Source organism: Cibotium barometz, chromosome 1 (genome assembly GCF_041138505.1).
Source record: "Cibotium barometz isolate CiBa-2024 chromosome 1, ASM4113850v1, whole genome shotgun sequence".
NCBI lineage: Eukaryota > Viridiplantae > Streptophyta > Polypodiopsida > Cyatheales > Cibotiaceae > Cibotium > Cibotium barometz.
The window spans coordinates 65564225-65636313 of record NC_141046.1 but is presented as its reverse complement, the minus strand read 5'-3'; the positions used below and the strand labels follow the sequence as shown (position 1 = coordinate 65636313).

Below are 72089 nucleotides of genomic sequence, written 5' to 3'. Positions count from 1 at the left end.
CTAGTTAAATGCCAATCTCTAACCAAAAGAGATCATATCTAAAAAGCTTTTATTAGGGTAAAGATGCCTTATCTTAGGATACAAGCATGGATCCCAAATAATAATAGAAATGGCACATTAATGTGGAATTTGTAATGTGCTTTAGGGAGCTTTGGAGAGGAATAAGAGTATTTTGGGGACCTATTAAAAGTGTGACAAGATTAGAATAAAGGAAAGTGGACCTCCTAGCCCAAACAAGCATGATAAAATAAAGCTCTCAATGTGCTATAAATCGTTTAAATAGGCATTACTTCTAACTTCCTTAATGTCAACTTCAATCATGCAATTGCTACTTCCAAAGCTGCATTGTTGTTAACTTTCCTTTAGGAGGAATTTTTTTTTTAGTTTGGCTAATGTCAAAGTCTTTGTCTATCTACTGACACTTTGGTATGCCTATACAAATTTTACAAATTCCTTTAGGATCAAATTGTTTTTTAGTTTGGCTAATGTCAATGTCCTTGTCTATCTACTTACACTTTGGTATGTCTCTATATACAAATTTTTAAAAACTCTTATTCTTCTTCATGGAACTTTGAAGTTCTACCTTCTTCTTCTTCATGGAACTTTTAAGTTCTACCTTCTTCTTCTTCTTTATAAAACTCAACTTGAAAGTTCTAAGCCATAACTTGGATTGTCATGTTTTCAATGAGAAAAATTAAACACCTTGAACATGCAATACTTTTTTAAGAAAACACAACAACGGAAGTAGAATCTTCACAACATAAAGCACTAAATTGAAAAAAGAAGTGGAGAGTAAAAAATATTACTACATGCAACCTTTGATTACTAATGAATGTTTGCCCACCCATGTGCTCCTTACCCATCTCTGGGTAAGGAGCTTTGAAGCCCACTTGTGTTCTCTTTGTGTTAGGATGTTTGATGGCAATATAGATAGACTCTAGAAGAAGGATTTCTTGCCTATAACAATGCTTGAATACAATGAACTGGATGATGAACAAAGGCTACCAAACTAGTCTATGTATAGTAGTGCCTAAGATCGGCATGAATGTAGATCGGCCATGTCGACCAACCCACCACTTGGTATAAAATGACCAACCAACCATATCATATGACTGGGACCATATTAGACTACAACACAATCCCATAAGGATAATATGTAGCTCTTGTAGCCATGGGGGAGACCGTATCACCTCTCAAACAAGCCTCACAACTTGAGAACAATGTGTCTGATGTGCAAATAGTGTGTCCTTAGTGGTTTGCTATCCAATGCAAATAGTGTGTGTCCTTAGCGGTGTGCTATCTGATGTGCAAATAGTGTGTCCTTAGCGATTTGCTATCTAATGCAATGTGTACTTAGCGGTTTGCTATCTGATACGATGTGAACAATGTGTACTTAGTGGTTTGCTATCCAATGCAAATAGTGTGTGTCCTTAGCGGTGTGCTATCTGATGTGCAAATAGTGTGTCCTTAGCGATTTGCTATCTAATGCAATGTGTACTTAGCGGTGTGCTATCTGATGTGCAAATAGTGTGTCCTTAGCGGTTTGCTATCTGATGTCCTTAGTGGTTTGCTATCCGCCGATGTGAACAGTGTGTCCTTAGCGGTTTGCTATCTGATACGAACAGTGTGTCCTTAGCAGTTTGCTATCTGATGCAAACAATGTGTCCTTAGCGGTTTGCTATCTGATGCAAACAATGTGTCCTTAGCGGTTTGCTATCTGAATGCGAACAATGTGTCCTTAGAGGTTTGCTATCCAATGCAAATAGTGTGCCCTTAGTTTGCTATCTGATGAAAATAGTGTGTCCTGAGTGGTTTGCTATCCAATGCAAACAGTGTAAGATTTTGTAGAATTCTGCCCCAGTAGTCCATCCAACCCGGGGCTCTTACTCTACTTTAGAGTGTAAATGTCTCTCTCCAGCTCCTGCTTGGATAAGTCCCTTTCCAACGTGGGCCTCTAGGGCTGGTGGCACATATTTTTTCCTGCATCTTGCTATAAGTGCACATGCTTGTTGTCTCTCTAGGGACAAGATCAGGGGTGGAACTGTAGATACCCTCTAGGGCTAGTGGCACATATTTTTTCCTACATCTTGCTATAAGTGCACAGCTTGTTGTCTCTCTAGGGACAAGATCAGGGGTGGAACTATAGATACCCTCAAAGTGAGTACTACTGACTATCTCCATTTTCTCCACCGTGGAGGAGGTTGTGTGGCCTGAAGCATCCTTTAGCATAGGGATAGAGTCTTTTGTCTTCTTATTTTTAAGGATGGCGAAGGTTTCTTTATTTGGCATGTCCCCTTTGCCTGCCCACCACTGCCTCAAAAAAAGCTGGGCCTGTTTATCGATTTCTTCTTCTCTCCTTAGTTCAACTTTGATTTGCAAGTATTGGTGTTGATTGGAGATGTCCCCTTTGTTGATCTTCTCTTCTAATGTCGAAAGGAGTTGGATTTTCCCCTTCTTCCTATTGCTTCTATGGTGGTTTGCCCTCTTCTTCACATGGCTCTTTAGTTCTTGGATTTGCATGACTAGCAAAGCCTAGGCTCTGGCCCACGAGGATTCCTAAGAAAAGGCTGAGTGGAAGATTGACTTAAGCTTTTGTTTGACACAGTTGAGTTGAAAGAGGATGGGGTCTGCCATGAAACCATCGAGCCTTCATATTGTTGCCTATTTTTTGGATGTGAACCTTGATGGGCTTGTGGTCTGAGACCTGAGGAGTGTGAGGGACCGACACTTTGGAGTTACTCATCTCCCTTGCGAGTGCACCATATACATAGCATCTGTCTAGTCTGCCTTTGCGTAGTTATGTCCTGTCCTTCCGTTAGACCATGTGAACTCTTGGGGGGGTGCCAGGTCAACTAGATCACATTGGTAGGTCTTCATCTTCATTCATTATTCAAGCTCCTGGCCTTTGATGACTTGTCCAAGGCCTTGAAAGCAGACGAGCGGTGATTCGACCATATTGAGGACCACAATCATTGGGAGGTCCAATGCCATAAGGGAATCCCAGAGGGCCGGTCTGGTGTTAGCAGGCCCTGAAGCGTACGACACTACATACCAGGGGTGGTCAGTTTCCATTTTCATAGAAATCCAATGATTACCTGGGTCTCTAAAGCAACCCTTGATTGCCTTTTCCCATTTCTTTAGTATTCCTAGTGTCGCCCTGCCACTACGGTGGGTATACTTGGTTGAGAACCATAAGTGGTCTTTAGATGTTTATCTCTTTTGTCTTTACACAACCATCAAAGACCACTTTGTTGTCACCTTCAAGCAACCTCTTCTCCCTTGGTAGGGCTAAAACAACACTTCCTTTATACACGTCTATATTAACACTTCCTTTATTAAAGTTCAAGATTCTTAGATTCTTTGTTAAGCTTAAAGTCAACAACCTTGATGAACCCAAAAAAATACTTCCACTTTGTAACTATTAGCTCCCTCACTAAGATCTCATGTCTTCTTCTAACCTTCCAAGTGTTGGTGTAATGTGACCAAGCTTCTTTGGTACTATGGTCCTTAGTTCCCTTAGTTTTCTTGTAGTCCCTTACTATGGTACTATGGTGCAATGTGATCAAGCTTCTTTGGTACTATGTTCCTTTAGCTCCCTTACTATGGCTACTCCAAAAGCTCTTTATTATGTAATTATTTCAAGGAAGATGTTTTCCTTGTCCACATCTATTGACAATCTTGATAATTGGTCCTCGATGTTACTTATATGGAATAAATGGTAGTAGTTGAATCCATTCAGACTCCCATTTTCTATAGATCTTGTCCACATCCACTTCTTCTTCTTTTTTCCAGATCCTCCAATTAGTTAACAAATAACTAGCCACGAAGGGCTAAATACAACCCTGAAAGGCTAGATATAAACTTGCCTCCATGTACATCCTCTTTAAATTTCAAGGTCATCTTATTAGACATGATGTTTGTGTTAGTTCATCCCCTTTATAAATCTTACTAGTCTTCACTCTTTCATGGTTTGTAATCTTGATGATGAAGTCAACTCTTGTTGTTGTGATTGCCCCCATTTAACATGCAAAGCCTTCATCATTGCATTATTTTTGGAATCGTGTTAAGAATTACATAGATCCTTGAGAACTATTCCTCTTGGAATTCCACTTATAATATTGCATTGTAAGAATCATTTTCTCATGCTTTCTAATTATCAAGGGAACATAAACCTCTAGCTCCCCAAAACAAGTCATTACTCCCACTTCTTCTTCTTATGGAATGTGACCATCCATTGCTTTAGTAACCTCCAAAGCTCTAGAGTATTCCCTTATAATAACTCCAAGGGGATGAGGTAGATCATGAAATAGATCTAGTACCTAGACCAACTACGAAAAGATGAGAGCATGGTTACCATGGTCTTGTTCTCCCTCTCTATTTCTTCCCATGATAAATATGTACTAGCTTGTGGGCTATAATGGGTAAGATAAAATCAATATTAGTATTGGATTGATGTAAATGGTGATTTGATGGGAAAATGTTGCTTTAAGGGTTTACTAAGATATTCTAGCTTGATGGGAAAATCAATATTAGTACTGGTGATGGATTGATGTAAATGGTGATTTGATGGGAAAATGTTGCTTTAAGGGTTTACTAAGATGCTCTACCTTGATTGAGATACTATAGAGACTGAATCAAGGTTAGAGAATTTGATGAGGGAATCATGGAGAAAAGAGGATCTAGATACTCATGTTTGATGAGGGAATCATGGAGAAAAGAGGGTCTAGATACTCATGTTAGAGTTATAAATAGAACTCATTTTGTAAGTGGGATTTATAATGATTGAGAGCTTAATATATGCTTATCTTTGTGTTCATTTAAGTGTAATTAGAGTGTTATTATCTTCATGATTGATATCAACCATTGCCTTGCTTTCATCCACCCTTGCATTTCTATAGTCTAAGGATTGAAGTTTTGAAAGAAGTAGAATTAGTGAGTCTCTTACTTAGTCTTACTTAGTTAGTGAGAAAAATCTATTGACAATTAGTGAGCCTCTTACTTCATCAGTCGAGCAAAATCAATTAAGAAAAATGAGCTCTTCTAAGATCTCTAACTAATGAGAAGGAGGGGAATTTCAGCTTATGCTTATGGTTTTTCTCATGTATTTGGTTTTTTTAATGGTGATATAAGTAATGTAATCGAGCAGCAAGGCCAACAAAATAAAACCGCTTCCTCTTACTTGCCACAAGAGCTCCAATCTCTCATAGGACTTAACCTACACCTCCCTTCATTTACATCTGAACACAACTATAATTGCTTACTTCTTTGTAGCTCAACCAACTCACTTCTCCCTATGTATTTTTTATGGCCTCCACTCAAGGAAAACCTACATCATTAGTAATGGCCAAAGTAACCCATTTGCTCCTGTTAGAACAACTATACTCTTTATGCCTCCTTATTCATTACAAAATTACAAGCAGTGCCTTTGAATGAGGTAATAGACTTTGAAGTTTCTAGCTACAATACCGAAACATTCTATGGAGTCTGCATGCATCCAACGTGCTCAATGGCTCTCCTCACCTCTAAGGAAGTGGTTCACCAAACAACAAGAAACAATCTTTGGAGTTTGCAACCTTTAGCACAATACTAGCAACATTCTCTAGAGTCTCGGTAAACAAGCATCATGTCTCCAACATGCTCAATGTATCTCCTCATATCTAGGGTAGTGTCACTAGCAACAAGAAACAAATTTCATCCACGTGGCTATTGTTTTTATCCACAAACCCTTAAGAGACCAAACTGATGTAATGAGAGCAAAAATCCTTAAGGGTTTCAACCCTTATTATTAAAGTCATAGAAGTAGTCGTAGTGATAAACATTAGAAACCAAGGCATATAGCTTTTTTATTAAGGCATAAGCATCGCTTTTACCACGAGCTTGTATGCATATAACTTTTTTATTAAGGCATATACATCACTTTTTTATATCTTTTTTTATTAAGACATACACATCACTTTTACCACGAGCTTGTATGACTTTATCAAATAATTTCACATTGACTCAAGCATTATCTACTTTGATATTATCATCAAAGAAAGCTTCACCAATTTCCATGGTGTATTTATGCTCGTCCAATAACTCAGTAACAATTTTAACACTAGGTTTAACCAATTGTTAATCCAATTCTAGGGTTTACAAGAGCTACCGCCATTATCTTATATCAAGGAGTCGCAGAGTAGATACACCAAACGGTCATACATTCAAGATATGAAGAAGCAATAGTGTCCAAAGCTACAACTTGGACGGGCACCCGTAATGGTGTGACGTAGTATTTATGGTGATTCCCGCTTCAAGAGCGAGTGGCAACAAGATAGGATGAAGTCCTAAGTGATGTACTTCATGAATCATTAGGAAAAATATGGACTCATTTTTGGGCCCTCTAAGAAATGCCAAGTCATCATTTTATTACGAAAAGGGGGATCGTGGATAACTCTATCCATAGTACCTCAAAACTATATCATGTAACATATCATTGGAAAGATCTTGATGAGAGGATTCGAACGCACCAACCTCCGACAAATTTGCAGTTTTTATTCTCAAGTTATGGCCTCCCCACCAAAAAGTAACCTCAAAAGTTCCGTAAAACGAAAGCCTCACCCTCATTGGTCCTTATGGAATATTCCCTAGAATCTCAAAGAGCTTAAAAGGCCCAAAAGTAAGTCCAAATTTTTCCTAATGATATTATATGAGAGTAGACATTGTCATAGCATTAGGCCTCTTATGAGCGTAAAGTGCCCAGTCGGCCATAGTTTAAGTGAGTGTGAACACTTATGGCCATGTATAAAAGTGAATTTCTCTCATAATACAACACACTCTCCCATTGTGCAATTGAGTCTTGCTCTTGCTAATCCTCTTGCTGATCTCTCTCCCTAATGCATGCTATTGAGTGTGTGTGAGTCAAATGAGGTGAGAGGAGGGACGAGGACCCGTAGTGTAACGCGGCGGTGTGACAAAGCTTGCAGGGAGACGCAGTGGAATTGCTTGTGAAAGAGTTGTAGAGCTTGGAGACCTCAAGGGTTACGATCTCGGCCATTGGAAAGATCCTCACAACAGTTGCGGTTCACCAAGTAATCTCTTTTTGGATGTGTTTCAAGGAGGGTTAGGGTGAGCCATAACATTTTTGGCACCGTTGTCGGGGAGCCATCCCTTGGCTTTTTCCATCATTTTGCCTCTAATCTACACATAACCCATTGCCCGTTATCTTGATTAATGGTTTCCCATGAAAAAGATGTGGATTTAATGGTGATTTGTGTGAGATTTGGTGTAGAATAGCTCTCTTTTTTGTTTTTAAAAAGAATGTTTTTTGCTTAGTTTTTAGATTAATTTGTTTTTGTTTTTGTTTTTGTTGTTGTTTTTATGGTTTTTCATGTTCTTAGGGCTTGCACATAGTTTGTATTAGGATTAGTTTGCATCCATTGCATCAAACAATGTAATAGAATGCAATTCTTAGTGAATGTTAGCTCTCTTTAGTCTAAACATAGAACTAAGATCATTAATTTTAGTTTAATTGTGTGTTTGTTGTTGAAATTGTTTGGATTAGAGTGTTAGCAAGCATTAGGAGTAGCTTAATCTTTCAAAAAATCCTTGAATTTGACTAATTTCTCTTAATGGACTGGTTTTTGTCATTAAGGGTGATTAATCTTGTTCAAGAGGCCAAAAATTTTAGAAAATGTGTTAATTGGGGTCTAAATTGATTATATGAGTAGTCAAAATTAGAGTTTTTGAGTGTTTTCAGAGCATCTAGATACATCAAAACACCTAATAACTTCAATTTTTTCATCGATTTGAGAAATTTAACTCTCTTTGCTAAATTTTATCTTAAAAGAGGAGACTATAATTAAGAGTCTAATTAATCTCCTATTTTAGATTAATTTACACAATTGTTGATGCACAAATATTAGCATTTCCTTGCTCTATCCAATGATGTGCTCAATTGTGTGAATTAATTAGGGACTAGTGGTTAATTAGAGTCCTTGATTAGTGTAAGAGAAGGAAATATTAGTGAAAAGATTAATCTTGGATTAAATCTTAATTACTTTTTTATATAACTCATTAAGGCTAATGAGCATTCAATGAGTAGATGCTCATGAGTTCTCAAAATTGTCCATTTTGGGGTTCATTTATGATGGGTGTAAGGGGTGTCATTAAAAGGTTGACTTTTTTGATTCCCACTTACCTTTTTGAAAAAATACCCATACCCCTTTCATTTTAAATTCAAAAAATATTCCCCCCTAAAAAGGGAACTTCGTATTTCCCACTACACTTCAAAAAAAATTCCGGTCATGAAAGAAAATTCCAGTGAAAAAATTTCGGCCATGAAAGAAATTCCAGCAAAAAAAATTCCGACCGTGAAAGAAATTCCGGCTGTGAAAAAAAAATTTTGGCTGTGAAAGAAATTCCAGCCGTTTGGAAAAAATTCCGACCGTGAGTGAAAAATCAGGCATGAAAAAAAAAATCAAATTTTCCATGAAGTTTCACCGCGTGAAACTTTGGAGGCCCATATCTCCTAAACCGTATATCTGATGAAGGCGCTCTAGGGCTCATCGAGAAGCTGACATCGAGCTCTTCGACTTTGGACTTTGGCCGTCCGAAGTCAAAATCGACCATTTTGGTCTCTAACCAGTAGCCTCAAAATTTGACTCGAAAATCGAGACAAAAAACAACCCAAAAACCATGAAAAATCACAAAAAAAAAACAGCACGAAAACGACAACGAGCCATATTCGGGTTACCTTTTGAGGGTCTAAACGACAAAATCACGGACAACTCAGGGAAACAAAGTTGTAGTACTCCAAAAATACTACAACTCTCTCATACAAAGTTTTTCATTAAAACATGCTGCGAAATAGGAAAAAAATTCCCAGAAAATTTTTTCGTCTTGAGACAGTGATAGAAAATAGGTTTTAGGACCTCTTCCATCTGGGAAGTTCCTAGTATACACTTTTTTTGAAAAAATATCTCTAAGAGGTCATTCATGTGCGTATAGCACCTACGCTAATTAGGGCAAACGGACACCCGTTTAATCCAACGAAGAGTACGCCAAGCCTCTTGAGGCTATAACGAGATGTGGGAGAATATAAAAAGCATTTTTAAAAAATCCAAAAAAAAACTGTGATTGCTCATTAAGGAGCATTTAGGCACTTTGCCATCATGGCCACCACGATAGAGGGATTGCCAGGGATTACACAAGGACTGAACCGAATGGCTGACATCTTCGAGCCATTGAGATCTATGCCACAAATTCACCTCCCAATACCATTGGCCATGCCTATAACAAGCGTGTCATCAGGTTTTACACCCCCTATCACTTCGATCTCGATGGGCTTTGGCCCCTTGCCTAACATTCCCGCAAATCCTATAAGTACCAACCCTTTCTTGGATGCCCACCCCTTGGACATACTGACTAGTCTAGGAAGGGGGGTGGCCCAAGGACTCACTGAGTCTCTTCCAACAAGAGCACTCACATACGGCCTCAGTGACTCATACAAAAATACGGTCGTATAAATTTTTAAAATTATGGGCAAATATGACGGAACAACGGACCCTATTCAATTCATTCAAATGTTTGAACAGAGATGTGAAGCCTTTGGAAATCCCAACTACCCCACTAAGGTACATGCATTGAACTTATGCTTAGAGGGAAAAGCTAGTCGATGGTTCATCACATTGATGCCGGTAATCAAGACCAACTTCAAAACCTTGAGATTAGCCTTTATACATGGCTTTTCTAGACAAGGTGATCGGTGGAGTGCAGTAACAGAACTCTATTCAATCGAGCGTCAACCAAATGAATCCATTAGAGATTTTATCCTTACGAAAAACTCTTAGACTCACGTTGTGAGTCATGGGAAAAATTAAACGATGTTCAATTGAAGAGATGTTTCATGATGGGCTTGAAGAATAATAGCTTACACAACTTGATCATTGTATCCAATGCGGAAACATTCGATCAATGTTGCAAAGAAGTAATATGTTTATATGACAACATGCTAAAAGATGATCATACTACGAGGTGTTCCTCATCTAAACCAAGTGAAGCAATGGCAAAAGAAAGATCGACCTCGAAATTGGCATTCCTAAAATTTTATGCAGCCTTGCTTAAATCCTTATACAGTCAACATCTCTAAGAGAGGATGAAAACCTTCAAAACCAGACATCCTTGATGCCTCTAAAAGTGAGGAACAAAATTCCTTGCGTTAAGTGCAATCACTACGACCATCCCAATCCTCATTATGCATACAGGGCACCTACTCTTCTATACTGCATATATTGTAAAGCCTTTGACCATGATACTAAAAACTGTCCCACTTCATCCACAATGGACTCAAAACTTCCATCTCCCATGCACCAAACAAAAACAGTCCAAAGGGTAAAAACTGCTCCCTCTCAGGAAGCGGTTAATTGAACACTTTAGTGTTTCTATTGTCGTGGACCTCACAAGGTGGCAGACTGCACAGTTTGGAATACTTCCATGCCTATAGTCACTAACATCTTATGACCAATGTGTGAACGATGCGGCATTGATCACATATTCCAAGATTGCCCAAGACGAGTTGCTTCAATGCAACTTGTCTCACAAAATACAACTCTTAACATCTTAAGTGTACAAAATGGGCAAGTGGCCACAGTACCCTTGAATGTACATGCTTACAAGCCAAGGCATGAGAAAATGGGCAACTGGCCACAGTACCCTTGAATGCACATGCTTACAAGCCAAGGCATGAGAAACAGTCAAAAGGAACGCAAAAGACAATACCTCAACATGGGTAGCAGAACATGCTTTAAAACAGAACCCAAAAGAAGGAGCAAAACCTTCTAAAAACAAGAAAAACAAAGGACAACAAACTATCAAAACCAAGGTCGAATTAAAAGACAGGGAAAAGGAGTCTATAGAGGACATAAACCCAAAAGGGGACATAAATACGAAAGAGCCAAAAGCTATGTAGGATGCAGAAGCATCCACATCAAAAGCCACAACACCCATATGTGCGACACAGGATACAAAAACCCAAAAGAAAATCCGATCTCGTCGCATGGGTAAACATAATGACAAACTGACAAACCAAATAAAGTCAGAAAATGAAACAAGTTCTAGTGCATCACTAAGTGAGGATGAAACAAGTTCTTACTCTTCACTCAGTGCACCACATAGACCAATCAAGAAACTAGAACCCACCCAACCACCCCAAATGGATAATAATGATCACATGACATATGTAGAATGCAAAAAGCAAGCTCAAGAGAGCATGCTTAGCTTGGTTAAATGTCTTACAAGATCATCGGTTATGATTGAGCCTCATAATGCCAATCCTAAAACAACAACCAAAATACAAAGCCCAGAGGAGTACCACTTCCCCTTTCAAGAGGAAGACATACTCTCTACAGAAGAGTCATTTGAAATAGATTGTACGAATTATACGCTTGAGAAAGCACGTGAGGAATTCGATAATTCCCTTATAAGATTAAAACAGTTTCTCAAAACCTCATTTGGAGGTATGCTCTTCTCTCATGATAAAGCCAGCATCACATCAGCACTTGCACCTTTAAGGGCTCAACCTAAGTTATACAAGGACATAACGAACTCCATAAAACAGGACTGTGAGGATTCGCAAGTTTCCAAACAGACCTCATTAAGAATTGTCAAAGGGCCAAGTGTGCCAGTGTACGCATTGGGTACACTTGAAAAAGCTGAAAGCCAAAATGAGGATGAAAGTGAATGGGAGATTGAAACAAAAATGGGATCTGAAGCCGAGTCAATAACCGAAACATCCATGGTTCCTTTGGAAGATTCTATCATGGTATGGTTGGATTTCCCTACAGGCAATGATGCTAAGCGCAACCGCACGCATTGATTAGCCCTCGAGCTAGTCATAACATCGTGACAGTAGACACTTGGGTGTCATTGGGACAACCTAAACTCATCCCTACAAGCAATAGTCTTGCAAGAAGAGCCAATGAACAAAACATTGAAGTTCCATGTTACTTCAGATACACTACTCAAACAATTGATGGTGATATGGAATTTACATTCCATGTTACCCTAGATTCCCTTGAGTATGATGTCATCCTTGGTGGAACTTGGATAAGTGAATCGTTGTATTCACTAGATGAATCCATGCAAATAGTTGCCTTGAACACTCCTGCAGGTAATGTACAGTTGCTATTTACGGGAGGAAGAAACCTTGCAAGAGTTGGAACTACCAACATATCTTACTAAAAAGATCCCTAGGATTCTGGTTGGATTGGAAATTGCAAATAAAATCACCACAGCAGCTCAAGCATAGCTTTATCCCCAACTGGAGAACACAATCTCATGACACTCGAGCTATGGGATTTGTTAGGTCAACCAACACTCACAGCACATCTTGAAAGAATATACTTTACACAAGACTTGAACATGCCGTGTTTGGGATACTTTAAACATACAATACTAAACCCCTCACTTGCAAGTTTTTTGTGGTTGAGTATGTATTGGAAGCAGATTTGATCTTGGGACATAAATGGACTATTGCTGCCCAAGCACCACTGTGATTTGCTAGCAATAGAGTCATCATGATAGTCAACGACAAAAAGTTGACAATACCATATTGCAAGAGGATCCAACCTTAATGGATATCTATGATGCTGAACGCAAAAATGATACAAGCCTCTTCCACAAAATCCCCTCTACACAATGACCTACCATTCGTGTCACAACGACCGACTCCGATAAAGCCTCTACTCCTTCAACCACATCCTCACTTATGAAGATCAATGCCAAAACCTTGCAACAATCAACAACTATTCCTAAAGAAGTTCCCACAACCAAACCATCTATCTCTCACAAGGAACCTCATCATTATCAACAATGCCTATGAGTCTCAAACTTGCAGCCTCAGCGCCAACAAAAGGCAAGGAGGGCCCTAAACCTTCCACATCAACCCAAAAGAAAACTCCACCAAGACCACCACAATCACGATCTTAATAGTCTCAAAATGTGGGTGGAGAAGCAGCTACTTGTAGCTCAAAATGTGGGTGGAGAAGCAGCTACTTGTAGCTCAAGGCTACTATGAAGGTGCCAATCAAATTTGGGTGCCTCAACAGCCAAAACCTCTTCCTCAAAAATGCAGCACTCGGAGGCCAAGGAAGAAGAAGAGTACTCCACAACACCATCCACAAAAGCCTATGCGAGTTCCTCAAAGAACTCCACCAATGCAACAAGTGTGGGTACCAAAATGACTACTGCAAGCACAAGGGTACTACCAAAGAAATACCAAAGCTTGGGTTCCCAAGTGCATCGCAAACTCCCCTAAGCTTGCACAAAGAAGAAAGCCTCAACACCAAGCACATCAGCCACCAATTTATAGTGTTCATCAAAGATGGGTGCTTGTGCATGTACTTCAACGACAAGGATACTATAATCGTAATTCCATCATATGGCTGCTAAAATCAAACAATGTGAAGAAAACCTCACCACCGAATTCAACCCCAATAACTTCACCTAAAGTTTGACACTAAAGTTTGACAAGAATGGAGGCCCAAGCAACGACCAGCAAATCACTCAACAATTTTGATTTTCTTTATAAGAGAGGAAACCTTTACAAAGTGCATGCATATGCTGCCACCACCACACATGCCACATGTCACATCAAGATGCCAAGTGTCCCTATGAGGTGTCACCTACAAACATCATTTGGGGTTATTACCATGTACAAGAGAATCCACACACTACCAATTGTTCACACACACACTAGAATCACTTTATTTAAATAGCATAAATACACACATTAGAGTGCTAGTTTACACAACCACCTAACACTATGTTTATTCTCATTAACTTCTAAAAATCCCCCCATGGTAATGATGAGCGGCTAGAAGGCCCAATCTTCCTCCACTAGGTTTGCTTTTTCCTCTGGCTGCTACTTCTTGTCTCATTGGAGGTAGTAGATGAAATGTTTGTAGAATCTCTGTTAGCTTTAAGGTTGGCAAGTCTCTTTTGACCCTCTTCGATGATGTAGTGCACATCATATCTTATTCGAAAACCCCAACATGCATTGCTCTTGCCCTCTCTCTCTTTTTTCATATGTAAAATAAGATCATGACATAATCATAAACAATTATGAAACTCAATCACTTGAATATTCGTAAATAAATATGTTCATTGCACTACAATGACATCTTCATCAAGACACCCTCCACAATGTCCTCTTCTAGATCAATACAAACAATGTTCATGCCTAATTTGCATGCTACCATATAGCACAATCTCCAGCTCTACTATTGTTATGGCTCACCCTAACCCTCCTTGAAGCACATCCAACAAGAGATTACCTGGTGAACCACAACTGTCGTGAGGATCTTTCCAATGGCCGAGCTCGTAACCCTTGAGGTCTCCAGGCTCTACAACTCCTTGAGAAGGAATTCCACCGTGCCTCCCACGAGCGTTGTGTTGAAATTCATGGATCAAGCTCCCTACTGATGATGACAATCAACTATCTAATTAGATCATAATCTTAATCTAATTAACATGTGATTAGTGCTAAGCCAAGCTAGGGTGGGTGATACCTAATAACAAACATAATGAATGAACTAAGCTAATTTAGCTTAAGACTCAAGCTCAATTAGGTTACAAGATTGAGACGTGTACTCATAGAGAGGCTTGAGAGCTTGCTACATTTTGCATTACTTGAAATGGTCCTCTTTTATATGAGGAGAGTACAACAAATATATAATAGCTCATGTGGGATAACTTGGCTAGGTGACTTGGCACTCTGGCATCACTCATTTCAACACCCCCCCTTAATGCTAGATTGGGTACAAGTTTTAGGCTTTCACTCTTCCTCTCTCTCCCCTTGTGCTAGGCTACTTTGGCCTTTATGCTACTTTGGCTATGAATTTCAGCTTGAGTGCATCATATGGCCTCAGAGGCTGATTACATCACACTTTTTGTAGAGACAAGAGGGGTGAAAAGTACAATGTTTCTTTCTCTAGAAGAGCACGTCTTCAGCTGGGACAGCTTCGGCCTCGATGTAGTTTGCCTGCTTCTTTTTTTTATAGCAATCTTCTTCTAGGTGACCAATTTTTCCACAATAGTCACACAAACAAGCTTTGGTTTATCTTTATTGCGACATTCATTCTTGGTATGACCAAGTTTTCCACAGTGATAGCATCTTGGAAGTTGAGATGTTGATTGATTTGTCCTTTGAAATCTCCCACCCTTTGTATACAGTGCTTGCTCACTTGAATGTGATTTGAATGATTCTTTATCTTTGAATTTGGATTCTTGTTCAAGTAGAGATGATTCTACATCTTGAAGTTTAGTGTTAGGCACATTTTCAAGTGTAGCAACAATTAATTTATAAGGTTCTTTGTCAACACTTTTTAGCAATACAGCAATAGATTCATCTTCTTCAACAATGACTTTCTTTAATGCACTAAGTTGTTGTTTGATATCTTTGAATTTACTAATGTGTTGTGCCATGGTCTCAGTCTCCTTCTTGTCGAGCTTGTAGGACTGCATGAGAAGGTTGATCTTTGAGCTCTTTGAGTCGGTGCCAAAAATCTTGTTAAGTTCCTGCCATGCCAACTTGGCATCCTTGATGCCAGCAATGTGACTAATCACATCATCATCAAGATTTTGAGCGATGAGGCCCAATGCTTTGTTGTTTTGAAGTGGCTCAACCTCCACTTCTTCATCCAAAATAAGGTGCCAAAGCTCCTTACGCATAAGCAAGTACATGGTCTTGCTTTACCATGTGTAAAACCCATCACCATTAAACCTTGAAACAACTTCAACATGTTCCATACTGAGAAGATCTTACTAACAAGCATTTATTTTGCTTTGTTTAGCAGTGTCTAATCTCATGCAAATTTGTAGTGTGAAGGTCGGGAAGGTCTTTGCACATGATAATGATTCATGCTCCCAGTACAAGGATGATTTAAAAATCTGTTCAGTTTTAGTAATGCAAGAGAATGCAATGATTTTTTATGTAAAAGAGAACTTCCCCCACTGATTTTACACCCTAATTTTCCAATTTTGGACTTTAATTAGCCCAATTTCTGTTAACACAGTACTAATGATAGTGATTAGTACTTAATTAATATGATTAAGGGCAACAGATTTTGGTGGCCAAAATTGGGCTTGTACAATGCAACATTGAGAGGGTTTTTTGTATAGACTTCTTGCACTAGATGAGGAGAAGTGAATTGTGCAAAGAACTAGCTCAAAAACTCATAAATTAACCCAAATATGCCAAGAATTAGGTGACCACGGTTCTGCTTGGTTGTGGTCACATCCGTGAATAAAATGGGCCGACTTCATTTGTAGAGTCCTTACACCATTGCTAAGCTAGCCCTAAAGGGGCTTGGACCAATTTTGAGCAGGCGCGAAGCTTTCATCAAAAGACCAGTCAGAATTCCAACGCTGTATGTAGCAAAGATGCGCCTAATTCCTTTGAGGTATCGAAGCACCTAGGGTTGGGTAATGTGCTCCTAAAATTTTAAGAGAAATGGTGGCTTCGTAGAGGAGAACAAACTCTTGCAATTTTGGACCACAAGTAGAAGAGAAGGATAAGCTTGAGCTTAGTGAATAATTAGATGATTAATGAAGTAATTAGACTAGTGTGAGCTAAGGCTAAGCTAATGGAGAGCTTAAACCAAGCTCTGATACCATGTTGAGACTTGTACTCATAGAGAGGCTTGAGAGCTTGCTACATTTTGCATTACTTGAAATGGTCCTCTCTTTTATATGAGGAGAATACAACAAAGCTATGATAGCTCATGTGGAATAACTTGGCTAGGTGACTTGGCACTCTAACATCACTCATTTCAGCACGTTGTCACACCGCCGCGTTGCACTACGTGTACTCGTCCCTTCTCTCACCTCACATCACTCACACACACTCATCACTCACTACGTGTACTCGCCCCTCCTCTCACCTCACATCACTCACACACCCTCATTAGCATGCATTAGAGACAGAGAATAGCAAGAGGATTAACAAGAGCAAGACTCTATTGCACAATGGGAGAGTATATTGTATTATGAGAGATATTCACTTATATACATGGCCATAAGTGTTCACACTCACTTAAATTGTAGTCGGCTAGGCACTTTAGGCTTATAAGAGGCCTAATGCTATTACAATGGCTACTCTCATAATATATCCATGAAGTGTATACATCACTCAGGATTTCATCCTAGCTTACTACCACACGCTCTTGAAACAGGAATCGCCATAAATACTCCAACACACCATTATGGGCGCCCGTCCAAGATGTAGCTTTGGACACCATTACTTCATATCGTGAATGTATAACCTTTTGGTGTATCTACCTTGATTCCTTGATGTAAGATAATGGCGGTAGCTCTTGTTAACCCTAGGAATGGGTTAACATTCCCCCCTTCCTGCTGATGGCAATCGCGTCCTCGTGATCACGTTGAAGACCTTTGTGTGGGGAGAATTTACATGCTTGTAGATGGCTTTGACATTGATTGACATTCAATGGTCTTTTGTTCCTCCGGAAGGAATAAGAAGGGCTAGTTTTAGTAAATGAAAAGGTTAGTGGTTTATTGGGAATTTCTAACGAGTGGGTGGGTGGGTTTTTTTGTAATGATTGCATTTTTATATTTGTGTGAGCATTTTTTTGGGGTTTTTTGCTCACGTTGTTTTTGGTGACCATAAGCAAGGTTACATGTGATTAGTGTTAGTGGGAATGCTAAGAGATGTTAATATTGGGATAGAAGAGAGGGAGGATCTAGAGGAATGTAGACATAATCATCAGAACGAGATTGTGTTTCTCGGTTCCTCATTTGATTCATTGAAGCGACATTCATCATTTGAAGAAATTGGCCTTCGATGATGTTCCTTTATGTGGCGGGATTCTTGTCAAATGTTATTGAGTATTCTTGCATGCTTCTTCCCATGTGCTTTTTATGTTTTTATGTATATTTAAGTGCTCTTATGAAGCAGATATACATGAAGTATAAGAAGTGAGTCATATAGACTCTTATTGAACTGCTCTGAAGTAGCCACTTGTTGTGGCGAGAATTGAAAGAATTACGTCGACTTGCAAGGCTAATATAGATATCTTCACTAAGGATTGGAGATCAGTGATTTGTGAAGATGGTAGTGTTATTTGGAGAGGTTTGTAATTTAAAGGAAAATTCCACGCAATGGGTTGTACCATTGACCAGGCTTTCACCCACCATGGCCCCCCATCCAGAGATGTACCTGGAAAGTTGTTGATGGTGAGGCTTTGGTGTGCAAATGTCCTCCAATGCATGAGTATGGATATGTACTCATGGAACAGCTGCTACATTAACTTAGCCAAAAGAATAGTAAGCTATAAGCTTAACAAAAATGAAATAGCTATTTAAGATCCTTGGGAGTTGTTTGTGATATTCTACCACTTATAAGTAGGCCATATGTGTGCATCCCTCGTGTTTGTGTGTTTTTTTTAATTGCCACCTTGCTAGCAACAGGTTCTTGTGGCTACTCTCCTTTTTTAGAGAATAGGTTCTTATGTCTGGCTGCGTAGTTTCTACACTCACACTTCATATCTAGAGGTGTAAAAAGAGCATTATGAGTTTGTCTTTAATGAGCTCATAAGGCTCCATTGCAGACGTGGGAATTGATTCTTAAATTTTTGGCTCAAATGTTATCGAGGCGGTAGGTAAGATTGCTGGTTAGTTACCATTGGGGTTGCTTGAACACACAAGCTCTTGTGTAGGTGATGAATGCACGAGAGTGGTTGAGTGACTTGCTTGGTGTTGCTTGGGCCTCCATTCTTGTCGAAATTTAGGTAAATCTATTGGGGTTAAAGTTGATACGAGGCTGTCTTCACTTTATTCAATTTTAGCAACCACATGATGGGATTACCATCAGAGTATCCTTGTTATTGAAGCACGTCCACAAGCACCCGTCCACACAGGCACCCATCTTTGATGAACATTATAAATTAGTGATGCCTTTGGTGCTAAGGTTTGTTTCTTTGAATAGGCTTAGGGGACTTTTTGATGCACTTGGGAATCCAAGCTTTGGTATTACTTTGGTAGTACCCTTGTGCTTGTAGTAATTTTTTTGGTACCCACACTTGTTGACTTGGTGGAGTTCTTTTTTAAGGAACTTGCATAGGCCTTTGTGGATGGTGTTGTGAAGTATTTTTATATTTCCTTAACCTCTGAGTGCTACATTGAGGAAGAGGCTTTGATGATCGATCCAATCCAACCATAATTCTTAGAATATTCTCACAGTAAGATATGTTAGAAGTTCCAACTCTTCCAAGGTCTCGTCCTCCCGTAAGAGCAATTGCACAATGCTTGCAGGAGGACTATTCAAGGTGATTGTTTGCATGAATTCATCAAGTGAATACAATGAGTCACGTATCCAATTTCCACCAAGGATGACATTATACTCAAGGGAATCTGGGGTAACATGGAATGTAAATTCCACATCTCCACCGATTGTTTGAGTAGCATAGCTAAAGTAACCTGGAACTTCAATGTTTTGTCCAGTGGCTCCTCTTGCAAGACCATTGTCTTTAGGGATGAGTTTAGGTTGCCCCAATGACACCCAAGTGTCTATTGTTGTTAGGACGTTATGACTAGCTCAAGGGCTAATCAACACGCATTTGCACTTAACATCATTGCTCGTAGGGAAAATCCAACCATATCATGATAGAATCTTCAAGAGGAACCATGGATGTTTCAGTTTGTGTTTTAGCTTCAGATCCCGTTTCAGTTTCATATTCCCATTCACTTTCATCCTCTTTTTGACTCTCAGCTTTTTCAAGAGTATCTAATGCGTACAATGGCACACCTGGTCCTCTGACAATTCTAACTGAGGTCTGTTTAGAAACTTGTGAATCCTCACAGTCTTGTGCTATGTAGCTCTTTACGTCTTCGTATAACTCATGTTTAGTCTTTAAAGGTGCAAGTGCTGATGCTATGCTAGGGAAGAGCATTCCTCCAAATGAGGTTTTGAGACACTACTTTAATTTCATAAGGGATTCATCAAATTCCTCACATGATTTTTCAACCGCATAATTCGTGCAATCTACCTCTATTGACTCTTCTATAGAGAGTATGTCTTCCTCTTGAAAGGGGAAGTGATACTCCTCTGGTTCTTGTATTTTGGTTGCTTTTTTAGGATTGGCGTTATTAGGTTTAATCACAACCGGTGATCCTGTAACACGCTCAACAATGCTACGCATGCTCTCCTGAGCTTGCTTTTTGCATTCCACATATGTCATGTGATCATGATTTTCAATGTAGGGTGGTTAGGCGGGTTCTAGTTTCTTGATTGGTCTATTAAGTGCACTGAGTGACGAATCAGAACTTGTTTCATCTTCTTCTGACTTTCTTTGGATCGTCAAGTTTTCATGCAACAAGAACAAATTTTCTTCTGGGCTTTTGTATTTTGTGTCGCTGCATATGCCTTGGTTGCATGCCCTTGTTCTTGTGGCTCTCTTGCCCTTTATCTTGGCTATGCAAAACCATCCAATTTCCAGTCATTAAAAGATCATCCAAAAGGCCACAAAACATGTTCAGGCTATCAAAACTACCCCAATCAACCCAAACTCTTCCTTCCTTGAATCTTGCCCTTGTGGCAACTAAAGAAAGTAGTGTGTCCACGCCGCACTTACATGGATGATGCACCTAACATGTAGCTAATGATGTCCGCTCTACCGGTGTCCTCAATTCCCATGTTAAGCAATAATTTTCATTTTATTTGCGCACATCGACTCTCATGTCTACCTAACGATTACTGTGCCTTGCAAGCACAAAGCTAGGGATACTATCCGAACATTCCATCTACCTATCGGATATTGTTCAGCCCTCCTCGAAGTGATAGTATAGCCATTACATCAGCTAAGTAGCAAGTTCCTTCAATTTGAAATAAACTTTGGCCGCCTGTGACATGTTACCATTGTGTAAGCTTCCCCATGATGACTTAAAATTACCTTGGCATTTCTATAGATCCATCCTCACCATCAACACAAAAAACTGAAGTCACCTTGGCATTCTAGGTGCAGCAATGACGCAAGTCCTCAGAGGCTTGTGTGTTCATGTTTGGCCCCTCCACACAAGCCCATGGGATTTCACCCAACCCCTATTCTAAGCTTTAGCAGCAGCTCCTGCCACCGTGAGCTCTACAGACATTGTGCCACTTTGCAGTGATAAGCCCATATAAGACAAAAATATCTCAAGAAAGAAAAGAAGCTAATTTTGTGCCAACCAATGTTAATGCTGATGTATAAATTGAAGTGAATAAACGTTGCAATGCCTGCGTGCATTATAGTGGAGATAGACATGCCAAGATAGACATGGATTACTATCTTAACAGAAAACCCGAAGCCGGGCTTCGGTAACCGGGGTCAAACGAATGCTTACTATTGAGGCGTTAATACAACATTCTGAACAAGTAGTCTTGAAAAGTGATCCCCCCCCCCCCCCCCAATGCTTGAAAACAAACTGTAAAGAAAGAAAGTTTCCAATGACATTTGCACAGCTTGCAAAATAACATGGATATTCTTCTGTACTTCTGAGGTTGAACAGCGTGCACAACTTCAGCAATGCTTAACATTTCATTCTACACCCTGAGCCAGCCAGAAATACATCTTAGTGTCCAAATTTGTGGAAAATCTCAGGGAAGGTGTCCTTCAACTACACTGCAATCAGGAAAGGATGTGAAAGATCATGTAAAGAGGGACCCTTCCTCCAACTGCTTGTTGGTTGGTTAGGGCATAATTAAGTGGCCGATTTCCTGCAGTCCAACATAAAGTCTGTATGACTTGCTAATGATCTGTTTCTTCGAGTTGTTAGGGTGGTGACAAACCAAAACCACACTAACCTCTTCCTAGGCTTCTGTACTATTTACAAGCTCATGTTAGTAGCTGTTTTCAAGTAAATCAAGTTAGCCAAAAGTGCGGAATGGCTGTTAGTGATTCTTGTATGCCACCTTAAGAGTTGAGATTTTGAGCTTTCCATGGCAGAGCAATGCTCCTAGTCTAGTCCATCATGCCACTACCATCTGCAATACCCTTGCATGACATTAGCAATTCAAAAGTTCTTCACATAACCTGGTGAGCAAATTGTAAAAAAGAACAGCAAGCTTACTGAACTTTGAAAGAACTACAGTCACAATTGAGATGATATCTAGGTAAGTGCAGAACTATTGGGAAAATTGGATGTAATAACTGTTTCTTGTCATCTTACCTCATAATGCGACTTTGGTCCAGTGGACGGGAGCATGCAAGAGTATGTCACATATTGCACACTGTCAATCAGCACCACCACAAAGATTCTGGACAGACCCTTTCCTCCAGTAAACTTGTTGGCTTGGTCTCCCAACTCTGATCCAGCAAGCACAGACACCACAACGGAGGAGCTAGCACGCTTCTGTTTCCCAAACTCCCTCTCTGCCTCAAAACCACCTGTGGAACCTGTTGCACTGCTGTTCTTTGAGCTGCCATCAAGGATGCCTTTGTGCCCTACAGGTGGAAGAGGGACAGCATAAGGTGCACTCTTTCTGGAGTGTGAAACAGAGCGCCCCGCTCTACGTGGGGCATGTTCCTGAAGCCTTGCTGTTCTATTTTCCACCAAATCATTTGTGTTACCACTATGAGAAGCAGCTGCAGATGAAGGGGATGAAGCTGCTACAGAGGACTCAAACTGGAAGACTTCTGTGCACATTCCTGAGCTGAAGCCTGGACCTGGTGCGTTACAACCATTAAGTTTGATTTAAAGGACCAAAAAAGCCATGAAAATGATACAGTATTTACCACACTGTTTCTGTTAAGTTACATATATGCACTGGCTCTAACAAAAAAGACATTAGGCAATGCATGCACCATACCTGCAAGATCTTCCAGGAACCATTGCTGCAAGGACCCATCGTCTTTAACAGAGTGTATGCCTCCTCCTTCAAAGTCAAACCTTGATCTCCCTGCTAAGGCTCTTCGCAGTTCTACAAGGGCCCCCTTTTCTTCAGGGGCAGCCTTCACAGCTACAGCTTTCAGATTTGCATCCAGTGTGAGCCCTTTGTCATATGGAACTCGCATCCTCACACTCTTATTCCCCGTTCGATTAAGGGACTCTACTGCTGCTCTGTCTCCTGCCAAAACTGAATGAATTATAAGGTTACCCTCAATTCTAACAAGCCTCTCATTCCTTGGGACAAATAGAGTTGCCGCAAGTGGCACACTCCTGTTCCCCTCATAGGCCGGCTCGCTGTGGGCTGTCCCCTCTGTATCTGCTATGTGGCACCCAGTCAATGTTTTCAACTCTTCAGGAACCTTTCTCGCTTGCAGATCTATTTCCCGATTTTCTGCACCTCCATTGCCAACAGAGCCCCACCTTGTCCCAGTCTCATCATGCCTTGAATCACTTGCTTCACTTACTCCTGTCAACACTCTTCCTCCAGCTCTAACAACCACCATGTTACCAGGATCCATGTGCCATGGTCTGGCAGGCCACACCTTTGATTCTTCAAGTAGAATGGGTTTGGGACCCAGGAAGTTAAGATTCACAGGTAGCAATATGAACACGAAAAAGAGAAGGCCCACAGCAGTAACTCCAGCAACTTTTTTGGTTCTCTTTGAGGCCTTTTCAGCAGATCCTTTGTCCTGCGGTTCGGACTTATAGTTCTTCTTTGTCTTCTTTGCAGTGGTGGCCTGCTGCGACTTCCATCTTGGGATCGCTACTAGAGGGACTTGAGAACCGGGTACCATGAACCTGCCCCCCACCATGGGGCCAGGAGGGTAAGCACCCACCCATGGCGCCATACTAGGGATCCCTCCTGTCTGGCCAGGTGGAGAGCCATACAAACCAAGTTGCCTGCGCAAATTTATGTTCTCAGCACTTATAAGATGGATGGTGTTGTTCAGCTCAGCAATGGTTGAAGCCATGGTCTTTATCTTTTCCTCTAGTTCATCTACATACATCTTTCTCCTATGCCGTGAAAGCTGAGCGCTCTCTCTATTCCTTATCAACCTGACCTGTCTTCGCTCCTCATCTTCGTCCTTCATTTCACCCTCTTTGAGAGGGCTCTCTGACTTCTCAGTGCTATCAACAGCCGTTTCTTCGGGTGTGGAGCTTCTACTCTTCCTGTCTAAAGCTTTTCTCTTCCTGCTCACTTTGCCTACACTTGCAGACTTGACACCATTATCAGAGGCACAGGGAAGTTGCTGTTGACTGCTAAAAGTTTGCAAAGCATCCATATCAACCTGCCTACACAAAAAACCATCGCCCTGTACGTGTTTGCTGGAATCTCCACCATGAGTCGCCATGTTTGCAACATTCACAAAACTGCCATGTTCTACTTCTGTGCTTCCAGTCTCCTCTGTGCAGATGTCAGAGACGAGAAAATATAAGTTATCCTCCTCAGACCCTGAATCTGCAACAGGGACGTTTTTGTCTGCAGCTGCATACTCTGAACTTCCTTGTGTGAGCCCACTGTCAGAAGACTGAGAACACTTGGAGGTGCCCTTCTCCCCATCCAGACTTTGAAAATAAGCTTCACGCATCTGCACCACACCATTTGAAGCGGCCAGGGCAATCAAAGTAGACTCCGGTCCTCCGCAGAAAGCAGGTGGAGATGTTGCAATTTCAGAGAAACTAGGGCTTGCAAATGTTGCAGGATGACACAAATCAGGGCAGGCATGGCCCTCCAACGTCTTCTGACCTGCAGACTGGAACACACTAGGGCAAGTTTCCCCTTGTGAGGTTGGAAAGATTTTCTGCAACATCTGTGTGGGATCAAAGAGCACATCTGGATCATCTGAAGGACTGGTAGATTGCCCTTCTTGAAATGAAGATGTAACGCCATGATCCAAGCAAGTGCAGTTTGAAGAGGTGGTGTTTGCAGACCCATCAAGGTTACTGAAGTCTATATCCTCTAGATCTGGCAATGGAAAATTGGCCAGAGAAGCCAGAGACAAAGAAGAGTCTCCTTCCACATCAAGCCCTACATCACTGAGCATGAGGGAAACCCAGTCATCATTAGCATCCTCAGAGCAGTGTGGATTGAAGGCGCCCTCTTCCGCCTCAAATCCCACTCGAGCCTGTGGAGAAAGACCCATATCCAGAAAAAAGTCTCTTCTACTCTGCAGATGCAGAAAACTCTGCGAATAGATGCAAGGTTTCTGCAACACAGCATGTAAAAGCAACAATTTATGTGGGTGCATGCAAAGAAGTAAACCATAGCTATGTGTGTAGCAAGGTATACGGATGCAGAAAGACTCGTATCCACGGTCAAGATGAGACTTACCCAAGATGACGATGAGAGCCGTTTATGATTTCAAGTGCAGAACGACAATCAAGCATCGATTCTTGCTGCTGCTGGTGCTGTTGATGAAGGTGATGATAAATGAGATTATGGTTTCGTTTATTTAAAGAGCTAGCGAATCATGGCCTCATTCTCATGGAGGGCTTGCGGGAATTTGTGAAAAAGGCGCCCACTGCCCTGCATTGCGCAAACGTTCGTCTACAAGGCGGATCTGGTTTTTACCAAATCAAACAAACGTCTCGAAGACCCTACTTCAAAGACTTTCTGTAGACTCTCCAAAAGTAGTCTAGACTCTAATCTAGACGTTATATACAATGTACATAGGGCATGTGTGTGAGTTGAGTGCACGTGGGCGGATCATGTGTGTGGAGTGTGCACCCATCACATGGGTAGCATAGCAGCACCACTGAAAGGTATGATAAGTGTAATCGTCTAGAGTCTAGACTTTGTATGTACATGGGGCTTTGAACGCGGCGTGCGTGCATAGTGCACATGGGTGGATCATGTGTGTGCACCCATCATGGGTAGCATAGTTCAAGCAACACGCAAAGGTATGACTGATGTGTAATTGTTTTGTTGACAAATAGACATAACAACACCATGGAGTTGGATGGAGCATGGTCCATGACTTACCCAGCCTGTGTGTCGTGTGAACATTTATAACATTGGGTTGATCATGTGTGTAGCCACATGACGGCTTACACATGTAACGTGTGCATTTGTGACACATTTAAAACATTGGGTGGATCATGTGTGCAGCCACATGACTACTTACACATGTAACGTGTGCATGTGTATGCGTGCACATGTCTACACGTGTGTGTTGCTAACAAATCTCAAATTGTGGAACTCCTTGAAATCTTCGCATATTTCGTTAAAGGTGCTTGAGGGTTGTAACACAACACTCCCAATCCAAGCCTTGAAATCTTCCCATATTTTGTTAAAGACGCTTGAGGGTTGTAACACAACACTCCCAATCCAAGCCTCCCAAGTTTTCAAGGTGGTGTTACAAGTTTTCAAGGCTGTGTGAATTGCCTGGTATGGTATTAGGTGTAGCTATCACTAGGCTCACGTCACGTCCCAAATCAAGCATGTCACATCTGTCCAGGCTCATGTGAGGTCCCTGTAGGCTTACATCATGTCCTTGCAGACTCACGTCATGTCTAATTTTAGTAGGACTAAGGGTTCATGTGGTCGCCACCAGAGAGCTCATTGCACACTTTTGGGCCTAGTTTTTCTTAGTTTAGTAGACTTGTTTTGGGGGTGTTTCATGTTCCTAATCCTAATGAGGGAGTTTATGCAAGTAATGGAATGTTATATGATTGTTTTTTGTCGATTTTATATTGCTATATCGCTAAAAAGAAGAAAAAACAAATTTCCACACCCTAATCCACAAGACTGGGAGTATGTTTTTAAGGGAGCTTGGTGGAGGAAGCTTTTACTGGCAACTCTTCTCTCTTAAAAATGTAGACATTCTCTCTCCAGTCCCTCCACCACTACCTTTAGCCCAACCCACCACTACCTCCTACAACCTCCATCACCACCTCTCAGCACAATCCACTATCTCCCCTCTAGCTCAACGTAGCTCCTCCCTTCTCTCTCTCTCTCTCTCTTTCTCTCTCTCTCTCTCTATCTATCTATCTCTCTCTCTCTCTCTCTCTCTCTCTCTATCTCCCACCCTCTTCCCTCTCTCCCACCCTCTTCCCCCTCACTCTTTCTCCCTTATCCATCGTCCCTCTCACTCTCTCTCTCTCTCTCTCTCCCAACCTCTTCCCTTTCTCTCTTCCTCTCTCTCTCTCTCCTTCTCCGTCTCCCACCCTCTTCCCTCTCTCCTTCCTTGCCATCTCCCACCCTCCCTATGCATAATCTCTCCTTCCCTCTCCCTCTCTCTCCCTCTCTCTCCCTATGCATAATCTCTCCTCTCCTCTTCCCTTTGTTTCTCTCTCTCCCACGAACTTCCCCCTCTCACTCTTTCTCCATTATCCACCCTCCCTCTCAGTCTCTCTCTCTCTATCTCTCTCTCTCCTCCCAACCTCGTCCCTTTCTCTCTCCCTTTCACTCTCCTTACCCCTCTCCCACCCTCTTCCCTCTCTCCTTCTCCCAACCTCATCCTTTCTTTCTCCCTCTTCCTCACTCTCCCCTTCTCCCTCTCCCACCTTGTTCCCTCTCTCCTTCCTTGCCCTCTCCCTCACTCTTCATATGCACATAATCTCTCCTTCCATCTCCCTTACCCTTCCTATTCATAATCTCTCCTTCCATCTCCCTCACCCTCCCTTCCTCTCTCCTTCCTTCTCTCTCTCCCCCTCTCCCACCCTCACTTCCTCACTCACCCTCTCCCACCCTCTTCCCTTTCTCTCTCCCTCTCTCTTTCCTCTATCTCTTTCCTCTCTCTCTCTCTCTCTCTCTCTCCTTTCTCTCTCTCCCACCTGCTTTTTTGGAATCAAGAGATTCCCTCCCCCCTCCATCAAGAGAGAGAGGAGCGGAGAGAGTGGGAGAGAGAGTCATGACATAATTATTTGAGAGGGAGAGGATGAGAGAAAGCGAGAGGGAGTGAGAGAGAGAAAAACATAACAACATTACATTCTCAAGATCGATGTTATTGCTTCCAAGTGGAAATAAAACCAAGTTCATTCACATACAACTTCCAAATACAACTCTTCTGTCATAATTGTTTTACACCATCATCTATACCTTTATGGGTGTCGCTTTACACCATCATCTATACCTTTATGGGTGTCGCTTGTCGTCTGGGGTGAAGGCACAAAGTAAGCAAACGGCGTTCATTCCCTTCCACACTTTCTCAAGCAAGATACGCTCAGACGCATCATCAATAAAACCATGGGCTCGCTGTATGGTAATTAAGCCCACCATTTTGGTCTTCACTTGACAAATATCATCATCACTACCAAGAAGTGGTAAGAATGTGAGACCTTTCCATGCTTGTGCACCATCTACGATCTTTTGCTTGACTTGCGCATTGGTGACCTCCTTTTTAGTGATACGTGCGGTAATAACTTCAATGCTAATATTTGATGAGGCCATCATAAAGAATATGAAGGAGGATTGTGGGTGGTGTATTCTACTAAGAAGGCTTAGCGAAATAGTGGTTAACAAAAAGTTCTATGAAGGTTATCTCTATATTTATAGTAGTGGGAGAGGTGTGCTCTACTTTTGCACCAAATTTAAAAAAATCACCTTTCTTCTTTTTTAATGTCAATAATAAAGGCATCTTCCCTCAAATTCCAACACCCTAATAATGAAGGCATCTTTTCATACTTTTTTGGGTAAGAGCAAGTATGTATTTTTTTTTTGTACACCCCATTTCAAATAAGGCTTCGTGTGCTTCATATACATAGGTGCTCGTAATGTGAATACCATTCATTGCATGCACTTCAGGAGTATTGCACGTCATTATGCGCTTGCGCATGTTATTAGATGCCTTTGCATGTGACTTCATGTCATAAAAAACAATGAACTATACAAAATTGAAAATGATAATATTGTAGCCAATTATGAGAAAAAGATATTTTTATTCCCCAAAATAAATTACATCGGGATCACATACTGTTTCCTAAAAACAACAAAAAACTTAAAATTTGACAAGGCAATTAATAAAAATGACAAGGTAAATTATCGTTAAAAGAAGGCTTTATTCTAAAAAGGTTGTTACATCATCCTTACATATTGTTTATTAAAGACAACATGATAGCCTCACGTAACTACATAAGGGTTCCTACAACTTAAATATTGTTTACTTAAGATAACCTGACATAACTATATAAGGGTTCCTACACCTATGTGCTTTTATGAGCTACTCTATTCTTCAACTCCTCTCAAAGGGACTCCTCCTTTTCTTTAGCAATGTAGCCATAACTCTACCGAGTGCTGATGGCGCTTTCAATCTTCATATTCCAGACATATAGATCTTTAGAATCGATGGGCGCTAGAAGCTTGCTCCAAAGATTACGGACCTCTATCGTGATTTTTAGATGTTCTTGCACATCTCCACCTGACTTCGTGCACAAGTTCTTGCAAAAAACTTCAAGGGTATCCTTGAGAGTAGAGTTGGAGCCATTTGATGAAGACATAATGAGATCGACAAGTAAGCGTATGATGGTGACGGAAAGTTAAGTAAAGAAGGATAAATAGGGAGGGAGAGAAATACAATAAGAGAGAGAGGGAGGCAATGAGATATGGGAGTGAGGGTTAGAGTAAGAGCCAGGGGCTCATATATATAGATACATCATACTAAAAACAAAAAGGGATTTTGCATGGATATTTCCTAAATTTAGAAAAGTAACAGCATGGATAAGTGCTTTGTGTAGGAAAAGTAATTGCATGAATAAATGCTATATTTAAGAAAATCGATGTAGACATCAACATTGAGAAGAACTTAAAATAATAAATGAAGATATTCCAACCATCGACATACAACCATATTGATTGTCCTACTAAGACGTTAAAAAACAAAAAGTAAGTAGACCTTCATAGAGTTTTGATAGAACCATGATATAAAGGACATTTTATTTTCGCAAAATGAAGGACATTTTCAAAACAACAGTACAATGTCATCAACTATACAAGGTCCTCTTCAGAGTGTTCTCCTACTAGCTACTGAACATTCTCATTAGGTCCTCCTTTTTTAGAGTGGGTTGATGTATAAACATGTTATGGTTCGCATCTAACCCAAAAATATACAAATAAACAAAATAAAGATGCTTGCATGCACAATATGGTCTACCAGTCCCTACCCTAATTTGAAAATCGGGACATGGGCATGATCGATTCTTTCTCATAATCACCCTATATTTTTCATTCTGTAGTAGTGATTCCTTGGTCTTAATTACAAACACTTCCATCTGCCTAGCCATAATGACCAAATGCTCAAAGACTGTAGCTATGTTTTAAATTGTCGAATCTATTCTCTTGGCTACTATATCCAATATGCCACTTCTATACTTTGTTGACTGATGAGCTGCATCATTTTCTTCTTGGTGTAGTCCCTTTTTTGCAACACAAATCCATCGGGGCCAATGCTCAGACATCATTCATCGTAAGGTTTGCACCTTGTCCAACTGGCCATACAACCACAGGTCTAGCATATAGTAATTACATACTCTCCAAGTATGATCCACGCTACTATTACAAAACCACATGAACTAATGCCTCTGGCCCCTTGAACACTCTCTCATACCATAGAAAGATGAATCTGGAACACTTGATAGTCTTCTTACACTTGCTATCTTGGCCACCTAACCATCCTCAGCAACAAGTGACCTTGTTGTGTAGTGGTGTTCAATGTATAGCCCACATTGAGTCGTGTATGTCATTCTCCACAATTTTTAGCACCTCTGCTTCAATTGCTAATCTCTCTGCATTGTGCTAACCACCTTCTAAACTGAAGGAATAGTGGGTGGAAACTTTAATCTCCTACCTTGTTTCTTGCTGTGTGGCTAGTTTTTTGTGACATAACTGGATGATGTGATGAGTTGTCCTCCTCAAGGTTTATAGCTATGGGTTTTCAATGCCGGCTAACTGTAATATTATCACCAATATATTTTGGTCAACTTTGTTCTTGTGCATGAATGCATGCTTCTTTGTGGATTGCAAGAGGACATTAGTGAGATTTGAAATAGAAACATATAAAGAGATGGTTCCCTTGAAACCCTCTCTTGCTAACCAAGTTACATGTTTAGTTTCTACTAGATTGGTGGTTGGCATGTGCGACAAAGTGGCATCATCCACATCCTATACAGGAGATTAAGTTAACTGATGAGAATCCAAGTTGTAAGCTCTAACCACATTCCATAACAAAAGATTAACTTAACAATTGAGAATCCAAATACAAGCTATGTGTTTTCAAAACCAAGAAATTAATACTTACCCCTACAAGGTGCTTCCTTCAATGGGGATATATAGTATGCTACCAACTAAGCTAATAATTCATGGCTGGTAAGTTTGTATCAGCAACTTTACCATTTATCCACTATGATCTAATGTGTCTGTATTTCAAAATTACCTCTTCTTCACTTAATGCATAACGCCACTGACGTCATAGTCGCTTGTGCTCTTCTTGAAAATTCATGACTACATATTGTACTGTATAGATGTTCAAGCTTTATTCCCAATGAAGAAGACACAACCGCTCACACGACAATCTAATATATTCTCTGGTCCATTGTTATAGACTATTCTTACTAAGCTATAGTTGGCTCTAGCCTCATCGGCCATGAAGCCAAAAAAGTATGGTTTGGGAAAGCCTTTGTGTACCACAACATTGTTAATCATCTCCAAGAATAGAACTTGTGCCATTGTGTTTTCCTCTTTCATTTTGCAAGAAGCAATTGTCATAAGCTCTTGTAAGCTGAATGCCATCATATAACAGTTGTAAAACAACTGAAAAGAAGTTCAAAATTTTTAGGAATTTTACAAGAGTAAACTGTACCTTGGATCATATACATGTGCAACCATTGTTGTCCATCCTTGCACATGCCTGACGTGATCAAAACAAACCCAAGCCCTTCTCAAATCATTGTCTCCTGTTTGACACATACGGTTCACTAGGTCTAAACCCGCCGATGTGGGCCCTGTGGTTGACATTTTAAACACATAACACCACTCCGACTCATCCAAAGCTTGCCCAGGAAAATGACCACCATGGAAGAACTCAAAGCGCATTGTCTGTTCAATTCTAGGATACTAGACTCTACACCTTGTGTTGTACCTTGATTGTAGAAGCATGTACCATCCTCCTGAATCTACAAGAGAATTGGACAACTTAACAATCTATATAAATAAGTTGATAAGAATAAAAATAAATAAATAAAAATCAATATGGAGTTAACATTACCTTTGACATTGAATTAGGGGATGCATGTGTTCTAATAATAGTGACAACTCCATGTTACTAATATTTAATCCATTCTTCATATGCTTCCTAACAATTGCATCCAAGATAATAACCTTACCAATCCATGATGTTGTATTCGGTGTGTTGTTGTCATACTTCCACACAAGGAATAAGTGCACTCAAATAAGCCTCCACAAGAACTCTTTCGAACTACTCTGGGAAACTTTATGTGACTCTCCATAGGTTTCATCCCCAATAATGGCCATCATGTGCTTTATCCATTCCTTGCATTGGAGGGGTTGAAGGATCAAATTCCTTTTGTAACCTCAAAGCCACATTGCCATTGTCAATTTGAGGAATCTCTTTCACCTTCTCAATATGCATGCATCTAATATCATTCTTCGAAGAACACCTGCATGAGATTCCTTAGATAGTAAGTATTTGACCACAATCTTCTGATAGGGTGTGCATGTGGGAGAATCTTCCATTGTAAGATCAATAATGACTTGCTTTGGTATGCTTGCTATAGTATTGTTCTCCTATTATTACAACAATAAGGTATTCTGTTTTGTTATATCTTTATCAAAGATATAACATGGTTCCTCTCCAGTGGGTCTAGCTGATTGGATAGATATAAGATGATTTACACCATCATCTTATGGTTTGATTGTAAAAATTTCAATCCTTAATGGTGAGTAGATAACATTCCAACATAATCATCAGGCTTAGTAATATAAAAATGTCCCTCCATAGTCTTAACAGAAGTTATGTTCTCCATGCCAATAAACAAAAACACATACTAAAACAAGATCAAGGAGAAATATATCTCTATTTGCAAAGTACTATATCTCACAAAAATAACTCATAAACACACAACAAACTAATGAAAACGAATTTAAATTTTAAACACTAAATCTATACATTAAAATAAATTATAAAAAATATATTCATTTTGCATAAAATTATATTATTTTTGAAAATCATAAAAACATTCTTCAATCATTATAAATAGTGTCATTAATGCGCCACCTAGATGGAGATGAGCCTTTATTGCTTAAGATTTGTGAAACCATCCTAAACGATAATGGCTCCCTTATTGTCATTAGTACTATGTATCAAGTGACAACCGTGATAGTACAAGCCGAGCAATATGGCTTCATATTAGACACCCTATTGAATGTGTGGTGTACACCAAAGATTGGAAAGGTGTTTGGACAAGAGGTAAGCAACACTAACCATAGAGGTGTTTGGACAAGAGGTAAGCAACACTAACCATAGAGGTGCTTATGATTCTCATAAAAGGTTGCCATTGAACATCACTTTCAGTTACAATATATGATCTCATGCTCTTGTGCAAACATATATCCTTATCATTGCTACCTTCATTGAGCATAGTTGGAATAAACCATGCACAACCTTTCTCACCTGATTATATCATTGATCCTTGCACCACAATGCATTGGGGAAGACACCCAAATGGGACAACATGGTGAGGTATGGTATAAACATATAAGTTCTCCAAATTATGGGAGTTGTATACTATGTGTAATTTAGAGAAATGTTTTCTTTGCAGGTGGATGTCAATGTGGATATGACTTTTGGGATAGCTTGTGAAAGCAACATGCAAAAGAAGAGCAAGTGATAGTTGTTAACTCATTCCTAGGGTTAACAAGAGCTACCACCATTATCTTACATCAAGGAGTCAATGTAGATATACTAAAAGGTCATACAATCAAGATATGAAGTAATGGTGTCCAAAGCTACAACTTGGATGGGCTCCCATAATGGTGTGCTGGAGTATTTCTGGTGATTCCCACTTCAAGAGCGTGTGGTAGTAAGTTAGGATGAAATCTTGAGTGATGTACTTCATGGATATATTATGAGAGTAGTCATTGTAATATCATTAGGCCTCTTATGAGCCTAAAGATCTCGCGGTTAGCCACAGTTTAAGTGAGTGTGAACACTTATGGCCATGTATATAAGTGAATCTCTCTCATAATACAATACACTCTCCCATTGTGCAATAGAGTCTTGCTCTCGCTAGTCCTCTTGCTAATCTCTCTCTTTAATGCATGCTATAGTGAGTGTGTGTGAGTGATGTGAGGTGAGAGGAGGGCCGAGTACACGTAGTGCAACGCGATGGTGTGACAATGCTCGGGCGGGAGGGAGGCACGGTGGAATTGCTTCTCAAGGAGTTGTAGAGCTTGGAGACCTTGAGGGTTATGAGCTCGGCCATTGGAAAGATCCTCATGACAGTTGCGGTTCACCAGGTAATCTCTTGTTGGATGTGTTTCAAGGAGGGTTAGGATGAGCCATAACATTTTTGGTGCCGTTTGCCGGGGAGCCATCCCTTGGATTTTTCCATCGTTTTTCTCTAATCTATGCATTACCCATTGCCCATTATCTTGATTAATGGTTTCCCATGAAAAAGATGTGGATTTGATGGAGATTTGTGTGTGATTTTGTGAGAAATAGCTCTCTTTTTTGTTTTGTAAAGAATGCTTTTTAGCTTAATTTGTTATTTTTGTTGTTGTTAATGTGGTTTTTAATGTTCTTAGGGCTTGCACATAGAGTGTATTAGGCATAGTTTGCATCCATTGCAGCAAACAATGCAATAGAATGTATTTTTTAGTGAATGTTAGCTCTCTTTAGAGTTAAACATAGAGCTTGAATCATTAATTTTAGCTTAAATTGTGTGTTTTTTGTTGAAATTCTATATATTAGAGTGTTAGCAAGCATTAGGAGTAGCTTAATCATTGAAAAAATTTCTCAAAAACATCAAAAAACTCTTAAAAATGACTAATCTTTCTTGATCGACTGGTTCTTATCATTAAGGGTGATTAATCCACTTCAAGAGATAAAATTTTAGAAAATGTGTTATTTGGGGTTCAAATTGATCATGTAAGTAGTCGTAATTAGTGTTTTTGAGTGCTAATTACATCAATTTATTCATCAATTAGAGGAATTTGACTCTCTTTTGCTTAATTTTGCCTTAAAAGAAGAGACCAAAATAAAGAGTCTGATTAATCTCTAATTATATATTAATTTACACATTAGTTGATGCACATAGCTTAGCAATGCCTTGCTCTCCCCAATGATGTGCTTAATTGTGTGAATTAATTAGTGATTAGGGGTTAATTAGAGCCCTTGATTAGTCTAAAAGAGAAAAAGATTAGTGAAAAGATAAATCTTAGATTAATTTCTAATCACTTTTTTATATAATTAATTAAGACTAATGAGCATTGAATGAGTAGATGCTCATGAGTTGTCAAATTATCCATTTTGGGGGTCATTTATGAGGGGTGTAAGGGGGTGTCATAAAAAGGTTGACTTTTTTGATTCCCACTTGCCTTTTTGGGAAGATGCCAATATCTCCATAATTTAAAATTCAAAAAATACTCCCCTCCAACAAGGAAATTTAAATTTTTCACTAGACTTTTAAAAAAAAATCACGTGAGCCATGTGGCTTACGCTGTGAACCAATTTTGCACTCACGCCTTAAGGGTTCACGTCCCAAAAAAAAAGTCCACACATGAGCCACGTGGCTCACACTGTGAACCGTTCTTGCTTTCTCACGCCTTAAGGATTCACATCCCAAAAAAAAAGGATCAAAAATTGGTTCACGTCCTAAGCGGCTTATGCCGTGAATCATTTCTGCACACTCATGCCTTAAGGGTTCACGTCCCAAAAGAAAAAAAATCAAAATCAGTTCACGTTCTAAGCTGCTCATGCTATGAACCATTTCGGCACTCTCACGCCTTAAGGGTTCATGTCCCAAAAAAAATATATCGAAAATCGGTTCACGTCCTAAGTGTTTCACGCCTTGAACCGTTTCTGCTCTCTAACACCTTAAGGGTTCACGTCCCCAAAAAAAAAAAAAAGATTCACATCATAAGTGTTTCACGCCGTGAGCCATTTTTGTACTTATGCCTTAAGGGTTCGCGTCCAAAAAAAAATGATAAAATCTGTGAAGTATGTTTCACACCGTGAACTGCACCCTGCTAGTTCACGCCATGAAAGGGGGTTCGTCGGCCAAAAAAAAAGACTTTAAAAAACAGCCCTGTTTGGAGGCTCGTATCTCCTAAACGATGAGTCTGGTGAACGTGCTCTAGTGCTCATTTAGAAAGCTGGCATCGAGCTCTTCCAATTTGGTCTGGACCATTCGAGGAAAAAATCCATCATTTTGGCTTCCGACCAGTAACCTCAAAATTTGTCCTAGAAATCGAGGCAAAAAATGGTCCTTAAAGCACTAAAAATCACCCAAAACAACGTGAAAACGACTGCGAACCATATTTGGACTACTTTCTAAGGGTCTAAATGACAAAATCACGAAAGACTCAGAGAGACAAAGTTGTAGTACTCCAAAAATACTACAACTCTCATATACAGAGTTTTTCTAAATTCCTTTTGGAACATCTTTAAAATCGGGTTGTGAAACAGGGAGAAAATTCCCAGAAAAAGTTTTCATCTTCAAACAGTGATGGAAAATAGGTTTTGAGACCTCCTCTTCCATCGAGGATGATACTAGCATGCACTTTTTTCGAAAAAAATTCTCTAAGGTCGTTCACGTGCATGTAGCGTCTAAGCTAGTTAGGGCAAACGGACACTTGTTTGACCCTATGAAGAGTACACCATGCCTCCTAAGGCAACGAGCTGTAACAGGCTGTCATAAATCATTAAAAAAATGGTGTGCTTTTTGATTAAGGAGCAATTACAGAGTCAGACATGGCAACGATAGAGGGATTACGTGGGCCGACACCCTCATGCCAACAAGAAGAGTGTCATCGGGTTTTCCACCTCTTGTCACTTCAATCCCACCAGGCTTTGGTCCTTTACCTAACATTCCCACAAACCCTATAGAGGTACCAACACTTTCCAACCCCTGGATGCCCACACCTTGGACATATTGACTAGTCTGGGTTGCTCAAGGACTGAGTGAGTCCCTACCCACATGAGCACTCACATACGGCCTTAGTGACTCATACAAAAACACGGCGGTACAAATTTCAAAAATCATGGGCGAATACGACAGAACAACTGATCCTGTTCAATTCATTCAAATGTTTGAACATAGACGTGAAGCCTTTGGAAATCCAAATTGCCCAGCAAGGTACATGTATGGAACCTATGATTAGTGGAAAAGGCTAGTCGATGGTTCATCACATTGATGCTCGCGATCAAGACAAACTTTAGAACCTTGAAGTCAGCCTTTATCCATGGCTTTTCAAGACAAGGTGATCGATGGAGTGTAGCAAGTGAACTATATTCAATTGATCGTAAACCAAATGAAACCATTAGAGACTTTATCCTTCGGATAAAACTCTTGGACTCACGATGTGAGTCATGGAAAAAATCAAACGATTCTCAATTGAAGAGATGTCTCATGATGGCTTAAAGAAAAATAGCTTACACAACTTGATCATTGTATCCAATCTAGAAACATTTGATCAGTGTTGTAAAGAAGCAATACGTTTAGATGACAACATGATGGAAGATGATCATGATACGAGATGTTCCTCATCTAAACCAAGTGAAGCAATGGCTAGCGAAAAATTGATCTCGGAGTTTTCATTCACCAAATTTTACAAAGCCTTGCTTAAAAGCTTTGAACCGACGTGTCTAAAAGAGGATGATCTCCTTCAAAACCACCCATCCTTAATGCCTCTACAAGTGATAGGAGAAATGCCTTGTGTTAAGTGCAATCACTACAACCATCCCAATCCCCATTATGCATACAAGGCACTTGCTTTTCTATACTACATATATTGCAAAACCTTTGGTCATGATACTACCCAGTGTTCCAATTCATCAATAATTAACTCAAAACCTCCATCTCTCGTGCACCAAAAGTAGGAATAGTCCAAAGGGTACTTTAGTGTTTTTATTATTGTGGACGGCACAAATGGCTAATTGCACAGTTTGGAATACTTCCATGCCCATAATCATTGACACTTTGCAACCTATGTGTGAACGATGTGGCATTGATCACATGTTCCAAGATTGCCCAAGGCGAGATTCTTTAATGCAACTTGCCTCACAAAATACAACTCTAAGTATCTTAAGTGTACAAAATGGGTAATTGTCCATGGTACCCTTGAATGTGCTTATGTGATTGCAAGCCAAGGCATGAGAAACGTTCAAAAAGAATGCAAAAGATAACACTTCAAAATGGGTAGAAGAACATGTCTTAAAGCAGAAACCAAAAGAGAAATCAAAACCTTCTAAGCCCAAGAAAAAGAAGGGACAACAAACTATCGAAACCAAGGTTGAAAGAGAGGACAGGGAAAAGGAGCCTGTGGAGGACCTAACCCCAAAAGAGCCAAAAGCTACACATGATGCAGAAGTATCCACCTCAAAGGCTACCACACAAACCACAACACCAGAGCGGAACAATTGGAGGATAACCAAGGAACATTTTGGAGAGTCATCGACCTTTTGGTATGCATCAAAGAGAGAGGTACACATTAGAAGGATTTAAGTTTAGATCCAAGAACCATCGTACACATTCATGTTTTGCATTATACAATACATCAGGGCTACATTTCTTTTCTTTCTCTTCTCCTTTGTGTTGATAAGCCACCTTGAACTTTGAAAATTATCTAGCAAGTGTATCCACTTGTCTAGACTCACAGGTCTGTGAGGCCTTTCAAAGTAAGTAACTTGCAGGGAGCAATCATGTTCTTTTCATTGGGAACAAATTGTACACATCCTCACAATCCAATACATGGTGAATAAATTTAAGAATGACCACAAACAATTGTGTAGAGGATGGAGATATGCATCAATGGAAGTGTTTTCAAAATATAGGTGTATCCATACGTGCATGGTGGGCTAGTGGGAAGGTTGCGAATGAAAATATTCCCACCATAGATTGTTAGCGAGAATGTGCAATATCCCCATTGGAGGCATCACCTTGTTGGGGTAAAAAACTAATCTACTTAGAGCAAAGGTGAAATTATATTTGGTATTATGAATATGATGCTTGTCTTGTGACACTTCTCTTAGGTCTTAGAATACAGTTCCTTGGAAGAAATTCCATGTCCCACTGGAGGCATCACCTTGTTGGGGTAAGAAATTAATCTTAGAGCAAAGGTGATATCATATTTGGTATTATGAATATGATGCTTGTCTTGTGACACTTCTCTTAGGTCTTAGAATACAGTCCTTGGAAGAAATTCCATGTCCCACTGGAGGCATCACCTTGTTGGGGTAAGAAACTAATCTACTTAGAGCAAAGTTGATATCATATTTGGTATTATGAATATGATGCTTGTCTTGTGACACTTCTATTAGGTCTTAGAATACACTTCCTTTTGGAAGAAATTCCATGTCACCAATAACCCAATAAAACCACTTCTCTTAGGTCTTAGAATACATTTCCTTGGAAGAAATTCCATATCACCAATAACCCAATGAAACCACAAGCTGTAGTGCATGTTCAAAAGGGTACATCTAGTAGAAAAAGAGGTACAAGCATTGTAAAGGGTTGGATTTGTCCTACAAATGGCTGACACTAAACATGACAAAGAAATATATCTAAATAACGCTGCCATGCACAAGAAGGTATTGTCACAACTTACATCAAAGGGTTGGATTTGTCCTACAAATGGCTGACACTAAACATGATAGAGAAATATATCTAAATAACGCTGCCATGCACAAGAAGGTATTGTCACAACTTACATCAAAGAGAATAAATTGCATTTACCTTGTTTGCAAAGATAATAGATCTTACCTTGACCTTGTTTGTAAAGAGAATAAATCTTACCTTGACTTTGTTTACAACACAAAGGGTGGTTAAAAAAACATGAACATGAAGTTCATACAATAGAAATGTCCACCTTTGCATTAGTAGGGAAGAAATGTGACCATTGTAATGTTGTGCATGCTTGGATTTTCAATGCAGGTAGGCATGTGTACTTTATGTACACTGTACCATTACATTTTTCCTTGTGTTTCTTGGATTGGGAGCAAGCACACAAGGAAGCATAAATCTTGAGCAAGAAAGAAGTGAAGAGTGGAATAGAGAAAACTTGGCTCTCAAGACTTAGATGAACAATAATTATTTTCACTTCACCCAGACACTCACGCTTACAATGAGTGAGCACGGATGAAGATTTCAAGGGAGCTAATTTTCTCAGTAGCTTTCTCCTTGTTTCTCTCTCTCTCCTCTCTCTCTCTCTCTCTCTCTCTCTCTCTCTCTCTCTCTCTCTCTCTCTCTTACACACACACACACACACACACACACACACCAATGGTACAATCGTTGGAATCTACCTTTCAATGGGGAAGGATTAACTTTTGAGCATATCAACTCTAAATTTTTTAGAGGTGGTAGATTTAGAATCCATTTTTTAAGGACTTTCCAATGGTATGTCACATGTGTGGGTTTTGATGTAAGATTCATATGACCCCCTTTTTTCTAGTAAAGTGATGGCATGGCTCTTCTTAGAGGGCCTTTTTTTAGTTCAAATTTTGCCTAGCATCTTATTAGCAATGCCAATTTACAAATATTCCATTATGATATTGTAAAATATCTCCTTTTCTCTCTGAAAACCAATTTATAACTACTACATTATGACATTGTAAAAGATCTCTTTTACTCTCCCAAGACCAATAGCATAAGATCTCTAAACATGAGATCATCTACAAGTGGTAGGATTTGAGTCATTGGACATACTTATCAACTAGTGCCTTTAAACAACTAGGTACTATGCAATGTCTCCACATACTTAATTGTACAGATTCTTCAAAAATAGATAAGTCCAACCAGAATTCGCTTGGAATGGAAATCCACATCTCAATTTGATCGAGTGGAAGTCCACACTCTGAAAGCAACAACTCCAAAACCCTCTTGGAGATGAGGCACATATGGATTGAGGTCACAAAATGTAAAACTAGTGCTACACGGTCTCTTGGAGATGAGGCATAGATAGATTAAGGTTAGAGATGAGGCATAGATAGATTAAGGTTAGAGATGGATTAAGGTTACAAAATGTACTACTAGTCCTACATGGCCTCTTACACGCTACCATTTCCTAATATGGCATTGTGTCTCTCTGCCCTTGCTAATGATGACCATACAACTTTCTCAAATAATGCAAAAAAAGCTATGTTGAACTTATATGGCTTACCACATTATTACTAAAATATGATTTACATCTATACTCACAACAATATATAAAGCTTTGCCACACTTGTGAATCTTGTGAGCTATTGTTTCATATGAGTACATAGACTAGTGACGAGTCCTAGCAGAAACACACACACACACATACACACACACACATTGTTATGAGAATGAATTCATGAAATATTTTATATATTCCCATGTTGTGTATTTATGGATTCTTAAAATTCCCCAGTTTTTATGTTATGAATTCTTCTAGACAGGTTTAGATTGGAATGTCATTCTAAATCCGAGTGATGTGAATCCGTACATGCGTGGGAGTATTGGTTGCATCATCTTGAGTGATGATATGAAGTTTCATATGGTTACTTATATTTTTAGCCAATTAATTGACTGGCGTAGTTGATGTAAGTGTAGATCATTGGATGTGATAATGGAAGCGAGTTGGTGGGGTGGTCAGGAATATATTTTGAGACTCAACCTTGGATGTCCACACACGTGCCCAAAATGACTATTATGAATAATCTAGGGCTGATTATTATTATAATTATCTTTATTCAAATCAAAAGAATATAAATATCAAAAGTAAAAATAAATATACTTTAATATCATATAATAATAATAATGTATACTAAAAAGCTTATTGATAAAAAAAGTAAACTTTTCTTAAAGTTGATCCCTCCAAAGTAGTCTACTTTTACTTTACAATCGAATTTAGCAAAACGGCCCACGTAAGGTTGTAGACCAATAATTTTAAGTATGAACTCAAGTATATTCTGGTGAAAGACCAAAGAGTTATAGCTGCCTGTAAGTTACAGGCCTATACCTGCATATAGGGAGCCAAGATAGGCTATAAGACAAGCAAACGTCTACAAAGAGTATCAATTTCTTTTATTGTTTTTCTTATATGGTTTAATTATTTCATGACAGAGAGAGAGAGAGAGAGAGAGAGAGAGAGAGAGAGAGAGAGAGAGACGTAGGAGGCGGCATAAACATGCTCCCCAAGCGACACAACCTATTGCTCTGCCTTAACTAGCCTTTCGCTAAGAGTGGCAGGTCGTCTCTCATGACCACCCTCCAGGTGGGAACGCTCAAGCACATGATGAGGCCCTTCCCAAAGACAATGTACATAGTGATGATGTATTTGGGTCAGAATGATGAGTTTACAAAGTCATCCTCACAGAAGGATGCAGCATTAGGGCTATATGTAACCACTTGATCATAGGGAACTTCATGGAAGGTGCTTAATCACTTATGGTTTGGGGTATTTTACAGGTGTACCTATTCAAGTCATGTGCCTTTCCACTTTGGGTGAGGATGATATACGAGTCTTTTAGAATAGATGGCTCTTGGAGAGGAGTCTTGAGCAGGATATCATTGAGGGTCCGGCAGTCCGGTCGGTGTGAGAGTGGTGAGCAAGACAGGGAAGCACATCTATATTCATCTAACTCAAGGGATGATTACGGACTATGATGGGTGTCCTATCAGATACTTGCACTGGGACCCCGGTGAGCGGGAGCGGAGGGATGCTTTTAACCCTATGAAAAGCATGTCCTTCTTCAGTTACCTTGTGCAGAACGCCTGACACTTAGTTCTAGGACAAATCTAGAGAGTCCCTACAAAATCTCCCTTCTTGTAATTTTTTTCATACTTAATAGAAGTCTCTTTTTCAGAAAAGAAAAAAAAGCGAATTTTTCTATGTTTGCTCAAACCACCAAGTGCCTGCACCATGAATACACAACACACCACTTGGAGTTGAAAGGGTTTTGCAACACAATTCTTAGGCAACGTATAGAGAGAAGCTATATAGTTCGAAAGCAAAAGGTGTCAAGGCCAATTATGCCCACACGAACTTTGTTAGAACAGGTGTGGATCAAACCACCAAGTGCATGCACCATGAATACACAACACCCTACTTGGAGTTGAAAGGGTGTGGATCAAACCATAGTTGCTTTTAGACGAGTGTCACACCCGTTTTTTAGCATTTTGGTCGTAAAATACTTGTGAAATTTTAAAATGCCATAAAAAATTACACTAAAATTACCAAGCCAATCAATTTTCAAAAATCACCACTTAGAATGATTTTTTAAATAAGAAACGCAAGGCACTAGATACAGGCCACGTGGCTTCACTTCGTTCTAGGGTGTTTTTTTTTTTTTTGGGGTGGGGGGGGGGGGGGTGTGGGGAGAGGGCTCCTACGCTACCCAAGTAAATACGGTCATGGGATATGTATCTTTTTTGCGCATGATGGCTCTGATGCCACTGTAACTTTGACAGCGTGCTACTGTACCCCCATGATACCCCCCAATTTCGCACTCTCGACGATTAGTAAAGGGCTCTTTTTCTCTGTAAAAGCTCTGTGCGAGGCGGGACCTTCGATGGCTGGGAAGAAGGCGTGCCCTTGGCGTGAAGAGGCACCCATGCCCCCTCTCGCCATCATCAATTTGCGAAACAGCTGCATTCCCTCTCTCACGCGCACAGAGAGCTTGGCAATAATCGAAAGATCTCTTTCAAAACACAGGCAAAGAGGGCTTCCCTTCTTTCATCTCTTGCAGTGAGTAGGGTTAGGTTTTCTGTCTTTTAGGGGTTTTGGGCAAGAAGGGCTAGCTGGCTGGAACCTGCCTCGATGCGCTTCTGTATCCTCATTAACCTGATTTTGCTTGCCTTATGGAGCATGGCAGATTGCACACGTGTCATCCCTGGAGGCCCTTCTCATGTTAAGGTAATCTTGTTCCTTTCTTTTACACTCTTGTTTTTGTGACATGTTTTTTTTGCGTTAGAACTTCATTTCACACAACTTTCTGTAGATGTCTTAGAGAACACCCGGCCCCCTTTTGCAACCCATTTTGTGTAAGAGGCATTATCTTGACCTCGCAGCCTTGGATGGAGAGCACTCTTTAAGTGAGTATCTGATGTTAATGATGGGCGCATGACCAGCTCTGGTGGCATGCCTGCCATGAAGATGTATATAGTATGTGTGTGCAGATTTTCCCCCAAACAACTACACTGGTTAGGAAGCTCCACAGGCACCATGTCAAGGTGCACCCTGTGCCAAATCCAAAAACACTTTGCCTCTGTTGTATGAACTTCAACTTACAAGGTCACAGCCACATGTGTGCATGCTATCTTATGGTCTATCTACATCTCAGAGGACACCCATTGTCAACATGCACATGTTATTGGGCATGTGCCTGTGGCATCTTAATCGGGTCATATAATCTACCAGGTCCCAGCCACATGTCATTGGGCCTATGCCTATGAATCTTTAATGCTTTACCCATATATGTTGTCGTCCTAAAATAAGTAATTTAAAATGGCAAACAACACTTAATGCCATAAGTTTTTCCTTCTTCAACTTGGATGGAAAGGCTCATCATTGAATACAGGTATAAAATGTTCTCAGACGCGTTCTTGTCAGGCATAGGGTCAACATAAATACAGAATACAGGTATAAAATGCTTTCAGACTGGTGCCTGTCAGGCATTGGGGACATGCATTCGAATACCCATACTGTGCAAGCCATGGAAGTGTACTTCCGAACTATTTTCACCAGATTTTCAAAACTTCAAGATTATAGAAGAGTTTCAAAGCACTCAACTCCTCTGCATGTCATAAGCCAACATGCCTTTGAAACAAGTTAAAGACCATTGTTTCCATGAATGTAGACCTGTGCTCCTAGGGCTTAAAAAAGGTTGGATTCCAGAAAGCTGAATTTGAAGAGGGTAGGCAGAAGTGGGCATTTTGTGCACCTTTTTAAAAAATACATGTGTGCAATGCACAAATTACAATGTATATGGTCAGTGCACAAATGATCAGCGACCTGCTTGTATATGTGATGATGGCCCATTGACTCTGTAGCTAATGATTTGGTACTTCTCTTCTAAGGAATAGCATTGCCGAAGCTTTGACACAAACTATGCCAAAATCTAAACCAATGTCAAACTGTTGCCATAATGTAACCGCTTCTTCCAAAATGTGGATAGACCATTGTCATTTCTTCTGGCTGAAATACAACTCAAATAGGTTGACCCCACCAATTGTTTACAAAGGGGAGGCTGTAAACTAGATGAGTGCCTCCTTGTGGACCATTTGAGCTTGTCTTGTATGAAGGCCAGAGGTTTGTGGCTTTCTACATGCATGATGGTCGTAGGCACAGACGACAATTATTGAAAAGCACACTTGCAAGTGGGAATAGAACACCCAAATACTCCTTGGTTTCCTGGGATTGGCCCCCACAGAGTGGCGGAGACAGTTGACACTAGCGCGCAAGAATGCGAGTCGAAGCTTGAATTCGAGGTCCATTGACATGGGAGACTTGCAGCATCCCTCAGAATTGTGGATCCACATCTACTACCCATGGTGCCAGCCAGGGCAGATGCTGTTCATGGATATGCTCCATGAGCACATGGGGTTGACCAGCTAGGCTCTTGAAAGATGTCAGAAGTCGACTAGTGAACATATCACACTCACAGACACCGATTCCTTTGTAGATAGATGCAATCAACTTGATTGGATCTGGGTCCCATAGTTGCCATAAGCTGCTTACAATGCGTTTGTTATGTCTTGTTGCCCCAGTTAACTTACCCCCCCCATTTTTCTTATGTTCCCCTCCCCCCTCCCCCCTCCCCCCTCCTGCGAAATTTGTTACATCCCCGGGTTCTTTCCCTACCCCAATTCTACCTAATTATCTTAGTTTTGTTCTCGTTGAAATAATGTATGTCAAAGAAAGGAAGTATACTTAACACATGTAACCCTGTTCAAAACTTTTAGTACTCGTACGGCTCCATTCTGTACTGTCCTCAAGCACTACATTCTACGATTGGCCTTGAAGAACTTATGGAGCAAAGATGAGGGAAAGGTGCTTGATGACTGGCTTGCTTTATGAAATCCCAGCCAGTGAGAAATGACCCATCGGAGGCCAATCAACGGGCCCAGCGTCTATCTGGAAAATCATTCAGGGTGATTCCAGGTCATCAAGCCCAAGACTGTTTGGGGTAATAACCATGTCTTCTCGTTCACTTGAAACATATCCAGCTGACCTCGAATACACACGACTTTTTCTCAATTGCAACAGCCATGCTTCCTCATGAGTGGGAGCTGTTTACATACGATCATAGTGTTGTGTCAATCTAATGTTATATGCTTACCTTCTAATCCCTTGTAATTGTTGGAATGTGGGGCAGGTTAGCAATTTAAATAGGCATGCAATTGATTTTGGAGGAAGTAGAATGGCTAGATTGGGCCTCAAGCTTGGAAAGAAATCATTAATGGCATTCGACCTTGAAGACTATGGTGATTTAGAGGCACCACCTGGACTACCAGAAGCTAGACATGGGCCTGTAGTTTTTTTCCGCCGAAAAAGGCGGCGTACACTTCCTCCCCCTGGTTCTCATTCGCAAGCGGAGTCCAAAGCACAACCTTAACAACAGCTATAAGTATTATAATTTGCTGCAAGTTCTGTACCAAGCTGTAAAACCTATGACTGGGTGAACGTTCTTGATCTGCAGCAGTGCCTCTTAGCATGTCCTGTTAGCAGTATGCCATGTAATAAAGAATCTAAGGATGAGACCTCTGTATAAATACCATGATGGTTAGCAGTTCGGGATAGAAGGCTAAAACCTGATTAAAAGATTAGTCATATTAAAGTTTCTTGTTGCTTATATTCAAAGATTTCAGTATTTTGAGGAATTCAAAGATTTTCGAAAAGTAGCCCTTGACTTTACTTAAAAGCGTTCTGTTCTTGCCAAATGATTAGGTCAAAAACTAGATAATGTCATGCCATGTTACCACGAAAGGTGTCATGAAATGCTTTTGCTCTTTTTCTCCAGCCCTTGATTGGGTATGGTTCTTTAGTGAAGATTCATTGACATTCAACAAGGTGAGACCATTTTACTCGATGGAGGTGGGCTCTCTAGGCTGCACACATTACACAAGCACATCATTTCTGGGTTGTGTACAAAGATTTTAATACATTGTGCATGTTTGGGTTGCCTTGATCTGAGTTTTGTTTCCACCATTCATGTCAAAATTCTCTCGACCATGTTCAACTGAAATTGATAGTTGTTGGAATCTGAATAGTTGTAGCAACAGGGGTAGCCTTTGCTAGAAAATACCACAGCTCACACTTGACTTCATGATGTGTAAGGGCCTTCTAAAAGGTGTTCAGATTAGGAGGACCACGGTTTTTAGGTGATAGTATAGTTTTGACCAAAGCATGGTTGGTAGTTTTGTGCAAGGAGACTATGAGTGTCTATTACATCACTAATAAAAAATGGTGGTTCATCACTCTATGCACATGACAATGTTTGCATGCGCATGGAACCATCTTGAACGTGAGGAATTTAATAAGTGTTCAAAATAATTTCTTTTTTGACAAACAAATCAATTAATACCAAAGCTTGTGCATCATTAGAATGATAATGAAAAATATAGGAAAAAATGCAAGAGAAGGGGTCCATGAATGAACACACTTAATCAAGTTCCAAGACTTGAGGAAATAACTTCTCAACATTGACGAGATCATTCATGACAAGGAAATGGTTAACATCACCCTCAACTCTTTGCATGAATCTTATATGGGTTTCAATCCTTCTTTCCTCAGCTTTCTTTAAGAGAAAATGCAACCCCTCTTACCGACCAGGAGCTTGTTAGCTATTGTTATAGGAGGAGCAATCAAGAAAGAATGCGTCTCTTAGTTCCAACAGTGATCAGGCTCTTGTCTCACACCAAGGACAAAGGCAAGAAGTTCCAATAAAGAACAATTCAAATCAATCTTTTGAGGCTAAGGATGATTCCAATAAGTCAAAGAAGGTTACTTGCTAGTATTGCAAGAAGCTTGGCTATGCACGTGAATAGTGCGATAAACTACAAGCTATAGAAAAAAAGAAAAAGTAATCTAATAAAGATTCTATCAATTTTATCTTAGAAAACCAAAGTGCCAAGAAAGAGAAATCTCCAAATGTTTTTCTTGAACACTTCTTCCTTATGGCTATTTACAGCTTTAATCTTGACCATGATTCATGTCTCAATGTAACTTCTCACACAGAGCAATTGCTTCAGATAGTTAGCATCTTAACAGTAGTACTTCCAAGCACTTTACTTCTCAAAGAAGTTTGATCAACAATATGGGAATCTATGGAGGATGGTCACATTGTTATGTGTGTGAACAATGCCTGTTATCCAGTCAAAGGTATTGGTGAGATTTACTTCACTATTACTAGTGGGAGTAAGGATCTTTGTCTTCAAAATGTACTTTTTGTTTCAAGTATAAGAAAGAATTCTCTTTCAGTGCCCACTCTAGCAAGGGGGGTTTCTTAAAGTTGAATTTGCATATGATAAATGCATTACTTCGTGATAGAGAACAAGACAGACAAATCGTACTTATTGGAACTCTTAACCATGGTTTATACAAATTGGACATATATGACAAGCATGATGATACTTGTTTGGCATACACTTCAAATGCAATGAAAGATTCCCAATTGTGGCATGCTAGGTTTGTCCATGCATTGATTGGTGGATTAATGTTTTTGCAAAAAAGCATGGGATGTTAGAGGACTTGCCTCAACTCGATCCCCCATTCAAATATGTTTGTGAAGGATGTAACCTTGGCAAACTCTTTTTTGCCAACCTTTCCCAAACAATGCAATGGATAGAGCTAACCTTAAATTGTAGCACATACACAGTGATGTGTGTTGTCTAATATGTGGACTCCCTCTTTGGGAGGAAATCTTTACTTTGTGACCTTTATTGATGACTACATCAAGTTCGACTAGTTAAGCTTACCTCATCAAAGCAAAATTAGAGGTATTTTCTCATTTTCAACACTTTTTTACTTTGGTTGAGAATGAAACTAGTGTAAAAGTCCAAACCCGTTGCATAGATTGAGGGGAAGAATATTTGTCTAATGCTTTCAAAGACTTTTTGGCACAATAAGTTATTAAGAATCAATGCACAACTCTCTATATAGCACAACAAAATGGTGTTGTTAGATAGGAGAAACATGACTCATGGAGATGGTTAGATGCATTATTAAAGGTTAACAGGTTTCCACACAAGTTTTGCATAGAAGCAGTTATTTGTGCTACCTATGAACAAGTGCCCCACTAAAGCTTTGAAAACCATCACTCCTTATAAAGCTTGGTTCAATAAAAAACCTAAGATTTAACACATGCATGTTTTTGGTTGTTTGGCATATGCACATGTGCCATCTCAGATCCGGACTAAGCTTAATGACAAGGCAGTGAAATGTATTTTTATTCACTATAATGTAGAAAGCAAAGGTTACCATATCTACAATCCTCTCACCAAGAAGACTATTGTCAATAGGGATGTCCTTTTTATAGAGGATTTGGTCTATCCAATGATGCAATTAAACAGACATGCCTATGCCAAATCCCTAGACATGTTTGATGGTTTATTACTTGTGCCAATATTTGTTGATTCTTAGTAGATTTTTCTTACTGATCCAAGTTTGTTGTAAGGGGGGAATGCCAAATAAACTAACGCACCAACTTCTAATCAGCTAGAAGATGCAATAGATTCTAAAAGATCAGCAATCAATGAGTGTAGGCATATCCAAATGGGTTAGAAGCACCTTCCATGATAGCAAATTGTATGCTCCTTTGTAGAAGAGTAGAATTAGATCCAATGTTAAAACCATATCTTCAACAGATATTGTTGAGTTGTTATTGCTTAGTTCTCTACATGATGTAGATGAACCTGATTCTTTTGAAGATGCTCTAGAAGATCCAACTATATTAAATCCATGCATGATGATATTCAGGCAATTCTAAAAAATAATACAGTAGATCCACCACGTGCAAGAAAGCCATTGGTACTAAGTGGGTCTACAAAGTCAAGAGAAAGGTAGATAGATTCGGTGAAACATTCAAAGCTAGACTTGTTGCAAATTCAAAGCCATTGGTACAAAGTGGGTCTACAAAGAAGAGAAAGGTAGATAGATACGTTAATAACAAATTCAAAGCTAGACTTATTTGCAAAAGGTTATGCCCAGGAGAAACAGATTGATTATGATGAAACTTCCCCCCCCCCCCCCCCCTTCTTCTATGACCACTATCACATTTGTTACTGCACTAAAATTGGATAGAAAGTGCACTAAAATTGGACATCAAAATAGCATTCTTGAATGGTGACCTATAGGAAGAAGTGTATGCGAGTCAACCAATTGGATTTGCCTAGCCTAGATAAGAACAGAAGGTATGCAAGCTTAAGAAAGCTTTATATAGTTTGAAACAAGCCCCTAGGTACATCAACGCATTGCTCAAAAGGTTTAATACGAAAAGTTGCAAACCAATCTCTACACTAATGAAACCAAGTGTAAAGCTCAATCCGTAAGATCCTGTAAAATCATTTGATATTATCACTTATGATCAAGATGTTGGATGCCTAATCTATTTATGCAACTCACGGCCAGATATCCAATATGGTGTATCACAACTTTCAAAGTTCATGCATTGGCCCCCAAGAATTAGAAATTAGCAAGAAGCTAAATGTATCTTTCAATACTTGCAAGGTACTCAAGACGTTGAATTGTTCTATGCCAAGGAGAGGGTTGATTTACAAGTGAAGGCCTTCTATGATTCAGACTGAGCATGATTATGATGCACAATAATCCACATCTAGAAACTGATTCTTTCTTGAAAGCCATGCATATCTTGGCTAAGCAAGAAACAACCAACTGTGGAAGCATCTTGTGAAGCTCAATACATAGCATCATTCACAGTGATTGTTGAATGTGTATATTTGAGAAGATTCATGGAGGATCTTTGTGTCTCAACATACACCCCTACTCCAATTCTCACTGATAGTCCAAGTGTAATAGCAATAGTAGTGGTGGCAGAGCTTTTTACTAAAGCCTTATCATGTGAAAAGTTTAAGGCCTTCAGTCTCATCACTTTCATAGCAAAATATGTAATCTCTATAGACCACCCATTTGTACTATAAGGGGGTTTGTTAGATATTTATGGTAGTACTGCAAGGGGGTTTGATAGATATTTATGGTAGTACTACAGGGGGTTTGATAGATATTCATAGCAGTACTGTGGTGAGGCCATGTACTGATGCCATGGTAACTTTTGTCCCACCAAGTTTTTTCCCATGGACATCTAAGTGTGAATGGGCACCTTAAGGTTAGTTAGCATATAACACATCCATTATTTAGAGTTGATGCTCATTTTTTATACTTTCACCTTGTTCTAGTTTTGAGGTCTTTGCTCCCTTGCTATTGAGCTAGCCATTCTCTCACACACTTTACACCCTTGTGTTCTTCTGATTGAGCATTATGTGTGTGTGATTTTAGCTACATTATGAGCGAACACTCCCCACCAACTTCTTATACTCCTTTATATCTAGTGGAGAAGTATCTTTTATAGGGGGTTTTCTTGGCGAGCATTTTTGAACGAGCACTTTTTGGGAATCGGGCGAGCGGATTCCAAAAAGATACCCCCTCCCCTCCATGAAGAGAGAGAGGGCCGAAGTAAGTTGGAGAGAGCAACATGACATAATTATTTGAGAGAGAGAGAGAGGGCGTTAGTGAGCCAAAGGGAGTGAACAAAGAAAAACATGTCAACAACACATCCTCTACATTGAGGTTGTTGGTTCAAACTAAAAATAAAACCAAGTTCATTAATGTACAACTTCCAATTACAAAAATGTGAAACCCCCTCCATGAAAAGAGAGGGACGAAGCAAGTTGGAGAGAGCAACATGACATAATTAATTGAGAGGGAGTGAACACATAAAAACATGTCAACATCATATACTCTACATTGAGGTTATTAGTTCAAACTGAAAATAAAACCATGTACACCTTCCAAGTACAAAAATGTGAAAACTATCATCTTTACTACTATGGTCTTCGCTTATTCTCCGGGGTGTAGGCACAAAGTAAGCGAATGTTGTTTGTACCCTTCCACACTTCCTCTAGCAAGACACACTCAGACGATTCATTAATAAACCATGGATTTGCCAAATTGCAATTAAGCCCACCACTTTGTCCTTAACTTGAGAAATAGCATTATCAATTTCAGGAAGTGGAAAGGATGTGAGACCTTTCCATGCTTGTGCACCATCTATGGTTTTCTGCTTGACCTCCACATTGGTGGCCTCCCTCTGGATACGCACGCAGCAACAACTTCAATGCTAACATTTGATGAGGACATCACAAACAAAACGAAGGAGGGTCTAGGGTGGTGTACTCTACTAACAAGGCTTGGTGGCAATGGTGTATACCAAAGTGCTTTGGAGCTTATCTCTATATTTATAGTAGTGGGAGAGGTGCACTCTTCTTTTTCAACATAAAAAATAAAAAACTATATTTGTCTTTTTTAATGTTAATAATAAAGGTATCTTTCCTCAAATTTCTACACCACAATAATAAAGGCATCTTTTGAACTTGTTTGGGAAAGAGCGAGTATGTATTTGAAGGAGATAGACATTGCACAATAGAACTCTCTACACAATGAGGTTACTTCCACAAAGGTTACATAGGTTCCAAAATACTGAAGGTCAACTGATTATCCATGCATTTGTCTAAATTAGGGTATGTTCTCCCGAAGACAAGGCATTGTAAAGCTCAAGGTTGGATAGGATAGGTTGGTGGATGAACATATCCTCGCTCTGGCTTAAGCCTAACACACGTAAATAAATGGAGTACAAATGCTTGCATGCAAGATACGGATTCTTCTTGGCTTCTTATTAGGATAGGTTGGTGGATGAACATATCCTCGCTCTAGCTTAAACCTAGCACATGTAAATAAATGAAGTACAAGTGCTTGCATGCAAGATACGGCTTCTTCTTGGCTCCTTATATTAGGATAGGCTAGTGGATGAACATATCCTCGCTCTGGCTTAAGCCTAGCACACATAAATAAACAATGTACAAGTTCTTGCATGCAAGATACGACTTCTTCTTGGCTTCTCTATCTGCAAAATCTGGACATGTACAACATGGTTCGTCTTTCATATACACATCATATTTTCCCACGTTTGCATCATCCCCGTGTGATTTAATCTTGAAAACTTCATACTTGTGCTGCAAGCACACCCTTAGCAAATCCGACTATGTGTTGCTTACACCTCTTACCCCCACGAGACATTCCGTTGCATGTGACCTTGCTGCCAATGCATGTCCTTTGTATATATATATATATATATATGTATGTATATATATATATATATGTATGTGTATATGTATATATATATATGTATGTATGTATGTATACATATGTATATATATATATATATATGTATGTATGTATGTATACATATGTATATATATATGTATATATATATATGTATGTATGTATGTATACATATGTATATATATATATATATATATATGTATGTATGTATGTATATATATGTATGTATATATATATATATATATGTATGTATGTATGTATACATATGTATGTATATATATATATATATATGTATGTATGTATGTATATATATGTATGTATATATGTATATATATATATATGTATGTATATATATATATGTATATATATATGTATATATATATATATATATATATATATATATATATATACATACATGTTAAAATTACAGCAATGTGATGAGCTATGGTGGATCAAATACTAGAATCAATATCATTAACAAAGTGATTAGATAATAATTAAGACGTAATTAGTGAGTAATTAACTAATAGCTTAATAATAATTAAGACGTAATTAGTAATTAATGATTAAATAATAATTAAGACATAATTAGTAATTAGTGAGTAATTAACTAATAGCTTAATGTAGGCATGGATAATCAAAAACCAGTAAATTCTCATTAGGCCAATGCCTCAATTTATAGAGTTTACATCCAAGCATCAAATCCCACTGATTTCTCCTTGATTCACTCCACACCTCTTTTGCTTGATTCTCTCTACCTCTCCCAGAATATCTCCACACTTCCTAAATCTTCTCATACCACCCTTTATTCTCTCCCACCAGTAGATTCTTCTCACCTTTTCACAGGTTCTCTCACATTTACACATTCTCTTTTACAGTCTCTAACCAAGGGCTTGTTCCCGCACACACCCTATTCACTTGTATATTTCAACACCTCCCCTCAAGTGAATACTCCTAGCACACCTGGACCCTATACCAAGTTTCCCTCTTACTTGATAGTCCGCAACCACCAGTGCTTAACACACCTCCCCTCAAGTTAACTTAGCACACCTGGACCCTATACCAAGTTTCTCTCTTACTTGATATAGGGTCCAGGTGTGCTAAGTTAACTTGAGGGGAGGTGTGTTAGGCATTGGTCGCGGACTATCAAGTAAGAGGGAAACTTGGTATAGGGTCCAAGTGTGCTAGGAGTATTCACTTGAGGGGAGGTGTTGAAATATACAAGTAAATAGGGTGTGTGCGGGAACAAGCCCTTGGTTAGAGGCTGTAAAAGAGAATGCGTAAATGTGAGAGAACCTGTGAAAAGGTGAGAAGAATCTACTGGGAGAGGATAAAGGGTAGCATGAGAAGATTTAGGAAGTGTGGAGATATTCTGGGAGAGGTGGAGAGAATCAAGCAAAAGAGGTGGAGTGAATCAAGGAGAAATCAGTGGGATTTGATGTTTATCTTGTTTCATTATGCAATGCAAACCCAAATCTATGTGGGAGGTCTTACCTCTTGTCTTATTCTGGACAAGGGCAGTGTCTGATCCCATTTTTACACTGATGTAATGTGCCCAATACTTAATGCATATAGCATTCATTCTTATGCACATTCCCAAATGCAACTCTAGCTGTGAATAATCTTGAATTTGAGTGTGATTTGCAAGCATTAACCAAGGGTTAAATGCAAAATGATGATTACCATAAATTTATCTGCATATTTTTACTAGAAATTACATTAAATCAAGGGTAACCAATTTGTACGGAATGGTTGGAGTATCAAACCAACTCCGAATTACAATCTGAAGTTATAGGGATCTATATCAAATACCTAATAGTTAATTTGAACCCTCAATTACACCAAAATATAGTGATTAGCACTGATTAATCATTGATTAGTAAATTAATCCTCTGTTTTGTGTGCAAAAAACAGAGTATGCGGGGAGCCCAGATCTGAGGCCTTAGAGTTCAAATGAGCTCAAATGCTTTCAAGGCCATCAATAGCAATTAGTCTAGTAGAGGATTAAGCCAAGAAATACAAGATTTGACCAAACATTGAATGCTTAATCTCTGTTTTATCAAAGTCACCTGTGTTGATTTGATGAAGAGCTTGGATCTCACTGTAGACTTGATCAAATCAAATTCTGACTTCACCAGCTTGTAGAGCATGCTTGAAAACACCTGGGACTAAGAGGAATTAGACCCATTTGATTTAATGAAGTAGAAATGTCAAATTCCCTTCTGAAAAATGGCGCTTGCAAATCTTACTGCCGTCGGCGTTTTGCGCTGAATTGGTTCAATTCCCTTGGGCTGTGTGTAGCCCCTTGAGTCTACTATGAGTACCTAAAAGGGCTTGGGCAATGGTTGAGTGTGCAAGGAGAGGGAGCTCCTCCACTGGCTGGGGGTACAGAGGTTAGTTGAAAATAACTAAAATTTTTGATTATTTTTTAATTATCTACTAGTCCTAATTAACTAGATAATGGGCTCATGAACTTGATGAATTCTAGGCTTGGCTCTGATACCATGTTAAAATTATAGCAATGTGATGAGCTATGGTGGATCAAATACTAGAATCAACATCATTAACAAAGTGATTAGATAATAATTAAGACATGATTAGATAATAATTAAGACATGATTAGTGAGTAATTAACTAATAGCTTAATGTAGGCATGGATAATCAAAAACCAGCAAATTCTCATTAGGCCAATGCCTCAATTTATAGAGTTTACATCCAAGCATCAAATCCCACTGATTTCTCCTTGATTCACTCCACCTCTTTTGCTTGATTCTCTCCACCTCTCCCAGAATATCTCCACACTTTCTAAATCTTCTCATGCTACCCTTTATTCTCTCCCAGTAGATTCTTCTCACCTTTTCACAGGTTCTCTCACATTTACACATTCTCTTTTACAGCCTCTAACCAAGGGCTTGTTCCCGCATACACCCTATTCACTTGTATATTTCAACAATACATACATATATACACACATATACATATATATATGTGTGTGTGTGTGTGTGTGTGTGTGTGTATACACACACACACATATGTGTATGTACATGTGTTTGTATACGCACACACACACACACACACACACACACATATGTGTGTGCCTCTAGGAAGTTCTGGTGTGAGCAGTCTTACTCATAGGCACTTTTTACTCTATGTTGGTAGGGGTTTTTTTCTCGTGTGAACACACTCTACTGTGTTGGGCACATTAGCCCTAGGACTACATGTTTTTGTACTTCACACATCATGTGTATCTGTGTGTGTGTGTGAAGAGCATCCCCCATTCAACATTGGTATCAGACCCTAGTTTCAGAACCAATAGCTCCATGCCATTATTCTATAAAGTGGCGAAGCAAGTGGTACAGTAGTATCATTATTTTTCACTATCATACATCTTGGGTAAGCTCTCGCACTTCTGACATAGATCTAGGGTTTCTACCTCCTCCTGTACATTGCTGGTGTCATTAATCGTTGCACTGCCGTACATCCCCCTGGGTACGCTCGCACATCTCGCACTTTACACAGTTTTAGGATTTCTGCCTCCTATACATTGGTGTTATTCAGTTATGTTGCCATACATTCTGGGCATGCTCTCACATTACACTCAACTTAAGTAAGTGCTTTTGGCATCATACTTCCGTGCACCAATTTCTGTTGGTTTTACTATTGTCACTGTTGTTTTAGTACCAGCTTTCAACTTTCGACATTGGACTTTTGCATCCATCAATTTTTCTCGGTCAGCCACTCAACATTCAGCTTTCAGCTTTTGGAATCGGACTTTTGCATCCATCGATTTTGCCCTTTCAACCATTTAGCTACCTATGTCCGTCGGCTTTGCCCGATCAGCCATTCAGTGTTTGGCTTTCTGCATTCAGTATTCAGCTTCAGCATTCGAACATTTATCATTTGGCTTCAGCTTTCCACATTCAACAGTTAGCTTTCAGCCTTCAGCTTTTAGCCTTCAGCTTTCCGCATTCAGTAATCGGCTTTTAGCGTTCATCAAGCTTTCAGCCTTTAGCTTTTTGCATTCAGTAATCAGCTTTTAGTGTTCATCAAGCTTTCTACATTTAATAGTCAACTTTCAATATTCAGCCTTCCGCTTCGGGACTCTATATTCGGGATTCGACATTTGGATTTTGGAATTTTGCGTTTGGCATTCGGCATTCTACCCAACGGCCTTCGACGTTTGGCATTTGGGTTACATATTCAACATCAGCCACTTCTGCCTGTAGATTCTGATCTATAGATTCAGCATTAGCCGCTTTTGCCTGCAGACTCTTATTTGTAGAATTCGTGTTAGCCCATTCCGACGTGCTGATTCCACGTTAGATTTTGATCTACGAATTTCACGTCAGATTTTGACTTGTTGATTCCACGTTAGCTTTTGACCTACTGATTTCATGTCAGCTTCTATCCTGTTGATTCGATCTGTTGATTCCACGTCAACAGATTTCGATCTGTTGATTCTATGTCCATCGATTCCACCTGCCTACAGATTGCTAGTTTATTGAGTTTGCACATATATTGAGTAGACATTTAGGGTACTCTGAGTCACGTGTAGCTTTTGCCTATGTTAGATATACTTCAGTGTAAGTATTAATTTGTTGTGTAACATGTCTGTAAACACCGATGACTTGTTTGGCATCTTGTCCCATTGAACGACAAGTTTGATGGAACCAACTATCCCATGTGGGCATATATGATGAAGCATGTACTTATGGTAAAGCATTTGTGGATGCATGTATCTGGTGCTGACTTAAAGCCTACTGGTTTCATTGATGCTCACTCAAGGCCTACGCATCTATAGCTAGCACGTCAGGCGGATCCATTGCTAGAACGAGTGATCCTAGTTCCAGTGGAAGTGCACCACCTGCACCTGTTCCTTCTACACAAGAACAACTCCGATGGGATACTAAAGATGCATAAGCTCATGCCTTGATTGCTCTCTCATGTAAACAGCAAGTCATACCTCATATCCATTCATGCAGTTCTTCTAAAAGTGCATGGGATATACTTGCTCCTCTTTATCAAATCCTCAATGAAGCTTGTGTAGCTTATCTATGAAAAAATATTAACTTAGAGCCTATGACTAAGAGTGATTTTATGGATGGATTTCTAACCCGTGTGAAGGACCTCAGAGATTAGTTAATCAATATTGATGAGGTGATACCTGACAGTTCGCTAGTCTCTACAATTCTCAATGGTTTACCTAAATCCTATCAAGGATTTGCTACCACTCTTCGCCTCTTAATAATGAAGCAAAATATATATTTGTATACATTTGATGATTTGGTAGATATCTTGTTATAGGAAGAGCAATCTTGTTCCAATCGGAACAATATGATTGCTACAGATCAGGCCTTTGCTGGCTCCCAATATGGGAAAGGACAATCTGGGGCCGCTTTTAGTGCTAAACCTAAGGGCAAAGCACAAGCCCATTCAAATCCTCCCAAGTCCCAAGAGGAGAAAACTAAGAAGAAAAAGAGATGCAACTATTGTCGGAAATGTGGTCATGTAATTGAGGAATGCCGGAAGCAGACAGAGTGAGAAAAAGAAGCAGCAGCAAGGTCTTGCTACCACTATCACTGACAATGTCGATGAAGAAAATTTTGCACATGATAGCTATGCCTTAATAGTCACATGCAATTATTTGCATGCTTCTTGTCTATCATTGTCGATGGATGATAATTGGTACTTTGATACAGATGCAGAATCATCAGCTAGTGTTGGTTTATCTAATGTGAAGGAGGAGGCCAATTAGGCTCATGATGATTGTGCCTTAGTCACTACATCTTCATTGCATGATGTTGCTCTACCAAGCATAGGTTTTGGTGATGATCTGTACTCTGATAATTATGCTTTCTAGCACTTGTTCCTAAGTTGTCTCTATGGCTATTGCATTTGAGGGGGGACACATGTTGTGTATTGTTATTGGTGATGTCCTTGGTCACTTATGCATTTGACCTCTCAATTGTGCCATGTCTTGGGAGACATACCTTTATGCAGTGATGTTTACCTACTACTGAGATGTATTACTCTCTTTCCTAGCTTCTTGTTCGAGTTGCCTCCCCTTTGCAGCTCATTTACATGGATGCTAATGGTGTCAGAGTGTTACATTATCTTCAACTTGGTCATTATGCATAATTCTGGGGCACCTCTTTTATTTTTCCATACACACCATGCTCGAATGACATTTTGATGGTGAGATCAAACTTTGCAAATGTCTAGGGCATATACCACTTCACACACAAAGTTTGGTCACCATCAGACATCGTTCATGTGAGATATGGTGCTCCATCTCACGTTTTCTATGTAGGTTTCTACAAGAGGACCCAAACACATAAAATTTGGGTTTTCTCAATCCCATCATCTCGAAGGACATCTACTGAACCAAACTTTACAAGTGTGTGTGGGGGGTACCCCTCTCTCCACACACACTTGCAAAGTTGGTCACCATCGAGCGTCACTCATATGAGATATGGTTCTTCATCTCAAGTTTTCTACGCAAGTTTCTCCAAGAGACCCCAAACGCATAAAATATGGGTATTGTCAATCCCTTGATGCTCAAAGATACTCGATGGTTGACCAAACTTTGTGTGTGAGGGATACCTGCCTCCACACACTTGCAAAGTTTAGTCCATCAGACACCGTTTATATGAGATACGGTGCTCCATCTCATGTTTTCTAAGTGGGTTTCTCTCAAAGGGGCCCAAATGCACAAAATATGGGCTTTCTTGATCCCGTCATGCCTAAACAACATTCGATCGTGATCATAAAATTAAGTGCAAATATTTATTATATATATAATATCTTGTTTTATAAATTAAATGCTCTTTTACCTACCGAGATGAAATTGTTTTAAGAGCTTATGAATATTTTGATATTAACAAAAGTGATATACATTGGAGAATATTGTTCTTATTATAATACAAATATTGTTTGACAATATGGATAGCAAAGATTACGTTGTCAAATGTTCTTTAGAAGTGGAGGATAAAAGTGTCGGTACAATTGCTTCAAAATCTCAAAGTGGTGAAATGAGGCATCGTAAGAAGTGGAGAACAAAGGTGTTGGTACAATTTCTTCAAAGTCTCAAAGTGGTGAAATGAGGCATTATAGGAGGAATTCATGGGTATGCTTAAGCAATTTGTGTGCATATAGACGTGCTATTTTTCCAAGAGTAAAGAAAAGTGAAGGATAAACACATTGGTATAATTGCTTCAAAGTCTCCATGTGGTGAAATGAGGCATTATAGGAGGAATTCATGGGTATGCTTAAGCAATTTGTGTGCATATAGACGTGCTATTTTTCCAAGAGAAAGAAAAGCTAAAAGGTCTACAAATTGCATTTGTGCATTGTAAAGATGATGAAGAAGAAGGTTATCCCAGCTTCAGAGCTTTATTTGTTTGATCAACAATACGAGCTATCATGTATCTAATGTGGAGGTATATTGGGTGACCTTGGAAAATGAATGTGGTGAAAGTACCACAACAAAAAAAAATCAATTGCTACTATTATAACTGACAAATTGTCTCATCAAAGGGATTGTTGATACCAATACATGATTCAAGGAAGGGGGGTTTTGTGTTGGAAATATGACATTACTACATGTAAAAGTAAGTGATGGTTGTAAACATTGAGCTTGTGGCTTGGAAGGATACTTTAAGCATGAGGAGGAGAATATGCCAACAAGGCCTGAAAGCTCAAGTGGTTTCCTATATAACTACATGAGAGCCATATTGAAAAATTGCGATAATCAATTAGAGTAAGATCTTTTTAGTTCAACCCTTGTAGCCTCACTTTGTGCATTATCTCTTTCTTGCTTTTTGTGGTGTACAGGGTGCAAGAGGGGGGTGTTCAACTTCCCCCCCCCCCCCCTCTCTCTCTCTCTCTCTCTCTCTCTCTCTCTCTCTCTCTCTCTCTCTCTCTCTCTCTCTCTCTCAAGCCACAAGCTTCCATTGTGCACTTGTCTTCTCAACATTTTATCATGGCATCATGAGCCTTGAAAGGGAAGATCCGGTGTGTCGTTGAGATGTGGTTGTTCAAGTGGAGAAAGCTCAAAGATCTCAAGCTTGAGGCCCAACACCCATCAAGAAGAGGACAAGCCGGAATCGGGAGAAGCTCCACCCTGTGTGCTGGGCAAAGCAGGCAGGCCCCCTACGTAAGTAGGCAAGCCCTCTGTGTGCTTGCAAAACTCTCTGTGCTTCACTGTTCCTACTACTACGGAGGGTATTGGCACACAAAGATATCAACAAGGGCTTTAATTTGAGCCAACCCTTGATTTTTTTAGTGAAGTGTGGTGGCTGCAGTGAGTTATACAGGAGGGTGCCCTTGCTCCCTCACTCTGTAGTAAAAGTTGCTTTTTTCAAAAATTGCATCTCATGCTTCAATTTCACCACCAACTTGTTCCCCTTAGCTCAAGGAATCCAATGAACTTCTTTGGCTAGTATTTGACAAAGAATTGACATACTAGGGAGCATTATTTCTACTCGACAAAGAGTGGGTTCTCTGTGTCAAAGAAGAAGATTGGCCAAGTGTTAGCTTAAGCTAACAGACCCCCGCCCTGGCTTATCCTTTTTAAATCTGAGACTTGTTCACATGCTGTTGATTATTTCGCAAATGTGGGGAGGTTTTGTATTCATGGTCATGTTTGTATGTTTGGAGGCAATCTTCTAGTCGGATGTAAGAGGAGACGTCTTCTACTCGACAACAACTCTCTTGCATGAGCTTCTTAGCTCTCAGAACTGTCACATGTATTTTCAAAGTGTGTGCGGATAATGGCATTCTACATGCCATGATATATCTTGATGGCCTACATAGCTCTCAGGATCTACATCGACATGCAAGATATTCCAAAATCTTGCAACAATTACATCGACATGTGGAGTATTTTAAAATCCCACATTTGTGTTGTGAAGGAGTTCTTCAACAAAGCCATCAAGCATTTGGCCACTACAACCATTTTTGAGGTTTTCATGTCGTCATTTTCATATGCTATTTATGGTCATTAGTGGAGCACTCTACTATTTCTTTATCAGTCTCGAGGCATTGTGAGCTCCCGCATTGTATTTTCTCTACCATCAAGCATTTGGCCACTACAACCATTTTTAGGTTTTCACGTTGTCATTTTCATATGCTATTTATGGTCATTAGTGGAGCACTCTACTATTTCTTTATCAGTCTCGAGGCATTGTGAGCTCTCGCATTGTATTTTCTCTACCATGCATTAAGCCTAGTATTTATCCACATTAGTGATTATGTCTTAAAAATCACTCTCTAGAACATGGTTTTAGCATTGTATTTTCTCTACCATGCATTAAGCCTAGTATTTATCCACATTAGTGATTATATCTAAAAATCACTCTCTAGCGCATGGTTTTAGCATTGTATCCTCATACACATGACATCTCTCTTGTAAAGGATTAGACACTGCCATGTCACTATTGATGACATTGGCAAGAGCTTCCTATTCCTATGAAGTCATGTACCTATCTATGTATGTGATGAGGCAGAGAAATTGATGTTTAGGATACATGACAACCATGGAGCATCGAAGAGTATGTGTTGTTTACAAGCTTTCATATGTTAGTCACATGGTCCTCTATATGACTAGAGGAGCATACATACCAAACACCATCAAAGCATTCGTAGTAGTCATGTCATGATGTGGTGGAAAACTCGTCAAGGTGGACTGAAGTGTAGTTTTTTCTATACCTCCATTTGCATTTTGTTTTTAAAGCTATCCTTGTAAAAGCCCAATCCTATAAAGGCTTATCCCTATACTCAGTGTAATGTTTATCCAATGCTCTCCATTTTCCATGGAGGCATTGAGAGGGGGTGTTGGAAATATGACGTTACTACATGTAAAAGTAAGTAACGGTTGTTAACATTGAGCTTGTGGCTTGGAAGGATACCTTAAGCATGTGGAGGAGAATATGCCAACAAGGCCTGAAAGCTCAAGTGGTTTCCTATATAACTACATGAGAGCCATATTGGAAAATGGCAATTATCAATTAGATTAAGATCTTTTTGGTTCAAACCTTGTAGCCTCACTTTGGGCATTATCTCTTTCTTACTTTTTGTGGTGTACAGGGTGGAAGAGAGGGGCGTTCAACTTTCCTCTCTCTCTCTCTCTCTCTCTCTCTCTCTCTCTCTCTCTCTCACACACACACACACACACACACACACACACACACACACACACACACACACACTCACTCACTCACTCACTCAAGCCACAAGCTTTCGTTGCGCACTCGTCTTCTCAACATTTTATCATTTTGTAGTGCTAGTTGTCATAAGACAATTGCTATTATAAAGGAGCAACAAGATAAGTTAGGAGGTCATGTAGAGGAACTAAGAGAAATAGCAAGTCTTAGGTGTCTCTGAATAGACTTGAGGCTCATCACAAAAATGAATCGTAATAATTTTGTTGTCATTATGTGTGTGTGAGAGATAGAGAGATAGAGTATAAAATTTTAACAGTTAAAAGTATGCAAAAATATCCTTGTTTTGTAGAAACTATGGTAACATAAAGTGCTTTGATGCATGCTCTCCAAACAATTTCTTTAAATGCTATAAGGATAAGGGATGCTAAAGTGCCCAAAAGAGAACAAATGCATGTGTTTCTCGAGAAAATATTTCTCATTATGAGGGGCTAGCTCTATATAATGTTTCTTTAGCATTGGTAATGTGTTGATGCATGGGAATCATACTAGGAATATTGGGGAGAGTGCATCAAGGTGTTGCCAAGGATTGATCAAAGCAGTTCTCTTTACACATAGAATTGTGCTACTTTGAATAGATATTGCTGGCCTTAATAGATATCTTATTTATCAATACTTCATTTTTACACACAAAAATGAGCTTAATAGATTTGGATTACATTGAATAGATGTTTCTCAGCTTAATAGATATCTTATTTATCAATACTTCATTTTTATCAAGCTTAATTGAACTTAATTTTCAGGTTTGTCCCCCTTTAGCAGAACTCAAGCTCCAGTTTGTGTCTCCCATCTGTAGAACTCAAGTTCCGATTCTATAGCTCACTAAGCTTGCCCGTTGCTCTTCAAAGCATGTCTATTTCATATAGATCTTCAGTAGAGGAGTAAGATTTGATTCAACAATGATGATGTTCTTCATTTATTCTCAAGGTGCCATTAATTCTTCCCTCTATGACATAGTAAACCTCACCTTCTTCTTGCCTACTTGTTTTAGGGAACAGTGGTCAAGATGAGAAAAGATTGAGGTTAGCATGAGCAAACCTTAAAAAGTGCTCATGACACCCTTGCCATCATCAATCTAGCCTAGCCTAAAAGCACTTAAGTATAGGGTGGGTTTTCCCAACAAAACTTGGTAGCATCTTTAACGGCAATGGCCGAAGCTTCTCTTCGCCATCGTTGCCACCCTTTTTCTTCAGCTTCCAATTGCACGATGCCCATGACAAGAAGTAGCATGTACTTAAAGGGTGACAAGGGATAATCTTCGTGGGGTGATGGGGAGAGAGAAATGCCAAATTTGCACCAAGATGCAAAAGTGGCATTTGTTCCCCCATAGTAGAGAGGTAGCACATGTTCGTGTGATAGGGGAAAATATTCATGAGGATAAATAAATGACAAATCTTCATCAAGATGTAGAAGTATCATCTATTTATTCATCAAGGTGTAGAGAAGTAGAACATGTGCAAGTGTGATGACAAGGAGTGTGCTTCATGTCTTGTGCATAATTGAGGAAAGGGAGATATTTTATAAATCCTACATGAATACCAGGTGTGCATGTTGCAATGTGGCTATTGATATATTCAACTATGTGATGACAATACACTCATTAGGAGGACTCACAAATCGGTGTGGTCATTGAGAATGCTTGAGAGGTCATTGGAAAATAATGTTATAAGGGTGGACGTGTGTCTCTACCCACTTGCAAAACCACCTAAACCATAAAATCATTAATGTGTGTTGATAATGTTTAGAGTAAAACTTTCAAAAAGAATATTCATGTCTACAATAATGTGTTGGCTTTTGTCTCATTGGGTGTAAATGTCGATGAAATCATCTCTCTCGTAAGTGGTGCTATATACAAGTATAGGATACATGGCAGTGTTTATCATCGTATAGGATCTTGGTGCCTGACAGTGTATGCAATCATGTTCCTCAATTGCACAATTATATATGTTTGATATTGAGCATGAATTATAGAATCGGTTAGATGTTATGAATGGCTTAGATTCAAGAACTTTACAATCACTTATATCGATGATATGTGCATATAACCTATATGTAGGAGTATTTTAGAATGTGGGAAGAATGTTGAGGGATAATCTAGGCTTAGAAATAAAAATGACAATATTTGAGGGTAGGAGTACATCAAGGGAGTACTTCATTCCAATTGGTAGTAAGGTTGTAGGTATTATGCTTGGACAAGGTGACACCCCTACAATTGGTCATCATGATATTTTACTGCATAGTCAAGATGGGACTTTCAAGAAGGTCTCAAATCTGCATAGATCTTATATGCCACTCTTGTACATGTTGCTATTTCCATGAGGGGAGGATGATTCCTTATGCCAATGTGCCTTTGGATCATATACCTATTTATGCATTATAATACTAATAGTGAGTGTATCTCTTAACGACAATATTATGCCTACCATTTGCAAGTCCATAATGAGACAAATGCTTGCTTACTCCATGGTGGCAGTAATTCATGGTAGACGCATATTGTGACTATTATGGGTTCGTAAAACAACCAAAAACATTGTGCGCTAAAGTATATGGAGGTTTAGCTAACATGGTCAATGCATGAGACTTAGGAATAGGCATGATTTGACAACTAGAGTGTTCTACCAGAAGCACATAGATGTGATGTGTATATTGAAAGATGACCTATTTGGAAAAGATGTGGACATGTATCTATGGTAGAATTTCAAAAATGAGGTTTTCCACATTCACATACCCTATTGATTTTGGATAACGTCTATAAACCTAGGACAAGTCAAGACTATGATAAGTTCCTTGAATTGCATGATAGACTAGTATATGCTCAATGGCCCAATACTCAGAAGTTTTCTAAAATGCATGATGTGGTGGTACATTGCAGCATCTATGGTCCTTGTTACGAGGGAATTTAATCCAAATTGTGTTAATATGAATGATGGGAAACGCTCAAAGAAATAATCCTCATTCCTTTATGTAAGAAACAACTGTGGATAACAATGGTTTAACATGTTTACATATGAGACAAAATGATGGGAGAACTGTCAGAGTGAAGAATTTAAAAAATGAGGTTTGCCACATTCACATACCCTATTGATTTTGGATAACGTCTATAAACCTAGGACAATTCAAGAGTATGATAAGTTCCCTCAATTGCATGATAGACTAGTATATGCTCAATTGCCCAATACTGAGAAGTTTTCTAAAATGCATGATGTGGTGGTATGTTGCAACATCTATGGTTCTTTGATACGGGGGAATTTAATCCAAATTGTGTTCATATGAATGATGGGAAATGCTTAAATAAATAATCTTCATTCCTTTATGTAAGAAACAATTGTGGTTTATCATGTTTACATGTGAGACAAAATGATGGGAGAACTGTTAGAGTGAAGAATTCTGATATTGAAATAGATGGGTTATTCCTTATAAACCTTTCTTTTGTCAAAAAGGTATGATGCACATATAAATGTAGAAATTTACTCTACAATATCTACAGTCAAGTATCTTTACAAGGCCATGATTGAGCAAATGTAAGGTTTCAGTCAGTATATGCAAGTTTGGATGTTTCTGGTGTTGATGAAATAGAAAGGTATCTCGATAGACGATATGTCTCTACATCAAAGGAGACTATTTGAGTTTGACTTGCACTTCGACTTGCACAATCAGAAGCTAGATGTGCAGTGGTTGCATGTGGGTTATTCCTTATAGACCTTTCTTTTATCAAAAGGGTATGATGCACATATAAATGTAGAAATTTACTCTACAATGTCTACAGTCAAGTATCTTTATAGGGCCACGATTGAGCAAATGTAAGGTTTCAGTCAGTATATGCAAGTCTGGATGTTTCTGGTGTTGATGAAATAGAAAGGTATCTCGATAGACGATATGTCTCTACATCAAAGGCTTGTTGGAGACTATTTGAGTTTGACTTGCACTTTGACTTGCACAATCAGAAGCTAAATGTGCAGTGGTTGCATATGCATACGAAGGTCACAATGTCATGTTTTGAGATGATGACAATGTTGTTGAGGTTTTTCAAAGGAAAAGTGTAAGGAAGACCACACTCACTAAATGCAGTACATAATATCCTGATGATGTAAATGACACATTGTATACTAATTTCCCTTAACTGAGTTTGGAAATCATTCTTAAAGAAATGGACTGAAAGAAAACATGGAAACACTGTTGGTCATATGTATTTTATAGTGCCTTTTGTGGGCAAACAATACTATGTACGTTTACTCCTAACTATATGTACGTTTACTCCTAACTATATGTAATGGATGTAAGTCATTTGAAGACCTCCGTGGTTGTATCTTCCCTACATTCAAGGGAACATGTATTGCCCCACAAAGAGCAAAAACTTCAAACCCTCTTTTGGAAGCCGACTCTGAATTAGAATACTTCTTGCACCATAACCTAGTTTCACTGTCTTTCTCCTCAATCTTGAATTGATGTTGAAAGCTATGATCGTTGAGTTGCACAAATGAAGAGAAGCTTGAGTCTCCCTGGGTTGCAAAATGTTTAAAATCATAAGTCTGATAATTTTTACCTCTGGTTGAGGAACATATGCTTCCTTTAGAAGAGAGAAAATTTGTGGAAGATCAAATTCACTTTTCTTTGCCAATTTCATTGAAAAACTGTTAAACATCTGATCAATTTGATCATATATGTGACCCACCAACAAAAAACCAAGTTTTATCTTCTTGAACACTTTCTTTTGCACCAACATATTCAAGTAAGCTAGAAAAGTTGATTTTTATTATCCCTAGTAGCGTTATCTAACTGCACATAAGAGAACACTTGGTAGAGATCCTTACCACTTAGAGATAATCTTCTAAATGACAGTGACTATTAAATTTGGATCATTGTTGCGAATGTTAGAAAAATTGATGAACACTCTAAATGACATTATGCCGTTGTTGAAAATCAATGTACCAACAGTATAAAAGTACATAGAATTATCTTCCTGTAGATTATTTGAAGAACGTATGAAGTGAGGCAACATGGTTTTCTTTTGATCCATTCCATCGATGACCATCCCCAAGTACTTCTTTTTTTTTCCAAACATTTCTTCCTATGCTTTGCTAGTATTTCATGCTCTATGCTTTGTTGTTCTCTATGAATTTTCAAAGCCTATTAAATGGGGACTATAAAAGAAACTATGACCATTAGATCCAAGATGTTAAAGGTGAAAAAAAAAGATAGTCGGTGGAGAAAAGACACAAGACATGTACCTTTGTCTTCTTTGGTCTTTGCATTATCTCGTTTTTCTCTTTTAACTCAGCATAAATCTGACAAACACCCATTCTAGTCTTCTTTGAAATTTTGACATGAGAAAAGTGTCATCTCCAAATCCTCAAAAAAATGAACAGAGAGAAAGCGGAGACATATTGTTGTCTTTCAATATAAAGCATAAACCTCCCTTTTGTGAAACTATCTGGTAAGTGGGTGAAGTTTGAGTTTGGAATGACCTCACCATTGAAAAAAACAAAGGTGTCAAGCCATTGTCGTATAAAGGAAAGTTGGGGGGTTTCACGCATGCTAAAAAGATAGCATGCATCCTCTTCCTCAAGCTTTGTTTGTGAGAGTATTTTCTTCATCTGTTTTAGTTGCTCAATCTGAAGACTTTGAAAAAATATGTACAGCACATTGAACCTTCAAAAATTATGTATTTGGTTTTCAAACTATGAGTTCTAATAGACGATCTTAGAAAGATAGCTTGCATCCTCTTCCTCAAGCCTTGTTCTTAAGAGTATTTTCTTCATCCATTGTGGTTGCTCAATCCGAAGACTTTCAAAAAACATGTACGGCACACTGAACCTTCAAAAATTGTGTATTTGGTTCTCAAACTACGACTTCTGATAGATGATCTTTTAAAAAAAAATTTGATGCACTGTTTTCATCCCAAAGAAGCTTTCTTGTTCTTGTATGGTTTAGAGACATCTTGACTTTCTCAAACAATTTTTAGCACAACAATAAGCTCGACATGTTTGCTTCACTACTCTTCTTGACATGAACCCTTCCTTTCATGAACTCTGTGATGTTTCTTCCTCTTTTGAATTGTAAAAATGTGTTCTTATGAACACACTACTGTTCTTGACATGAACATTTCCTTTTGTGAACTCTATGATGTTTCTTCCTCTTGAGCTACAAAAATGTGTTCTTGTGAACGCTGTAAACGACCTTCTTCAAAAGTAGGACTTGTCACATTCTCTTCACTTTGAGAGAAACCACTTGTTGGAGAAATCAAAGAAGAAGGAAGGTAAAATGAGTAAAATGGACTAGAAATAGAGAATCTTAACCTCTCTATCTCTCTACACAAGCTTCACTACAAAAGTGAGGAGTGAAAGCAACATAAACAAGCCTACACTTTAGTTGTGTTTTAGTAGTGAGAGGAGTAGAAAAAGGTCTAAAAAAGAAATATAAAATAATAATTATTATTATTTTCTAAAAATATTATTTCATCCTTCTTTAAAAGAGGTTGAAGAGGTCCATTTGTCCTTACTCTCAAGTGGAGTAAAGAGTAAAAGAGCCCTCAAGAGCCATTTACGCATTTCAGAGCTTTTTTGTAATTTTCGACAAGCCACGTAAACATTTTAACTACTTGCCATTGAAATGTTGAGTGTTTTGTTTTGTTTTTTACTCCAATGTTTTCTCTTTTGTCATCTTGCTCACTCATGTTGCAAAAAGTAGAAAAATCAAAGTAGGGCCCTTTGTATTCCAGAGAGAGCTAAAATTAAAAAAAGTTTGTTTAAAAATGTAGATGGTTTTTGCCTCATTTGTTCAGTAAAATCACATTTAAACGAGGTTTTTTTAAATTTAACATAACCTAAAAATGTAACTCTTGAATTTCAACAAAATTAGTTCTTCACATTAAATTTTAACACTTAAGCATCTTAAATTACACAAGCTTTAAAAGTTAAATGTTTGCGATGGATTCTGGAATCCAAGCTTATGAGCCCACTTTGTTAGAAATGCAAACTTTATGTTTATGCAAAGCCCTTTAATCATGTTCAAAATAAAAAATCAAAGCAATGAACTGTAGGGCAAGGTTTAGCTTTAGTTTTGATCAAAGTCGTGTCCTGCTTTACAAACAAGGTCTATGATTTGAGGTAACAAATAAAACATGTTTGACTTGTTGGTATTATGGAATTCATTCGAGAGAGACTTTGTATTCTAGAATACCAACAAGAGTTGAGATTTGACCACTTTCTTCTCCCTTGCATGAAGAACTAGCCAAAAAGCTCCATCATACCGTCAAGGGCTTCTAGACCACCCCACCTTGTCGCACTTTTTCACAGGTCTTCTACTCTGAATTTGGAAAAACTACAATAAAACAAAGTAAAAATTATGTCATAGATCTGGTTGAATAGGGTAGAGCTATTTTTCTCTCAAAATCCATTAATTTTTTTTTTGCAATTGGAGTTATAGGCATAAAGTTATGGCCATTTTACTAAAATCAAGTTTGTAGGAAGAATTTAGAGTACACACGATTCTTTGATGTTTGGTCATGTGCATTCTAGAATACATTCCCGAGGAGAGAAAAACTAAAAGAAAAATATTGAGTCACATTTTTTTATGTTTCTTGGAAAAATTCATGCCAAAGGGTAGGTTATGGTCTTCTCTTATGTATTCTAGAATTCAAAAAGTTGGGCTATGGGAGGAGCTAGTATTCTGGAATACAAAAAGCACCTAAAAATCAAAGAAAGCAAGGTTTAAGAGGTAAAGAACACAAAGGAGAAGGAGAGGCAAAGAAAGCGTGGGAGGAGCAGGAGCACAAGCAAGGTGCACTGCACATAGGGACACATGGCACATGCGCGGAGGCAAGGTGTGCAACATGCAAGGGTGCATGGTGCACATCACACACAAGCACAACACCTGCACACGACATGCCGAGTGTAGGGTGCATGTAGGTGAGCAAGGTGTGAATGCGCAAATGCGCAGGTGCAGGGATGGGGTACAAGCATGCACGAGTGTAGGTACAGGTTGTGCGCATAGGTACAAGTAGCACACGTGACTACATATACATGGGAGCACATGCGACATGTGCGGGAGGCAGGGCAGTAGCGGTGTGCTAGAGGCAACTTGGCATGCACGAAAGACATCTTGGCACTCCTGAGAATCTACAAGCAGAGCATCTCGGCATTTTGGAGCGGAGGACGGAGGCAACTCAACATACACAGGAGACAAAGCACGAACTACATGTGTAGGGGTGACCAAGAGCACACATGTCAGCTTACTGCGAGAAAGACAAATTGGAGGACAAAGCAAGACACAACCTAAACCTTTGTGGTTGTGCTTTTCACTTAGCCAAAGCCAGAAACGGGCTGAAATGTTTGGAGTTTTTGTGAGTTTTTACGAGAAAAAAGTTTTTTATGTTCGTCTTTACAAATTATTGGTATTTTCCTTTGTTTTAGTGCATGAAAGCTTAAATTAGAGTGATTTTGGTTTTTTCGAGATTTTTC

The 72089-nt window shown here is 39.2% G+C and overlaps 2 protein-coding genes across 3 annotated transcripts; one reads left to right on the top strand and one right to left on the bottom strand.

The window, feature by feature from the left end:
* Positions 1-21460: 21460 nt before the first annotated feature.
* LOC147642332 (bZIP transcription factor 17-like) lies at positions 21461-25613 on the bottom strand. 2 transcript variants are annotated; one of them, XM_086805305.1, is made up of 4 exons: positions 25250-25613; positions 22838-25124; positions 22198-22694; positions 21461-22022 (listed from the first exon to the last, which is right to left on the bottom strand). In XM_086805305.1, exons 2-4 carry the CDS (start codon positions 25059-25061, stop codon positions 21990-21992), a joined length of 2754 nt encoding a protein of 917 aa, XP_086661431.1. In that variant the 5' UTR covers positions 25062-25124; positions 25250-25613; the 3' UTR covers positions 21461-21989. The 2 variants fall into 2 exon arrangements, with proteins under 2 accessions (XP_086661431.1, XP_086661439.1); XM_086805313.1 differs by having other exon boundaries at positions 21461-22012.
* Positions 25614-43562: 17949 nt separating this feature from the next.
* LOC147642331 (uncharacterized) lies at positions 43563-46953 on the top strand. Its single transcript, XM_086805293.1, has 2 exons — positions 43563-43969; positions 46431-46953. The coding sequence occupies exons 1-2, from the start codon at positions 43874-43876 to the stop codon at positions 46668-46670; spliced, it is 336 nt and encodes a 111-aa protein (XP_086661419.1). The 5' UTR covers positions 43563-43873; the 3' UTR covers positions 46671-46953.
* Positions 46954-72089: the final 25136 nt, after the last annotated feature.

Coding starts and splice junctions, on each gene's coding strand:
- LOC147642332 (XM_086805305.1), bottom strand. CDS start 25,061: ATGGGTCTTTCTCCACAGGCTCGAGTGGGATTTGAGGCGGAAGAGGGC. Junction 22,695..22,837: donor GTTCCTGGAAGATCTTGCAG/GTATGGTGCATG, acceptor GTAACGCACCAG/GTCCAGGCTTCAGCTCAGGA. Junction 22,023..22,197: donor GACCAAAGTCGCATTATGAG/GTAAGATGACAA, acceptor ATGTCATGCAAG/GGTATTGCAGATGGTAGTGG.
- LOC147642331 (XM_086805293.1), top strand. CDS start 43,874: ATGCGCTTCTGTATCCTCATTAACCTGATTTTGCTTGCCTTATGGAGC. Junction 43,970..46,430: donor GAGGCCCTTCTCATGTTAAG/GTAATCTTGTTC, acceptor AATGTGGGGCAG/GTTAGCAATTTAAATAGGCA.